The sequence below is a fragment of the Triticum urartu genome, chromosome 6A (genome assembly GCF_056163025.1).
Source record: "Triticum urartu cultivar PI428250 chromosome 6A, HENAU_Tu73, whole genome shotgun sequence".
In the NCBI taxonomy this organism is placed as follows: Eukaryota; Viridiplantae; Streptophyta; class Magnoliopsida; order Poales; family Poaceae; genus Triticum; species Triticum urartu.
In genome coordinates, this window is record NC_141878.1 from 579,481,531 (window position 1) to 579,552,892 (window position 71,362).

The 71,362-nt window shown below is 46.1% G+C and overlaps 4 protein-coding genes across 13 annotated transcripts; 3 read left to right on the top strand and 1 right to left on the bottom strand.

The window, feature by feature from the left end:
• The first annotated feature begins 15,129 nt into the window (after positions 1-15,129).
• On the top strand, positions 15,130-20,867 carry LOC125530379 (DNA (cytosine-5)-methyltransferase 1). Of its 2 annotated transcripts, XM_087528976.1 has the most exons (20): positions 15,130-15,722; positions 15,804-15,900; positions 16,519-16,626; positions 16,709-16,840; positions 16,923-17,022; positions 17,527-17,681; positions 17,761-17,826; positions 17,906-18,118; positions 18,215-18,273; positions 18,351-18,417; positions 18,498-18,827; positions 18,911-18,979; positions 19,055-19,145; positions 19,215-19,298; positions 19,442-19,563; positions 19,639-19,743; positions 19,952-19,995; positions 20,092-20,161; positions 20,248-20,351; positions 20,442-20,867. In XM_087528976.1, exons 1-20 carry the CDS (start codon positions 15,235-15,237, stop codon positions 20,644-20,646), a joined length of 2,709 nt encoding a protein of 902 aa, XP_087385102.1. In that variant the 5' UTR covers positions 15,130-15,234; the 3' UTR covers positions 20,647-20,867. The 2 variants fall into 2 exon arrangements, with proteins under 2 accessions (XP_087385102.1, XP_087385101.1); XM_087528975.1 differs by having other exon boundaries at positions 19,055-19,298.
• A 15,710-nt stretch (positions 20,868-36,577) lies between these two features.
• On the bottom strand, positions 36,578-37,093 carry LOC147966598 (uncharacterized). Its single transcript, XM_087530884.1, has one exon. It carries the CDS (start codon positions 37,091-37,093, stop codon positions 36,578-36,580), a length of 516 nt encoding a protein of 171 aa, XP_087387010.1.
• Positions 37,094-37,517: 424 nt separating this feature from the next.
• On the top strand, positions 37,518-47,121 carry LOC125530081 (uncharacterized). Of its 9 annotated transcripts, none has more exons than XM_087528981.1 (11): positions 37,520-37,699; positions 37,798-38,012; positions 39,059-39,169; positions 39,249-41,530; positions 42,270-42,342; positions 42,484-42,974; positions 43,065-43,161; positions 44,987-45,188; positions 45,731-45,837; positions 46,479-46,630; positions 46,726-47,121. In XM_087528981.1, exons 1-6 carry the CDS (start codon positions 37,603-37,605, stop codon positions 42,631-42,633), a joined length of 2,928 nt encoding a protein of 975 aa, XP_087385107.1. In that variant the 5' UTR covers positions 37,520-37,602; the 3' UTR covers positions 42,634-42,974; positions 43,065-43,161; positions 44,987-45,188; positions 45,731-45,837; positions 46,479-46,630; positions 46,726-47,121. The 9 variants fall into 9 exon arrangements, with proteins under 9 accessions (XP_087385109.1, XP_087385111.1, XP_087385107.1 ...); XM_087528980.1 differs by having other exon boundaries at positions 46,518-46,630; XM_087528979.1 differs by lacking the exon at positions 46,479-46,630.
• On the top strand, positions 43,736-44,242 carry LOC147966599 (uncharacterized). The gene has a single exon (XM_087530885.1). The coding sequence runs from the start codon at positions 43,736-43,738 to the stop codon at positions 44,240-44,242; it is 507 nt and encodes a 168-aa protein (XP_087387011.1).
• Positions 47,122-71,362: the final 24,241 nt, after the last annotated feature.

The following is a 71,362-nucleotide window of genomic DNA, read 5'->3' on the forward strand; positions in this document are numbered from 1 at the left end:
AAGGTGATGAGCCTCATAGTGGAAACAATCAAGAGGACTGCAGCAGACCAGAAGAGGAGCTGCGGATATGCCCCTCAGATTCAGGAGCTCATCAACTCCAAGATGGGCACGGGCATATATTTATTGGACAAGGAACATTTGCCCATCCGTCCAGATTTTGAGAACAATGAAGTTGTGATGACTGAGAACGAGCCATCGTCTGCACAAGCTTACGCAAAGAAGGAGAAGGCGAGGAAGGAGAAAGCTGCCAAGATTGCAACTCAAGAGGAGGCATCTGAGTATTTCCTGAAGACTAAACAAGAGCAGCTTGGTTACTTGATTGCATCCACGCTGAGGATTGAGCAAAGTCTGGCCACCCTCACTCAGAATCAGCAGAGCCTAGAGAGAATCATGGAACAGAAGTTCTATGACCTGGATGTCAAAGTAACAGAAGTTCAGTCTGCAGTGGAGCAGCTCCAGGAGGACATGCAGGAGAGGAGAGGCAGGACTACTACTCATGCCTTTGCCAGAGTGCCAAGAGGTCCGAGGTCGTCTGCCGTGCCAGTTGCTGACACAAGAGCCACCACCTCAGCACCAGCCACAGCCTCAGTTCCACCAGCTCCAGCATCTACTTCAGCTCCAACTCCAGCGTCTACTTCAGCATCTACCGAAGCCTTCGTCCTTGGAGTGATCCGGACTCCACCACCACCTGAAGATCAAGCTTGAGCGTCGATCTAGTGCTATGCATTTTCTAGGAACTTTTTGGTAACTTGTTGCCAAAGGGGGAGAAGATGTATAGATCATAGGCTTCGAGAGAGAGTGTTGCTTTTCTCTCTTGCTTTATTTGGTGGTTTTTCGAACTCGTTTGCTTTTGAGTGCTTGAGATACTACGTCATTATTTGTGAGACATTGATGATCATGTGTTTGATCATAAGCTACACTTAATGCTTGCTTAATGCTATTATCTTATCTATCTTATGAGATTATTCATTATTCTTGGTGATGAGTGCATGTATTTCATTCTTATCATTTTAAGCGCTCCACCAAGATGTATGTGACATGGAAGAGTAACCCATGACTCTAACTCCTTGTGCATTTGCAGTCCAAAGCAAATTTTTAAATATGCACAAATTTAGGGGGAGCTCTTACTTATCACATACTTCTCAAAGCGATGATATATTTCATGCTTATTATCATTTGTCGAAGCTTTGATCTATATGTTGTCATCAATTACCAAAAAGGGGGAGATTGAAAGTGCAACTATCCCTAGGTGGTTTTGGTAATTCATAACAACATATAGCTCATTGAGCTAATGCTATTTCAAGATGATTATTTCAGGAAAGCTCAATGATTGGCATGGCATGGATGTGAAAGTGGAACCCTCAAAATGCTAAGGAAAAAGGATTGGCTCAAGCTCAAAAGCTCAAAACTCTTCATTTTATATTTTGGTGATCCAAGATCACATTGAGTCTTTAGGAAAAGCCAATACTATCAAGGAGGGATGAGGTGTTGCTTAATGAGCCTCTTGCTTCATGTGCTTAGTGATATGCTTCAAAACCCTCAGCTAGTTTCCCATATCCACATATGACCTAAACCCTAAGCCAAACTCGGTCCTACCGATTCTTCCTATCCGGCGCCACCGAGTTTCACTTGTCATAAGCCACTGCCAAACCCTAGCAATTCGGTTCTACCGATAAGGATCTCGGTCTCACCGAGATGGGGTTGCAAACTCTCTGTTTCCCTTTCGTAACTTTTCGGTCTCACCGAAAGAGCGAATCGGTCCCACCGAGATTGCAATGTAAACTCAGTGTTTCCCCTTTGTAACTTTTCGGTCTCACCGAGTTCCACTCGGTCCCACCGAAAGAGCAAAACGGTCCCACCGAGTTTGCCTGACCAACTCTCTGGTTAGCTAATTACCAAATTCGGTCTCACCGAGTTTGTGTAATCGGTCTCACCGAGATTACGTTATGCCCAAACCCTAACCATATCGGTCCTACCGAGTTGCATGTCAGTCCCACCGAAAATCACTAACGGTCACTAGGTTTACATTTTCGGTCCGACCGAGTTTATTGATTCGGTCCCACCGAGATTGGAAAACTGTGTAACGGTTGGATTTTGTGTGGAGGCTATATATATACCCCTCCACCTCCTCCTCATTCGATGAGAGAGCCATCAGAACACACACACCATTCCAACTCATATGTTCTGAGAGAGAACCACCTACTCATGTGTTGAGACCAAGATATTCCATTCCTACCATATGAATCTTGATCTCTAGCCTTCCCAAGTTGCTTTCCTCTCAAACCTTCTTTCCACCAAATCCAAATCCTATGAGAGAGAGTTGAGTGTTTGGGAGACTATCATTTGAAGCACAAGAGCAAGGAGTTCATTACCTACACACCATTTGTTACTTCTTGGAGAGTGGTGTCTCCTAGATTGGCTAGGTGTCACTTGGGAGCCTCCGACAAGATTGTGGAGTTGAACCAAGGAGTTTGTAAGGGCAACGAGATCGCCTACTTCGTGAAGATCTACCGCTAGTGAGGCAAGTCCTGTGTGGGCGATGGCCATGGTGGGATAGACAAGGTTGCTTCTTCATGGACCCTTTCTGGGTGGTTGCTTCTTTGTGGACCCTTCGTGGGTGGAGCCCTGTGTGGACTCGCGCAACCGTTACCTTTGGGTGGAGCCCTGTGTGGACTCGCGCAACCGTTACCCTTCGTGGGTTGAAGTCTCCATCAACGTGGATGTAGGATAGCACCACCTATCCGAACCACGGGAAAAACATCCGTGTCTCCAATAGCGTTTGAATTCTCCAAACCCTTCCCTTTACATTCTTGCAAGTTGCATGCTTTACATTCCGTTGCCAATATACTCTTTGCATGCTTGCTTGAATTGTGTGATGATTGCTTGACTTGTCCCAAAATAGCTAAAATCTGCCAAGAACTAAAATTGGGAAAAGGTTAAGTTTTTATTTGGTCAAGTAGTCTAATCACCCCCCCTCTAGACATACTTTCGATCCTACAAAGACACACTCCAAATCAGATGGAGTAAAATACTCAACACAACAGCGAGGTACGGCGACAATCGCCCCTCCAAGAGCTACCCAAAGCGGAAGTTGCTACCCGAATTTGATGAGGAGGCCTCAGACCCCCCACAACCAAATATCAAAGCAGCCACTTGGCCGGATAGACGACCCCTCTACCAACACAGAGCGGCATACAACACCTCTCACAATACAACACGCGACCCATGCGAGGGCTCACACCCAAAGGACGGCGCAACAAGATCCATCTATGGACCACGCAAGCACGCCCCAGCATACAATGCAACACAACAAACATCCGAACAACGCGGTACACCCAGCTACAGGGGTGCCGCACACCCCCTATGTTTCACCGATGAGGTGCTGGACCATGAATTTCCAGAGGGGTTGAAACCCATAAACATAGAGACATACGACGGAACAACAGACCCTGGGGTCTGGATTGAGGACTACATCCTTCATATCCATATGGCTCGAGGAGATGATCTCCACGCCATCAAGTACTTACCCCTCAAGCTCAAAGGGCCAGCTCGTCACTGGCTTAAAGGCCTCCCCGAAAGCTCCATTGGAAGTTGGGAAGAGCTCGAAGACGCCTTTCGGGCAAATTTTCAAGGGACTTATGTCCGACCTCCAGATGCGGACGATTTGAGTCATATAACTCAACAGCCCGGAGAGTCAGCCCGAAAGCTTTGGAACAGGTTTCTTACTAAAAAGAACCAGATTGTCGATTATCCGGACGCCGAAGCCTTGGCAGCTTTTAAGCATAGCGTCCGTGACGAATGGCTCGCCAGACACCTCGGCCAAAACAAGCCGAGAACGATGGCCGCATTAACAAGCCTCATGACCCGCTTTTGCGCGGGTGAGGATAGCTGGCTAGCCATATGCAGCACCAGCGACCCCAGTACATCTGAAGTTAGAGATGGAAATGGGAAATCACGGTGCAACAGCAATAACAAACACCGGAATCAAGAAGACAGCACGAAGGGCACGGCAGTAAACGCCGGATTCAAAAGCTCTCGGCCAGGTCAAAAGCCGCCCTCTAAAGGCACCAGGGATGAACTGTCCAGCCTCAACAAAATTCTGGACCAAGTATGTCAGATCCATAGTACCCCTGGTAAACCTGCTAATCATACCCACAAAGAATGTTGGGTCTTCAAATAGTCCGGCAAGCTCAACGCCGTACACAAGGGGGAGGATACACCAAGTGAAGACGAGGACGAGCCTCCCAAGCAAGACACTGGGGAACAAAAGAAATTTCCACCAGAAGTCAAAACAGTAAACGTGTTACACGTGATCAAGGGAAAAAACAACGCGGCACTCCTAGGAAAATATACCCAAGTACCTGTCACCGCGAAGTCCTGCCACTGGTCGTCTCAACTGATCACTTTCGACCATCGCGAATACTCAGCAAGTATCCGACGCGCAGGATGGGCTGCCCTGGTATTAGACCCAGTAATTGGCGGATATCACTTCACACGAGTCTTGATGGACGGTGGCAGCAATCTAAACCTAATATATCAGGATACAATCCGCGGGATGGGGTTAGACCCAACAAAAATTCGCCATAGCAATACTACCTTTAAAGGAGTAACACCAGGCCCAGGGGCTCGTTGTACGGGCTCCCTCCTACTACAAGTTATATTCGGCTCCCCCAATAACTTCCGTCGCGAGCATTTAACCTTCCACATCGCTTCGTTCCAAAGTGGCTATCAAGCACTGCTCGGACGCGAAGCTTTCGCTCGCTTTAATGCAATACCACACTACGCCTCCCTCACACTCAAGATGCCCGGTCCATGTGGCATCATTTCAGTGAATGGAAGTATCAAGCGATCTCTACGCGCCGAAGAGAGTGCGGCTGCCTTGGCAGCCGCACACTAAAGGCGCCCGGACCAGTGAAAGCATCCAATAGGTCGTCAAGACCTCAGACACAACTAATCAAGTCCGGCGCCGCTATTTATACCGAATAAATGGTCACACCCCTATTTGTCAATACAAGGGGCTCAACGCGCGCAGACAAGTGGCAATTTCTTCTCATCTTGAATTATACATGGTTTCTTTAAAAACTATCTTTTTGCACGACAACTTTTTCACCTAAATTCCTCTCTTTTACAGACGATCATCGTGCTACACCCGTCCAGGATACGGCACAACGGAGACACAGGCGCAGACGTGCAGCAGGGACCCGCCCCAAGGATTCTTTTTAGATTAAGACCCTGCGTAAACCTTTTTTACTGTCTCTTGTTGATACATATCCACCGTTGAGAAGGATGCTGACGTCTTGGCATGTGGCCACGCCAGAACAATGCATGTACCTGGACACAAGGGGCTTCTTACAAAGGCCATTATTTAGGCCCGGTTTATACCACAAAGACCGAATACCTTAGGGAGTGTTCGGCGTCGCTAGTTTGGCCCTATATGCATCTGCTCCGAATCATTGTCTTTGGTCAAATGTTGGGTTTGCACGGCTCCTGTGTTTTGGTGCCTTATGTTCCGCTTTACCGGCTAAGGTAGCACCAAGAGAACTACTGCGATTGTGCCCTGGTTCATCCGGACGAGCACCTCAGTAGAGAAAGCCGAAAACTTACTGTCATGATCTAGTGTGAGACTGGTCAACCACTTGATGACCCATGGGAATGTTAGAATTCCTCTGCCTTAACGAACGGTCGCTTTCCGGCCAGGCATGTACGCACCCCGGGATCGGGAGAGTGCGGAGCCACCAGGGTCTATCTAGTAGCCCCACTGTCAAACTCCTATGGCTAAGTGAAAGTGTTAAAGCATTATAGTCTGGTTGCCTCGCTCGCTCCGCTATTACCTCCTTAATAGGACCAAGACGTTGGGTTAAGTGTGAATGCGCGTTTCTGCGAACACCTTCGCATTATATGCGTGGGGGTTGAAGCCGACGACTGCAATCTTTCAGGTTATACACATGTATACATAAACGGCCGCCCAGGAGGCATCATATTACTTTCAGGCAAAAGTATAAAAATAGCCTTATAAAAATTTATAAAATCATTTCGCTTACAACGAGATTACATATCACTCAAACATAATATTTTTTGAGCACTGGGTCTCTATCAAACGAGCACCCTCAAAAACTTCTTCAAAGTAGTGCTCAGCAGCCATTCGACCTATGGCCGAATCCCGCGCTGCAACAGTGGTGGCATCCATCTCCGCCCAGTATGCTTTAACACGGGCAAAGGCCATCCGTGAGCCCTCTATGCACGCCGACCTCTTCATCGCATTAATGCGGAGCACCACGTCAAGGAACTGCTGCACCAAGCTGAAATAGCTATTCGGTTTTGGCCTTTCCGGCCATAGCTGATCCACAACAGACCTCATGGCGAGTCCGGACAACCTATTCAGTTCGGCCCATTCGGCTAATTGGTCAGTCAATGAAAGCGGACGCTCGGGAGAATGGAATTGTGTCCAAAACAGCTGGTCCACTTCACGGTCCATCTGACCCTGGAAGTACTTGGCCGCATCGGCAGCGCTTGCCGCCAAATCCATATACACATCCTCCGAGCTCCACAGGCGATCCAGAGAGGCATACCGTGGATCTCCGAACTTCCTCCGCAACATAAAGGATTTCCCAGCTACAATATCCCCGGCTTCCCGCAGCTCCTCCTTCTTCGCCCTCATAGTAGAGCAGATGTCTTTTCTCGTCGCAGCAGCCTTCTCAAGGTCCGATGCCTTCGCTAAGTTTTCCTTTTCAAGAACCCGGCAACGATCGGCGGCGGCTTTTAATTCTATGGCCATCTTGGCCATCTTATCTCGGCTCTCGCCATGTGTGGCCTTCTCGGCTTTCAACTCTTCGGCCGCCTTCAAAGCAGTCGCATTACCAAACCTCGCTTGTTCCTTGGCTCGGGCAAGTTCTGCCCGCAAGGCTTCAACAGTGGCAGCTCCATCTACAGTCACAACATATTAAAGATACTGGCATCATGCTGCTCTTACTAGGTGGCGTTTACCAGATAATGACACTTACCATGTGCCTCGCCAAGCCTTTTGTTAACAAGCTCGATGTCGGCGTCTGCCGCATCCAACTGCCGTTTTAAATGGGCAAACTCACTAGTCCGGCTAGCCACCGGAGCTTCCATCACCTGCACATAGAGGCAGTATGGTTATTACCTGGGAATATGATCCTCTATTCGTCGTCGTTTCCGACGACAACCAGAGTCTCATGGGCTACTATCTACACAGGGCACACCTAGCATGTGCAGGATTATCATACATTATTTTACGTACCTCAAAGCCTGTCAGTAGACTCATAAAAGCTTCATGCAATACGCTTTCGACGGACAAGATTCTCTCCATCACCGTATTCATCAGCACACGGTGTTCATCTGAGATGGCCGCTCGCCCCACCAACTCCCTCAGAACATCCGATCGCACACCAGACGGTGCCGGACTCTTTTGTCCGCTCTCTTTGGGAGCCGGACACTGGGAGCTTCGGGGGTCAATGGGATTATCTTCTGGCCTAACAGGACTCGAAGAGGCCCTCCGCGACGACACTTCAGGGTCGCCCGCTTCCGGAGCGGAGGAGTCCGGAGAAGGCGTTTCGCTCTCCATCATCTCTGGAAGAAGATCCCCCGAAGACGAGCTCATTTGAGAGGGGCTAAGGCCCGAACTGCAAAGATATATGCGGTGGTTATTTTCTCAGAAGAAAAAGATGGCATACCTGTACTATTAAAGTATTTCGGGTCACTTACGACTCGCTGGAGAATTGATCCCCCCCGCGGACTTTGTGCGGCAAAAGCACCCCCCAAGGTAGGACCCTCTGTGGGAGACTTCTTCTCCCATTTGGAAGCTTCGGCTCCCGAATCCCCGGGCGCAATCCTTTTCCTCCTCCGGTCGTCTTCCTTCATGGAGACGCTCACTCCCTCGGTTAGAATGGGCAGTGTTGGGGGCCCACGTCCTCCCGTATTATCCTCCCCGGTATCTTCCTTCAAGGGCTCCGGGCAAGGTGCGACCTGGAGCATCTTTTCCAATACCGGATTGTCCAAACCCTCGGGGAGGGGGGCCGAACGCCGAATCAACTTCGCCTTTGTTAGCCAGTCCTGGTCAAAAAGTGAACTCTCAGAAATAACTTCGTAACAAATGAGAGATGGTATGTTCGGTCGGAAGATTCCTTACCTGTTCAGTGGCGCGGTTACTGCTCAGGCCCACGTCCTCGGTGATTTCTGGACACTCTACCTGAGGTCCGAAGAATGACTTGTACATCTCTTCGTGCATCAGGCCGAGGAAATTTTGAATGACACGCGGTCCCTCGGGATTGAACTCCCACAAGCGAAGGGCCCGGTGTTTGCAAGGCTGGACTTGACGAACCAGCATAACTTGTATTACCGCAACCAAACTAAAATCTCCATTGAAGAGATCTCGAATGCGGCTTTGCAGTATAGGCACGTCCTTGGCTGGACCCCAGCTCAGGCCTCTGCTGATCCATGACATCAGTTGTGGTGGAGGGCCCGAGCAGAAAACAGGGGCGGCCGCCCACTTGGCACTTCTAGGAGCCGTGATGTAGAACCACTCCTGTGCCACAATTCAGAAACCTCTGGAATGGAACCTTTGGGCCATGGAGCTCCCGTCATCTTGCATATTGAGGCACCTCCACACGCTGCATGTTGCCCCTCGATCATCTTCGGCTTTACTTCAAAGTTCTTGAGCCATAGGCCAAAGTGAGGGGTAACCCGGAGGAAGGCCTCACACACGACAATAAATGTCGTGATATGAAGAAAGGAGTCCGGAGCTAGATCATGGAAATCTAGCCCATAATAAAATATCAAACCCCTGACGAAAGGATCCAGAGCAAGGCCTAGACCTCGGAGGAAGTGTGAGACGAACACGACGTTCTCGTTGGGTTCGGGGGAGGGGACGGCCTGCCCTCGGGTAGGCAGCCAATGCAAAATCTCGACGGTCAGATATCTGGCCTCCCTCAACTTTTTGATGTCTTCTTCCATAACGGAGGAAGGCACCCATCGGCCTTGAAGGCTAGATCCGGACATGATTGGAGGTTCGGAGCACCTGACCTGAACTTTGGGTGTTTGAGCTTGAGGTGGGGGAAGGATTCGATTGAGCACGGGAGGGAAAAAATAAAAGCCTTGTCCCTTTATAAAGAGGGTGAATATCAAGCGTCCTCTCCGTGGCCGTTTGGACTTGCCTATAGTCTAGGAGTCCTAGAAGCGGTTGGGTTACCCACGCCCGTATTGATGAGAATCCCGGAATAAGGGGACACGATCTCTGCTTCGACGAGATGTGCCAAGGAAACCGCCTCGCATGACACGCTGAGGTGGGACAATAAAACGATTCGAATAAAGGCTTGGCCGTGGTGCGATGTCACGCTACGGAATACGTCAGCAGATTAGATTTGTGTAAATATTATTCTCTCTATGGCAATATGTGGAAACTTATTTTGCAGAGCCGGACACTATCTTTGTGTTCAAAATCTTCTATGAAGTACTTGGAGGAGGAACCCGCCTTGCAATGCCGAAGACAATCTGCGCGCCGGACTCGTCGTCATTGAAGCCTGGTTCAGGGGCTACTGAGGGAGTCCTGGATTAGGGGGTGTGCGGATGGCCGGACTATACCTTCAGCCGGACTCCTGGACTATGAAGATACAAGATTGAAGACTTCGTCCCGTGTCCGGAAGGGACTTTCCTTGGCGTGGAAGGCAAGCTTGGCGATACGGATATGTAGATCTCCTACCATTGTAACCGACTTTGTGTAACCCTAACCCTTTCCGGTGTCTATATAAACCGGAGGGTTTTAGTCCGTAGGGACAAACAACAATCATACCATAGGCTAGCATCTAGGGTTTACCTCCATCAACAGGGCCCGAACCTGGGTAAAATTTCGTGTCCCTTGCCTCCTGTTACCATCTGGCCTAGACGCACAGTTCGGGACCCCCTACCCGAGATCTGCCAGTTTTGACACCGACAGTGACCACTTACCCAGCTTGGGGGATTGTACATAGAAAATCCACCCTGTGGGTTGACGCGGAGAAATTCCTCCTCTTCTCCCTTGTACAAAGTGGACAAGATCTTTAGTAGAGCGGCAGCCGAATTCGGCCCCTTACGGCCGTAGCGGGTGGCGTCGTCCTCCCCATTGAAGTCCCACATGGGGTGGCCTCTATACTGAAGCGGCTGCACCCCTCGCATGATGCATTCGGCCATAACCCCGATCATGGTCAGTCCGGAATGAGCTAACAATCTTATCCGGCCCATCAGGTAAAGAACGTCCTTGTCGCTTTCCCTCTGAGGGCTCCATGGACGCCAGCTTAGGCGCTTCTTCAGGGGAGCACTGTCGAACTTAGGGAGGCCGATCCGGACAGGATCCGGCAGCGGGACATTCTCTATATAAAACCATTCCGAAGGCCAGTCCTCGGACGCCTTCTTTGGGGTTCTGGATAGATATCCGGTCCCGGCGATGCGCCACACTTCGGCTCCGCCCACTTGATATATTGACCCCTTCTGAGAACGGGGCACAAGGCAGAATAGCCTTTTCCACAGCGCGAAATGAGCCTCGCAGCCCAAAAACAGCTCGCAAAGGGCTACGAAGCCCGCGATATGCAATATGGAGGCAGACATGAGGTTGTGCAGCTGGAGGCCATAGAACTCCAGGAGCCCCCGGAGAAACGGATGAATCGGAAATCCGAGCCCTCTTATTAAGTAAGGGACAAGGCATACCCGCTCTCCTTTGGAGGGATTGTGGGCGCTCTCCGCTTGCTCTCCGCCATTATAGGTGGCAAGTCCGGCTCGAACCGGGACCATATAGGCCGGAGGGAGAAATCCCTTGGTCTGGAGCATCACTAGCTCGCTGTGCGGGATGGAGCATCTCTTCCAATCTCCATGCTGAGGGCTGGAAGGGCGAGAGGAGGAGCTGCGGTGGCCGGCCATGATAGAATGGACCTCTGTCGGACACGCTCTGATGAATACTCGCGGAAGGGAGAAGATGTGGTTTGGATCTAAATCCTCGTTTCCTTAAATAGGCGGCTCATTTACGCGGCTAGGGGTGTAAATATGAAAACACCCTGACTTTTCATATCCGTTTAACACGTGGAAGACGGCCATTATTGGGCGTAGAAGCCAAGGAGCGCTACATTTACAAGAAACCGGACATTATTCGACAGGTACACGGAATTTGAAGGAGAACCCGCCTTGCAATGCCGAAGACAATATGCGCACCGGACTTGTCGTCATTGAAGTCTGGTTCAGGGGCTACTGAGGGAGTCCTGGATTAGGGGGTGTCCGGGTAGCCGAACTATACCTTCGGCCGGACTCCTGGACTATGAAGATACAAGATTGAAGACTTCGTCCCGTGTCCGGAAGGGACTTTCCTTGGCGTGGAAGGCAAGCTTGGTGATACAGATATGTAGATCTCCTACCATTGTAACCGACTCTGTGTAACCCTAGCCCTCTCCGGTGTCTATATAAACCGGAGGGTTTTAGTCCGTAGGGACAAACAACAATCATACCATAGGCTAGCTTCTAGGGTTTAGCCTCTCTGATCTCATGGTAGATCTACTCTTGTACTACCCATATCATCAATATTAATCAAGCAGGACGTAGGGTTTTACCTCCATCGAGAGGGCCCGAACCTGGGTAAAACATCGTGTCCCCTGCCTCCTATTACCATCCGCCTCGACGCACAGTTCGGGACCCCCTACTTGAGATCCACCGGTTTTGACACCGACAAGGACTCTTGTTGTCCTAGGCCTCCGACACATAATATAAACCGAGGCCAGGCTAGTGAATAGATAATTATGACATCTCATATTCTAGATCATTCATACATTCATCATAGTATCCCTAGGGTTTAGACCACAACTTACGATCTCGAGGTAGATCAACTCTGTACTTCGATACTTTCATAATATAAGCAAGAGCAGGATGTAGGGTTTTACCTCCATAGAGAGGGCCCGAACATGGGTAAAGACTGTGTGTTCTTTGTCTGTTCTTACCATCGATCCGATCTCACAGCTCAGGGCCCCCTACCCGAGATCGGCCGGTTTTGACACCGACATTGGTGCTTTCATTGAGAGACCGATGTGTGATCGCAAAGGATCGATGGCTCGTCTGCAGATTGACATCAGTTTTTTTTCTAGACAACGGATTCATGTTCGCCATCCCTGTCTCCTCGAGCGTCGCTTTGACGATTGTTTTGATGGAATTGTGAGGAATTGAGTATAGAACAACCTTGGAAAATTTCGCCGCGTTCCGATGGAGGAGTCTCTAGCAAACTCTGATATACTGGAGCCCTGTCGAATCTGGATAGGAATCTGGATGAGTTTAGGGCGAGGGGTCCAACATCCAGCTCGGAGATCCTTTAGCAAATCCCACCGTTCACCGGCTGCGGAATTACTATATCAACAACCCCTCATAATTTCAACTCGATTCGACCGTTCAAACTCCGGGAAACATCCAATGAGTACATCAATTTTCGGATTTGTTTTTTGCGCGAAGAATCGAACCTGAGTTCATCTTTTTGATGAAGGGTTATCGGACATCCTTTTTTGAAGGATTTTTTTCCAAAGTATCGTGTTTTGTTCACAAACATGTGCCCACAAATTTTGATCTTTTTCCGAGGAGATCTTCACCGGCACGTCAATGTCAAACCAGCCGGACACGTTGCTCCACGGTTACCGACATGTGCTAGACAGGTCGTCGCTTTGTCGAGCCGAGGTCAACCTCATTGGATCATCAATCCGGCGAGCCAACCAAGAGTTCGGCATGGCGAAGTCTAAGTCATCACCAACATCATCGCCCCACTGATTACACAAGGCGGGCATACTAGAGTCGCCGCGCAGCCACTTCATTAAGCTGACATCGTCCACGTCACAAACTTTGACCTGCGTCGGCATTATCGTGCCACCTCTTCTTCAAGTGGATGTTTTTACACGCCGACCTGCTTTGACATGTCGGTTGCACGGGGGCTTCGGCGTCACCGGCCGACCAGCTTCGTCACGCCGGCTGGACCAGGGGTTTCCTCACGAGACCTTTCGAAGAAATTGTGCACTTTTTTTTCGGCACATCCTATTTGACACTTCAGGCGCCCCGATATAGTGCATTTGGCAAACGGGTGCACACAGCTCCTGCGAGTTGGGCCAGCCAACCTAAAGTTTCCCTCTTCGGATTTTAACCCGCAAAAACTAGGCACGTAACGGGATCGAACTGGACACCTCACTGTTCGAAGGAAGCACAACAACCACCAGGCTATCTAACCCACTTCATTAAGCTGACATCGTCCACGTCACAAACTTTGACCTACGTCGGCATTATCGTGCCACCTCTTCTTCAAGTGGATGTTTTTACACGCCGACCTGCTTTGACATGTCGGTTGCACGGGGGCTTCGGCGTCACCGGCCGACCAGCTTCGTCACGCCGGCTGGACCAGGGGTTTCCTCACGAGACCTTTCGAAGAAATTGTGCACTTTTTTTTCGGCACATCCTATTTGACACTTCAGGCGCCTCGATATAGTGCATTTGGCAAACGGGTGCACACAGCTCCTGCGAGTTGGGCCAGCCAACCTAAAGTTTCCCTCTTCGGATTTTAACCCGCAAAAACTAGGCACGTAACGGGATCGAACTGGACACCTCACTGTTCGAAGGAAGCACAACAACCACCAGGCTATCTAACCCACTTCATTAAGCTGACATCGTCCACGTCACAAACTTTGACCTACGTCGGCATTATCGTGCCACCTCTTCTTCAAGTGGATGTTTTTACACGCCGACCTGCTTTGACATGTCGGTTGCACGGGGGCTTCGGCGTCACCGGCCGACCAGCTTCGTCACGCCGGCTGGACCAGGGGTTTCCTCACGAGACCTTTCGAAGAAATTGTGCACTTTTTTTTCGGCACATCCTATTTGACACTTCAGGCGCCCCGATATAGTGCATTTGGCAAACGGGTGCACACAGCTCCTGCGAGTTGGGCCAGCCAACCTAAAGTTTCCCTCTTCGGATTTTAACCCGCAAAAACTAGGCACGTAACGGGATCGAACTGGACACCTCACTGTTCGAAGGAAGCACAACAACCACCAGGCTATCTAACCCGCTTGTGCACAATTATGTTGTTTCTTCCTTTTATTTTTTTTCTTTAGTTCAGTTTTTTTTTCTTTTTTCTTGTTTTCTTTTCTTAAATGCGTGCTTTTTTCCTTAATTCATTTTTTTCTAAATTAGATGAACTTTTTTCAAATTTGATGTTTTTAAAATTCAATTAACTTTTTAAAATCCGATGAACTTTTTTCAAATTTGATGATTTTTTTCCAAATCCGATGAACTTTTTTCAAATTCAATGAACCTTTTCAAATTAGATGTTTTTTATTGAAATTCGATGATATTTTTAAATTAAATGATTTTTTTCCAAACCCGATGAACTTTTTTCAATTTTGATGTTTTTTTTCAAATCCGGTGAGCTTATTCCAAATTTGATGATTTATTTCAAATCCGATGAACTTTGTTTCATAATAGGTGAAACTTTTTCCAAAATTGATGAGCTTTTTTCAAATTTGTGATTTTCTTCGTGAACTTTTCCCAAATTCACGAGCGTCATATTCAAATTCTTGAACCTTTTTCAAAATTTCAAATTTGTTTAAATTTTAGAATAGTCAATGGTCAGGAAAAGAATGGAGACGAGCGATCTGGCGGACTGCTTTTGTGCTTGTGGGGCCGGCCCAGCCGGCAGCGAAGGTGCCGGCGGTCGAACTGGCGCCTGAAGCGCCAATTAGGAGCTCCCCATTTTCTCACATCCTTATTCCGTTTTTTCCCCTTCTGTCGAGGCTTTCACATCCATATATTTTTTGACACGGCTTTCACACCCTTCTGAGTTTCACACCGTGGTGCCTGGTGGGGGCGGGGGGTAAAAACCCTGCTCTGTTTCACACCGCGGTGCGCGTGTGCCCCACACACCCGGACCCAGGGACGACAAGACAGAGCGCGGACACGCACACCCACAGACGGTAAAATTCAAATCCCGAATCCCCCCGAAAATTCGAACCGTCCCGCCCTCCCCACGCGCTCGCCCCAAAATTTTGGGCTCCGGGCACCCCCTCCCGCCCGCTATTTCCATCGCCGCCCGCCCGCCCGCTCCAGTTCTAAAACCCCCAGCCCTCCCCCCTCCCACCCCCATTCCAATCCCAATCCCCAAACCCCAAACCCCAGCCGCCGAAGCCCCTCCCAGATCCGGACCCTCCCCCGGAACCCTAGCCACCGCGCACGACCCCATGGCGCCGCCCAGCTCGCCGCCCTCGGCCGCCGCGCCCGCGCGGTCCTCCTCCCGCAAGCGCTCCGCCTCCGCCAAGGCCGCGCCCGAGGAGGCCACGGTCACCAAGCGCCCCCGCAAGGGCACCACCTCCGGCAAGAAGAAGCCGGCGCCCAAGGCGGCGGGCAAGAAGAAGCAGCAGAAGGCCACCAAGGCGCCGCGGGAGAAGAAGGAGAAGGCGGCGGAGGAGCGGCCCGAGGACGAGGTGTGCGCGGAGGAGCCTGACGAGGAGGAGCTGGCCCTCGGCGAGGAGGACGAGCCCTCCGCCTCCGGCGAGCAGCAGCCGCGGGAGGAGGGGCAGGCGGCCAAGAGGCGCGTGGCGCAGCCGTCCAAGAAGGCCCGGAACGTCGCCGCCGGCGACAAGGAGCCCGAGTTCCTCGGCGAGCCCGTCCCCGCCGACGAGGCCCGCGCCAAGTGGCCCCAGCGCTACCAGCGCGGCTCCCCCAAGAGGTGCGTGCGCAGTCTGCCCCGGATCTGATCCCTGGCTTTGCATTTTGGTTGGTTGTTGAGCATTGCTTGTTTCTCGTGCAGGCCGGAGGATGAGGAGGACATGAAGGCGCGCGTCCACTACCGCTCCGCCATGGTCGATGGCGTGGTCTACGCGCTGGGCGACGACGTCTACGTCATGGTAAAAGACCCACTCTGCACCTTCCTACCGTAAAAGTGCCTGCTTTCCTCCGTGAAACTGTACTTGGGTTGTGATGCTTGGCTCGTTCAACGGAGCAAGACGGAAAGCCCTGTTTTTTTTATATATAAATAATACTAGTAGAAATTGCTCCACTTGCATTGACTAGTTACTGCTAAGGCCTGACATGTATAAAAATGCCCCTGATAGGATTTGAAATGGATGTACTCTAGAATACTCGATTTTCTTACAGAATGTCTTTCCATTTCTAGGTATTGTTTACACCTGTATACAAAAGGTTTGGCACTTGCATAAAAATGCTTCCAAATAGGATTTTAAATGAACGTAGTCTGGGATACTTGTACTGTATTTTCTTACAAAAATGCCCTGTTCATTTCTGGCATTTTTACCTTTTTCTGATTGTATAATGGATGCTCTAAATGCCTGCTTAATGTGGATCTAGCTTGCAAAGTTTGTGCTTGTTTACACATTATTCCTGATTGTGAACTTCATTATTCGGTGGAAAATGTATAACAATCAGATAGTCGAGCTCCTGTATTTTCATCATGCTTCAGTAATCACTTCCTATCTTAAATTGTTATTTGTTTTTGCCATTTATAGGCTGGGGAAAATGAGGCTGATTACATTGGCAGAATAACTGAGTTTTTTGAGGGTGTTGACAAGACCAGCTACTTTACCTGTCGTTGGTACTTCCGTCCAGAGGACACGGTGCGTAGTGATTGAGCATTGTTGCAGTATGCACTGTCTGTACTAATGCCTGGATAGCTTGTAACTAACTGTCATCTTGCAGGTTATATCTAGAGCCAAATTTGTCAATGATCACACACATGACCCAAAGCGTGTCTTTCTCTCCGAGGAAAAGAATGATAATCTGCTTGATTGCATCATATCAAAGGTCAAGATAATCCATGTTGATCCCAATGTAGGTGCCACTGTTCAAACTTTGTCAATTGTCAAAGCGCCACCTATATATTGTTTCTCACCAATGTTCTCCTTGATTTCAGATGGACCCAGCAGCCAAGGCCAAACTGGTGGCTCGCACCGACTTATACTATGACATGTCATATACAGTTGCTTATTCTACATTTGCTAACATCCCATCAGGTAATTGCAGTTCCTTGCTTACATTATTTGCACATGGCATTGCTCTTACACAAACTAGCTATTGATCTGTGCATTGTGTGCTGCTGCTGCTGCATGTTTTGCACCCTATGGTTTATTTATTTTAGCTCCTCCACAGTTCATTGCAAGGGGTGCTTTGTTTTTCGGTTAACTCATAAGCCTTGAGAAAATTAATAAAAAGATATTCTTTCACCATTCCTTGGTGATCATAATCATGTCTGGTTCTGAGTTTTGTCACTTGAACTTGTAATACAACTTCCAACATAAGTTGCTGAGCTAAAATTTCTACGATCCTCCAATGTTAAATCTAATCCAAGTTGTTAACTTGTGATCTAAAAAAAATGATTACTTTATGACTAGATGGTTTATTAGTGACAGATAAACTGGTTGACAGATTATTTACTCCCAGAATTTAAACAATTGATTTGCCCCTGTATTCTTCCATCTTATGATCAATATTCACTTTGCAATTTGCATTTTCTGTAGACACCACAGAGAATTCTGGTATTTCTACTGATGCTGATTCAGAGAATGGGACCCCAGTAAAAACGGCATCCCTCCTTGACCTGTATTCTGGTTGTGGTGGGATGTCAACAGGGCTGTGCTTGGGTTCAGCACTTGCTGGCCTGAAACTTGAAACAGTAATAAGCCCGCCAAACATTTTGTTTAAGACTGTTTTTGACATTTCTCAGCACTAACTGTTCTATTTCTTCTTTATAGAAATGGGCTGTTGACCTGAACAACTTTGCATGCAAGAGCCTTAAATATAACCATCCCAAAACAGAGGTGGCTTCTAAATTTCATTCTTAGATTCTAGTATTTGTTCTTTAGACCTGGTATAAAAGATCTTCATCTCTGATTGTAGGTTCGAAATGAAAAAGCCGAGGATTTTCTTGCACTTCTTAAGGAATGGGCGATTCTATGTGACAAATATGTCCATAGCAATGATTCTGATGCAGCAGATCCTGTTGAGGAAGAGGAAGATGATGAGCCTCTTGGAAAGGATGAGTTTGTGGTGGAAAAGCTACTTGAGATCTGCTATGGTGGCACTGGGAGGAAAAATGGAATCTATTTTAAGGTTCTAATGCCATTCTCTTTGGCCTTCCCTGTGTGGGAGTGTTAATACTTGTGGTTTTTATGCATAGATCAATTTATCTAATATAATCTGTTACAGGTTCAATGGAAAGGATATGGCCCAGAAGAGGATACCTGGGAGCCCATAGAAAACCTGAGGTAGGTACCTCATTTGCTGTATGCTCACAGCATTTTAATTTTAGTTTGCAGTGCACTGACTTTTGTTTTGTACCTAGTGACTGCCCATTGAAAATTAAAGAGTTTGTGCAAGAAGGGTACAGGCGAAACATTCTACCCCAGCCTGTGAGTAACTTTTCTTCTCAGTTTTTTAGTTCCACTCCAGATTGTCTGATTCCATTTACTTGTGCTGTCAAAATCCATAGGGTCAGGTTGATGTTATTTGTGGTGGCCCGCCCTGCCAAGGGATAAGTGGGTTCAACCGATTTAGAAACCGTGATAACCCTTTAGAAGATGAGAAAAATCAACAAATGGTTACCTATATGGACATTGTTTCTTATCTGCAACCAAAGTTTGTCTTGATGGAGAATGTGGTGGACATTCTGAAATTTGCTGATGGCTATCTTGGAAGATATGCATTGAGCCGTCTTGTATCCCTGAACTACCAAGCCCGCCTTGGAATGATGGTAGCTGGTTGCTACGGGCTTCCTCAGTTCAGAATGCGGGTGTTCCTTTGGGGAGCTCTCCCTACCATGGTTTGTTCTGTTTCTTTGTCACTATCAATTTCTGCTACAAATATGTTGCCTCATGGAGTGATCTGACGTATTTTGCCTGCCAGGTCCTCCCAAAGTATCCTCTCCCTACTCATGATGTAGTTGTACGTGGTGGTGCTCCAAATGCTTTCTCGGTAAGTCTGATCACAAATTTAATGAAATGAATTGGGAGAAATGTAAATCTGCTGACTAGCTTGTTTCATTTGCAGCAAAGCATTGTTGCATATGATGAGACGCAAAGACCGACTTTGAAGAAAGCTCTCCTTCTTGGTGATGCCATTTCAGATTTGCCCAAGGCAAGTGCTTTCTTCCCTTGTTTCATTTCTTCCTCTTCTACATTTGTTCTTACATCCATTATTATGCAGGTAGACAACTGTCAACCTCATGAGGTAATTGAATATGGTGGTCAACCCAAGACTGACTTCCAGCGCTACATTCGACTTAGTCGTAAAGGTAATACAAATAGCTCTACCAATAATATGAATTTCATCTTCTTTACGTTGTGAAGGGCCTTTCCTTTTGCATTAAGAAACTAGTTCCTGTCTTATGCCTGTATATGTATAGTGAATTTTGTTCTTGCTGCTTCAAATTTCCAGATATGTTGGACTATTCCTTTGGTGATGCCACTTGTCCTGAAGAAGGAAAGCTCTTGGACCACCAGCCTTTGAGGCTAAACCAAGATGATTATGACCGTGTCCAGCAGATTCCGATAAAGAAGGTAGGTGACTGGACAGTTTCAGCGCTTGTTCTCTCCTTTTTCCTTCTGTGTGACCATGATTGACCTGTCTTTCAGGGGGCAAACTTCCGTGACTTGCCAGGCGTCAAGGTCGGAGCGAATAACATTGTGGAGTGGGATCCAGATGTTGAGCGTGTCTACCTCAAGTCCGGCAAACCTTTGGTACAGATTCTACTGCCTAATTCCTTTTTGAATGTTTGTATGCTGGTGCAAAGTTTCTGTTACATGACCTAGGATGTTACATGACCTGAACATATGACAACTAATGCTAGTAATGAAAGTGAAAGGAAAATGCTGCATATTTGCCTTCACTCTTTATAAACGGGCGCAATGTACAATTGCTGAAATGCTAGCTTGTTTATGTGCACAGGTCCCTGACTATGCAATGTCCTTCATCAAGGGCAGATCACCAAAGTAAGTGCCACTGAATCTCTGCTTTCATTTCTCCACCTGTACTGTGTTACTACATCTTCTGTTACTCACACATGACGTGCTATGATGTTTTTGCAGGCCGTTTGGTCGGTTGTGGTGGGATGAGACAGTTCCCACGGTGGTGACCAGAGCAGAGCCCCATAACCAGGTCAGTTTTGGCACAGCTTCTAATGTTGTCTGCAATCAGGCTTGTCCTTGTTGCTGAGTTTGTTTGTTTGTTTGTGCTGCCTGCAGATCATACTGCACCCGAATCAGGGACGTGTTTTGACTGTCCGTGAGAACGCAAGGCTGCAGGGTTTCCCTGACTACTACCGGATGTATGGTCCCATGAAGGAGAAGTAAGTTCCTCTATGCTGTTGAAAATTAAAAACTGAAACTGTTCTGAAAAACTGGAGACAGAAACTGAAACATCTTGATGATGATTGCAGGTACATCCAAGTCGGTAATGCGGTGGCTGTCCCGGTTGCACGGGCTCTGGGCTACTCCTTGGGCCGAGCATACCAGGGCGAGGTGGACGCGGGGTATGATGCGCTGTTTGTTCTTCCTGACAGCTTCACCAACATCGGACAGACCGGTGCGAGGGCAAGGGCCTCCTCCGTTGGGACCCCTGCAGGCGAGGTTGTTGAGCAGTAGAACAGAGCCTATCTGTTGTGTTATGTGGGGTGTGGGGTTTGAGTCTAGTCCATTTGTCACAGGAACTAAAATGCTGCAGCATGTAAGGATTGCTCCAGTTGTTACTGTACTTCGCTGGTTGAACTTGTGATCATTGAGATCCTGAGTCGTAGATGAAGAAACTGGTAGTATGTTGTTCCATTGTTGCTACCCATTGACAATTATTATTGTCTGTTGTTTCATCACTGGAATTGGTCTGGTGTATGTTGGATTTGTTCTATTTGCTGGCAGTCAAGTTATGCAAAAGCTCAAATTGTAGATGTAGGCATGGAATAATAGTTGACCAGTTCAAAGTTAATGTGTGTGTTATAATCGTTTGAAGCTGCACTTTGTCAAATCATATCCAGCATAACTGTATGAAAAGAAAGAATTGAAAAAGGAGGAAAAGTGCAAAAAAGTCTTCTGCTTTTTAAAATATGGGTAAAAAATTAGAGAAAACATCATAGGGAGGCTTGAACCTGTAATTATTATACATCAGATAGAACATTTAGCGAATTTTCTATTGGAAACAACATTAGGCTTTATCTAAAAGATGGGAAAACACATCATGGAAGCTAAAACACATATTTTTTTTTTGAAAAGAGAGGGGTCGCCCCCCGCCCCAACTTTTATTAAGCCAAGGCAACGGCAGAGACCAGACTGTTAAACAGCTCTCGGCGACAACCAAAAGTAGCTGCCACAGATCAAACATACATCAGGGTTTCTACTACCCCTATTACATCCCATAAGAGAGTCAGACTCAACAGACCACACACCAGATGATAACTCACTCACTACCAAACACTAAACCCAAGCAATTCTGAGCAGTTCCCCTCTTCGACGCTCCAAAAGTCTTAAGCACTGGAGAAGTAGAGCACCCTGGGCCTCTGAAGATAGGATTTTCCATTGCCTGATTGTTGCCGCCACCTGTCCCAGCACACAGCGTATATCTCGCCATCTTCCCCCCTGAAAGACAAAGTCATTGCGTAACTGCCATAAGCACCACAAGGTAGCAGAGGTAACCATATTCACAGCTTCACATTGTTTTTTTCTCTTCCAAAAAGAAGTCAAGGATGAAAATGAGACAGGAGGGGGAATGCCAAGTGCTTCGGCAACCACAGACCAGACATTAGACGCAACAATGCAGTCAAATAGAAGATGCTGGGTAGATTCCAACTCAGCACAGAAAACACAAGTTTTATCATCAACATGCCTTCTTTTGGCCAAATTGTCTCTAGTAAGGCTTTTATTATTATACATCAGCCATAAAAAGACATGGATATTTGGAGGGACTTTGATTTTTCAAATGGAATCTTTAATCTCAGAAGAACCCCCCCCCAAAGTTGATCAGTTTATAGAATGATTTAACAGAGTATTGACCATTTGATTCCAGGGCCCAGACAGGGTTATCTGGCCGATCTGAAAGGGTAGTTTGTGAAACCAGGCTAACCAAATAACCCCATCTCTGCATCATGGCCTCATCCACACAACGCCTAAAGGTGAGACATAGGTTCACACCATCCCAAACCTGGGACAAAATGGCATCCTGTTGATGACAAATATCATATAATTCCCAAAAGGCAGCTTTTAGGGAGCACCCCCCAATCCCGTTATCATGCCAGAAGGCAATGTTATCCCCATTCCCAGGATTCCATTTCCAAAAAAAATTTGCAGCAGCAAAAGCCCAAGAAATGCTTTTCCAGAAGGGAGACCCAGAGGCAGGCTTAGCATGGAAAATATTAGGTTTATCAGTAGCATATTTGAAACAAAGAAGTTTTTTCCAATCCCCCTCCCTCCCATCATAGAACCTTTTCCCCCAAGAAGCCAGGAGAGCCATGTTAAACTCCCTGAGATTAGGGACACCCAGGCCACCAAATTCCTTCCTTCTGGCCACAAGGCCCCAGTTAGCTAAGTGATATTTGTGAACCTCACCCACATTGCCCCAAAAGAAATGAGACATTTGGGAAGTGATCATATCAATAGCCCACTTTGGGAATTTAATCATGGCCATAAGATATGATAGAATGCTGGCAATGCAACTAGTTAAAAGAATCAGCTTCCCTCTGTAGGATAAGAGTTTGCCTAACCAACTAGCAATATTTTTTATAATCCTATCAATGATAGGTTGCAAGTCTTCCCTCCTCAGTTTTTTATAATGAAGTGGCACCCCAAGATATTTGAAAGGAAAGTCACCAAACTAACAACAAAAGATTTGGGCAAATTCTCTAGACATTTGCTCAGAAACATGAATGGTATGCAAATCACTTTTATGAAAATTGATTTTTAAGCCAGACAGCTTCTCAAAACAGGTCAGGATCCACTTCAAGTTTTTTGCATATTCCACAGATTCTTGAATGAACAGAATGGTATCATCAGCATACTGTAAACTAACTACACCACCAGGGATGGCATGTGGGAGAAGTGAAGGAAATATGCCATAGAGGCAATAATAAAGTTATTATTTATTTCCTTATATCATGATAAATGTTTATTATTCATGCTAGAATTGTATTAACCGGAAACATAATACATGTGTGCATACATAGACAAACAGAGTGTCACTAGTATGCCTCTACTTGACTAGCTCGTTAATCAAAGATGGTTATGTTTCCTAACCATGGACAAAGAGTTGTTATTTGATTAACGGGATCACATCATTAGGTGAATGATCTAATTGACATGACCCATTCCATTAGCTTAGCACCCGATCGTTTAGTATGTTGCTATTGCTTTCTTCATGACTTATACATGTCCCTATGACTATGAGATTATGCAACTCCCGTTTGCCGGAGGAACACTTTGTGTGCTACCAAACGTCACAACGTAAATGGGTGATTATAAAGGTGCTCTACAGGTGTCTCCAAAGGTATATGTTGGGTTGGCGTATTTCGAGATTAGGATTTGTCACTCCGAATGTCGGAGAGGTATCTCTGGGCCCTCTCGGTAATGCACATCACATAAGCCTTGCAAGCATTACAACTAATGAGTTAGTTGCAAGATGATGTATTACGAAACGAGTAAAGAGACTTGCCGGTAACGAGATTGAACTAGGTATTGAGATACCGACGATCGAATCTCGGGCAAGTAACATACCGATGACAAAGGGAACAACGTATGTTGTTATGTGGTCTGACCGATAAAGATCTTCGTAGAATATGTGGGAGCCAATATGAGCATCCAGGTTCCGCTATGGGTTATTGACCGGAGACGTGTCTCGGTCATGTCTACATTGTTCTCAAACCCGTAGGGTCCGCACGCTTAAGGTTTTGATGACAGTTATATTATGAGTTTATGCATTTTGATGTACCGAAGTTTGTTTGGAGTCCCGGATGTGATCAAGGACATGACGAGGAGTCTTGAAATGGTCGAGACATAAAGATTGATATATTGGAAGCCTATATTTGGATATCGAAAGTGTTCCGGGTGAAATCAGGATTTTACCGGAGTACCGGGAGGTTACCGGAACCCCCGGGAGGTATATGGGCCTTAGTGGGCCTTAGTGGAAGAGAGGAGAGGTGGCCAGGGCTGGGCCGCGCGCCCCTCCCCCCTAGTCCGAATAGGACAAGGAGAGGGGGGCGGCGCCCCCCCTTCCTTCTCTCTCTCCTCTTTCCCACTTCACGAATCCTATTCCAACTAGGAAAGAGGGGGGAACCCTACTCCCGGTGGGAGTAGGACTCCTCCTGGCGTGCCCTCCTCCTGGCCGGCCGCACCCCCCCCCCTTGATCCTTTATATACGGAGGCAGGGGCACTCCATATACACAAGTTGATCCACATGATCATATTCTTAGCCGTGTGCGGTGCCCCCTTCCACCATAATCCTCGATAATATTGTAGCGGTGCTTAGGCGAAGCCCTGCGACGGTAGTACATCAAGATCGTCACCACGCCGTCGTGCTGACGGAACTCTTCCCCGACACTTTGCTGGATTGGAGTCCGGGGATCGTCATCGAGCTGAACGTGTGCTAAAACTTGGAGGTGCCGTAGTTTCGGTGCTTGATCGGTCGGGCCGTGAAGACGTACGACTACATCAACCGCGTTGTGCTAACGCTTCCGCTGTCGGTCTACAAGGGTACGTAGATCACACTCTCCCTCTCGTTGCTATGCATCACCATGATCTTGCGTGTGCGTAGGATTTTTTTTGAAATTACTACGTTCCCCAACAGTGGCATCCGAGCCTAGGTTTTATATGTTGATGTTATATGCACGATTAGAACACAAGTGAGTTGTGGGCGATATAAGTCATACTGCTTACCAGCATGTCATACTTTGGTTCGGCGGTATTGTTGGACGAAGCGGCCCGGACCGACATTACGCGTACGCTTACGCGAGACCGGTTCTCCCGACGTGCTTTGCACGGAGGTGGCTAGCGGGTGACAGTTTCTCCAACTTAAGTTGAACCGAGTGTGGCTACGCCCGGTCCTTGCGAAGGTTAAAACAGCACCAACTTGACAAATTATCGTTGTGGTTTTGATGCGTAGGTAAGATTGGTTCTTGCTTAAGCCTGTAGCAGCCACGTAAAACTTGCAACAACAAAGTAGAGGACGTCTAACTTGTTTTTGCAGGCCATGTTGTGATATGATATGGTCAAGACATGATGCTAAATTTTATTGTATGAGATGATCATGTTTTGTAACCAAGTTATCGGCAACTGGCAGGAGCCATATGGTTGTCGCTTTATTGTATGCAATGCAATCGCGCTGTAATGCTTTACTTTATCACTAAGCGGTAGCGATAGTCGTGGAAGCATAAGATTGGCGAGACGACAACGATCCTACGATGGAGATCAAGGTGTCGCGCCGGTGACGATGGAGATCATGACGGTGCTTCGAAGATGGAGATCACAAGCACAAGATGATGATGGCCATATCATATCACTTATATTGATTGCATGTGATGTTTATCTTTTATGCATCTTATCTAGCTTTGATTGACGGTAGCACTATAAGATGATCTCTCACTAATTATCAAGAAGTGTTCTCCCTGAGTATGCACCGTTGCGAAAGTTCTTCGTGCTGAGACACCACGTGATGATCGGGTGTGATAGGCTCTACGTTCAAATACAACGGGTGCAAAACAGTTGCACACGCGAAATACTCAGGTTATACTTGACGAGCCAAGCATATACAGATATGGCCTCGGAACACGGAGACCGAAAGGTCGAGCGTGAATCATATAGTAGATATGATCAACATAGTGATGTTCACCAATGAAACTACTCCATCTCACGTGATGATCGGACATGGTTTAGTTGATTTGGATCTCGTAATCACTTAGAGGATTAGAGGGATGTCTATCTAAGTGGGAGTTCTTTAAGTAAATTAATTGAACCTAAATTTATCATGAAACTTAGTACCTGATAGTATCTTGCTTGTTTATGCTTGATTGTAGATAGATGGCTCGTGCTGTTGTTCCGTTGAATTTTAATGCGTTCCTTGAGAAAGCAAAGTTGAAAGATGATGGTGCAATTACACGGACTGGGTCCGTAGCTTGAGGATTATCCTCATTGCTGCACAGAAGAATTACGTCCTGGAAGCACCGCTGGGTGCCAGGCCTGCTGCTGGAGCAACACCAGATGTTATGAATGTCTGGCAGAGCAAAGCTGATGACTACTCGATAGTTCAGTGTGCCATGCTTTACGGCTTAGAATCGGGACTTCAACGACGTTTTGAACGTCATGGAGCATATGAGATGTTCCAGGAGTTGAAGTTAATATTTCAAGCAAATGCCCGGATTGAGAGATATGAAGTCTCCAATAAGTTCTATAGCTGCAAGATGGAGGAGAACAGTTCTGTCAGTGAGCATATACTCAAAATGTCTGGGTATAATAATCACTTGATTCAATTGGGAGTTAATCTTCCAGATGATTGCGTCATTGACAGAATTCTCCAATCACTGCCACCAAGCTACAAGAGCTTCGTGATGAACTATAATATGCAAGGGATGAATAAGACTATTCCCGAGCTCTTCGCAATGCTGAAAGCTGCGGAGGTAGAAATCAAGAAGGAGCATCAAGTGTTGATGGTCAACAAGACCACTAGTTTCAAGAAAAAGGGCAAAGGGAAGAAGAAGGGGAACTTAAAAAAGAACAGCAAGCAAGTTGCTACTCAAGAGAAGAAACCCAAACCTGGACCTAAGCCTGAAACTGAGTGCTTCTACTGCAAGCAGACTGGTCACTGGAAGCGGAACTGCCCCAAGTATTTGGCGGATAAGAAGGATGGCAAGGTGAACAAAGGTATATGTGATATACATGTTATTGATGTGTACCTTACTAATGCTCGCAGTAGCACCTGGGTATTTGATACTGGTTCTGTTGCTAACATTTGCAACTCGAAACAGGGACTACGGATTAAGCGAAGATTGGCTAAGGACGAGGTGACGATGCGCGTGGGAAATGGTTCCAAAGTCGATGTGACCGCAGTCGGCACGCTACCTCTACATCTACCTTCGGGATTAATATTAGACCTAAATAATTGTTATTTGGTGCCAGCGTTAAGCATGAACATTATATCTGGATCTTGTTTGATGCGAGACGGTTATTCATTTAAATCAGAGAATAATGGTTGTTCTATTTACATGAGTAATATCTTTTATGGTCATGCACCCTTAAAGAGTGGTCTATTCTTATTAAATCTCGATAGTAGTGACACACATATTCATAGTGTTGAAGCCAAAAGATGCAGAGTTGATAATGATAGTGCAACTTATTTGTGGCACCGCCGTTTAGGTCATATCGGTATAAAGCGCATGAAGAAACTCCATACTGATGGGCTTTTGGAACCACTTGATTATGAATCACTTGGTACTTGCGAACCGTGCCTTATGGGTAAGATGACAAAAACACCGTTCTCCGGTACTATGGAGAGAGCCACAGATTTATTGGAAATCATACATACAGATGTATGTGGTCCGATGAATGTTGAGGCTCGTGGCGGATATCATTATTTTCTCACCTTCACAGATGACTTAAGCAGATATGGGTATATCTACTTAATGAAACATAAGTCTGAAACATTTCAAAAGTTTAAAGAATTTCAGAGTGAAGTTGAAAATCATCGTAACAAGAAAATAAAATTCCTACGATCTGACCGTGGAGGAGAATATTTGAGTTACGAGTTTGGTGTACATTTGAAAAATTGTGGAATAGTTTCGCAACTCACGCCACCCGGAACACCACAGCGTAATGGTGTGTCCGAACATCGTAATCGTACTTTACTAGATATGGTGCGATCTATGATGTCTCTTACTGATTTACCGCTATCGTTTTGGGGATACGCTCTAGAGACGGCCGCATTCACGTTAAATAGGGCACCATCAAAATCCGTTGAGACGACGCCTTATGAACTGCGGTTTGACAAGAAACCAAAGTTGTCATTTCTGAAAGTTTGGGGCTGCGATGCTTATGTGAAAAAGCTTCAACCTGATAAGCTCGAACCCAAATCGGAGAAATGTGTCTTCATAGGATATCCAAAGGAAACTATTGGATACACCTTCTATCACAGATCCGAAGGCAAGACTTTTGTTGCTAAATTCGGAAACTTTCTAGAGAAGGAGTTTCTCTCGAAAGAAGTGAGTGGGAGGAAAGTAGAACTTGACGAGGTAACCGTACCTACTCCCTTATTGGAAAGTAGTACATCACAGAAACCTGTTTCTGTGACACCTACACCAGTTAGTGAGGAAGCTAATGATGATGATCATGAAACTTCAGAACAAGATACTACTGAACCTCGTAGATCAACCAGAGTGAGATCCGCGCCAGAGTGGTACAGTAATCCTGTTCTGGAAGTCATGCTACTAGATCATGATGAACCTACGAACTATGAAGAAGCGATGGTGAGCCCAGATTCCGCAAAATGGCTTGAAGCCATGAAATCTGAGACGGGATCCATGTATGAGAACAAAGTATGGACTTTGGTTGACTTGCCCAATGATCGGCAAGCAATTGAGAATAAATGGATCTTCAAGAAGAAGACTGACGCTGACGGTAATATTACTGTCTACAAAGCTCGACTTGTGGCAAAAGGTTTTCGGCAAGTTCAAGGGATTGACTACGATGAGACCTTCTCACCCGTAGCGATGCTTAAGTCTGTCCGAATCATGTTAGCAATTGCCGCATTTTATGATTATGAAATTTGGCAGATGGATGTCAAAACTGCATTCCTGAATGGATTTCTGGAAGAAGAGTTGTATATGATGCAACCAGAAGGTTTTGTCGATCCAAAGGGAGCTAACAAAGTGTGCAAGCTCCAACGATCCATTTATGGACTGGTGCAAGCCTCTCGGAGTTGGAATAAATGCTTTGATAGTGTGATCAAAGCATTTGGTTTTATACAGACTTTTGGAGAAGCCTGTATTTATAAGAAAGTGAGTGGGAGCTCTGTAGCATTTCTGATATTATATGTGGATGACATATTACTAATTGGAAATGATATAGAATTTCTGGATAGCATAAAGGGATACTTGAATAAGAGTTTTTCAATGAAAGACCTCGGTGAAGCTGCTTACATATTAGGCATTAAGATCTATAGAGATAGATCAAGACGCTTAATTGGACTTTCACGAAGCACATACCTTGACAAAGTTTTGAAGAACTTCAAAATGGATCAAGCAAAGAAAGGATTCTTGCCTGTGTTACAAGGTGTGAAGTTGAGTAAGACTCAATGCCCGACCACTGCAGAAGATAGAGAGAAAATGAAAGATGTTCCCTATGCTTCAGCCATAGGCTCTATCATGTATGCAATGCTGTGTACCAGACCTGATGTGTGCCTTGCTATAAGTCTAGCAGGGAGGTACCAAAGTGATCCAGGAGTGGATCACTGGACAGCGGTCAAGAACATCCTGAAATACCTGAAAAGGACTAAGGATATGTTTCTCATATATGGAGGTGACAAAGAGCTCATCGTAAAAGGTTACGTTGATGCAAGCTTTGACACTGATCCGGACGATTCTAAATCGCAAACCAGATACGTGTTTACATTAAACGGTGGAGCTGTCAGTTGGTGCAGTTCTAAACAAAGTGTTGTGGCGGGATCTACATGTGAAGCAGAGTACATAGCTGCTTCGGAAGCAGCAAATGAAGGAGTCTGGATGAAGGAGTTCATATCCGATCTAGGTGTCATACCTAGTGCATCGGGTCCAATGAAAATCTTTTGTGACAATACTGGTGCAATTGCCTTGGCAAAGGAATCCAGATTTCACAAGAGAACTAAGCACATCAAGAGACGCTTCAATTCCATCCGGGATCTAGTCCAGGTGGGAGACATAGAGATTTGCAAGATACATACGGATCTGAATGTTGCAGACCCGTTAACTAAGCCTCTTCCATGAGCAAAACATGATCAGCACCAAGACTCCATGGGTGTTAGAATCATTACTGTGTAATCTAGATTATTGACTCTAGTGCAAGTGGGAGACTGAAGGAAATATGCCCTAGAGGCAATAATAAAGTTATTATTTATTTCCTTATATCATGATAAATGTTTATTATTCATGCTAGAATTGTATTAACCGGAAACATAATACATGTGTGAATACATATATAGACAAACAGAGTGTCACTAGTATGCCTCTACTTGACTAGCTCGTTAATCAAAGATGGTTATGTTTCCTAACCATGGACAAAGAGTTGTTATTTGATTAACGGGATCACATCATTAGGTGAATGATCTGATTGACATGACCCATTCCATTAGCTTAGCACCCGATCGTTTAGTATGTTGCTATTGCTTTCTTCATGACTTATACATGTTCCTATGACTATGAGATTATGCAACTCCCGTTTGCCGGAGGAACACTTTGTGTGCTACCAAACGTCACAACGTAAATGGGTGATTATAAAGGTGCTCTACAGGTGTCTCCAAAGGTACATGTTGGGTTGGCGTATTTCGAGATTAGGATTTGTCACTCCGAATGTCGGAGAGGTATCTCTGGGCCCTCTCGGTAATGCACATCACATAAGCCTTGCAAGCATTACAACTAATGAGTTAGTTGCAAGATGATGTATTACAAAATGAGTAAAGAGACTTGTCGGTAACGAGATTGAACTAGGTATTGAGATACCGACGATCGAATCTCGGGCAAGTAACATACCGATGACAAAGGGAACAACGTATGTTGTTATGCGGTCTGACCGATAAAGATCTTCGTAGAATATGTGGGAGCCAATATGAGCATCCAGGTTCCGCTATTGGTTATTGACCGGAGACGTGTCTCGGTCATGTCTACATTGTTCTCGAACCCGTAGGGTCCGCATGCTTAAGGTTTTGATGACAGTTATATTATGAGTTTATGCATTTTGATGTACCGAAGTTTGTTTGGAGTCCCGGATGTGATCAAGGACATGACGAGGAGTCTCGAAATGGTCGAGACATAAAGATTGATATATTGGAAGCCTATATTTGGATATCGAAAGTGTTCCGGGTGAAATCGGGATTTTACCGGAGTACCGGGAGGTTACCGGAACCCCCCGGGAGGTATATGGGCCTTAGTGGGCCTTAGTGGAAGAGAGGAGAGGTGGCCAGGGCTGGGCTGCGCGCCCCTCCCCCCTAGTCCGAATAGGACAAGGAGAGGGGGGCGGCGCCCCCCCCTTCCTTCTCTCTCTCCTCTTTCCCACTTCACGAATTCTATTCCAACTAGGAAAGAGGGGGGAAAGTAGGACTCCTCCTGGCGCGCCCTCCTCCTAGCCGGCCGCACCCCCCCTTGATCCTTTATATACGGAGGCAGGGGGAACCCCATAGACACAAGTTGATCCACGTGATCATATTCTTAGCCGTGTGCGGTGCCCCCTTCCACCATAACCCTCAATAATATTGTAGCGGTGCTTAGGCGAAGCCCTGCGACGGTAGTACATCAAGATCGTCACCACGCCGTCGTGCTGACGGAACTCTTCCCCGACACTTTGCTGGATCGGAGTCCGGGGATCGTCATCGAGTTGAATGTGTGCTAAAACTCGGAGGTGTCGTAGTTTCGGTGCTTGATCGGTCGGGCCGTGAAGACGTACGACTACATCAACTGCGCTGTGCTAACGCTTCCGCTGTCGGTCTACAAGGTTACGTAGATCACACTCTCCCCTCTCATTGCTATGCATCACCATGATCTTGCGTGTGCGTAGGAAATTTTTTGAAATTACTACGTTCCCCAACAAGAAGCCCACCAATCAAGCCATTATTAACAGCTTTAACCAGCATTTTGGAAAATACATCAGCCACCAGGTTGAAAAGAATGGGGGAATGGGGGTCCCCTTGTTTCAACCCTTTACCCCCAACAAAGTGTGGCCCATTTGTGTCATTGATTCTAACCTGAAATGTACCATGTTTCAAGGTGCTAAGCACCCAACTAACCCATTTAGTCCCAAAGCCTCTAGAAAGAAGCATTTCCTCCAGGAATTCCCAGCTGACCCTATCATAAGCTTTCTCATAATCCTGTTTAAGAATCAGCCCACTAGTGTTAGACCTATGAACCTCATGAATCACTTCATGGGCCATAACAACACTTTCCAATATAAATCTCCCTTTAATAAAGGCAGTTTGGTTATGAGAAATGAGTTTATCACAGATAGGGGAAGCCCTAGTATTCATAGCTTTGGAAAAGATTTTAACAGCACAGTTGCTAAGACTAATAGGTCTGAAATTCTTCATCTCTCTAGCTAAGGGCACCTTAGGAATGAGGGTAATGATAGCATAATTCACTTTATAGATATCTAGTACCCCATTCTCAAAATCCCTAACCATCCACATAAAGTCATTCTTAATGAGATCCCAGAAGTTCTGGTAAAAGAGGAATGACAAACCATCAGGGCCAGGGGCCCCATTAGCATATGAACTCATAATTGCTTCTTTGATCTCATCCTCAGAAAAGGATCTCTCCAGGTCTCTCTGCATTTCCTCACTAATCATTTCTGTTTCAGACCAAAAACCATTCCCTAAATGTAGGTCAGGTTTAGGTTCATAAGCAAACAGGGTTTTATAGAAATTAGTAGCTACTTCCAGCATATCAGTAGTGGATGTCACAGGTCCAGAAGGACCCATCAACTCAGACAAATGATTCTTTCTATGTCTGTGGTTAGCTAATGCTTGGAAATAAGCATTATTGCGGTCCCCTTCAAGAATTTTCCTATCCCTAGACTTCTGCCAGAAGGCGGTCTCCTCTTTTTTCCAGATATCCTCCAATTCTTTTTTCATAGCTTTCATTCTGTCATGGTCAGCAGAAGACAATTATTGGGATTCAGATAAAACATCTAGCAGGTCAAACTCCATAAGGAGAGATTTCTTCTTTTTTTTCATCGCAGCCTCAATATTAATAGCCCACCCTTTTGTTTTTTTACGAAGGAGTCTGGTTTTAGATAGCCAATTATCCACCGAAGAAGTGGATGATGAAACAGAAGACCAGGTTTCACGAACCAATTGATCAAAACCAGGTTGAGAAAGCCACCACTTCTCAAACCTGAACATTTTAGGGCTAGACGATCGACGCCCCCCAGTATCTAACACCAAAGGGGTGTGATCACTCCCCACTCTAGGGAGAGCAGTTAGTGAAGACAAAGGAAAATGAGCATCCCAATCCACAGAAGTAAACACCCTATCTAGCACAGCAAAAACAGGGTCATCCTGATTATTGGACCAAGTGAAACCCCTGTTGGAGATAGAAATCTCTAGCAGCCCCCATCTGTTAACCCAATCATTGAACATAAAAGTGGTATGATGGTTAACAATCCCACTACTCTTCTCACTCACATTCCTAACTAAGTTGAAGTCCCCACATATCAAAAATAGGATATGAGGCAGACTCAAGAATACTATGCAATTTGGCCACAAAATCTACCTTGAATTCTGGGTAAGCAGAACCATAAACAATAACAAGGTGCCATAGGAAACCATCTTCCTTATTTTTAACTGTGGCAGTAACTGAAAATTCATGGTTAATAAAACCAACAGTATCAAACAAGCTTTTCCTAAGACCCAAAAGGATCCCCCCAGCAGTATTAACAGCAGGTAAATAATGCCAATCAAAGTTACCACTTCTGTCTATAGCCTTGAGGAAACCCTCAGAAATAACCTCTTTCTTAGTTTCTTGGAATCCAATAAAATCAGGGTTAGCTCTAGCAATGTTGTCACACAGGCACTGAACTTTACCAGGTTTACCAAGCCCTCTAATATTCCAAATGAGACCTATCATATCTAAGCAACTTTAAAAGGATGAGACAAGCCACAAGGCCTAGCTTTGGTTAGGACATTTGGGGTTCTCCTCAAAGCATCAGCAGTGCCAACTGGCTTGAGAGGGTGAACATCCAAAGGTGTCCCAACCAATTCATCATGGTTTAGTTCTAAGTTATCTGGCAGCACAATTTCAGGGTTATTATTGGCAAAAGCCAAACACCTCTCCTTCTCCCCATCAACCAAAATGCCAATGGTTTCAAGTCTATTAACATCATCCCCCCCCATGCAAATGTCAATTTTATTCATATGATCAAGCAGGATGTCATGACCAGTGTTAGTGAATGATTTACCTTTAAAGTTTTTTGGAATTTCCAGGTTCTGCTTCATCTTATAAGCAGCAGCCTTCTCCATGATGTTTAAATTGCCATGCCCTCTAGTATTAGGCTTCTGAACCAACACAGGCCCCCACTTGGATTTCCCAGCCTCTGAAGAGATATGAGCTTGGTCAAGAGATTCCATCAGAGATCTTTTTAGAGAAGTGGTCTGAATAGCCTGTATAGCTTCAGCAGGAAGAGTTTCAAGGTCATCATTGTTGGGGTCCTCTTCCTCAGACTCAGAAAAGTCAACAGATTTAAGGATACTCTCACAATATTCCATGTTCTCAAGCTTCCTCCTAGAGCTAGTGTTTCCCTCAACAAACTTCACCACTGACTTAGATGGAGTGGAATCCATCAGGACAGGAGGACAGAAATCCTCAAGGTCAGTTCTCTTATCAGTTACTAGGTGTTTTTTCCGCCAGTGTTAACACACTCCAGGATAAAGGTTTCATGATCAGAATCAGAGCAGAACATACCAGCTTGCACCTTTTTCTGTGTACTCTTCCCCAAACTAGTGACATTAGCCTTATCTAACTCATCAATTGCCTCCTCACTGTCATGTAAGTCCTCCAGACCATCCTTATGACCATCTCCACCCTCATCCTCCTGTCTCTCAGCAGCACCATCTCCTTCAAACTCCTCATCATCCTCAATATCAATAATAGAATCAACCCCACCCACTTGTTCAAAGCCCTCCACAGTAAAACCCAGCAAAAATAACTTCTTCTTCTTCATTTCAATGAGCCTTTCAAAAGGAATTTTTGTGGGGTCTCTGCAAGCAATTTTGATCCTTACATTCTCAAAAAAAGTCCTAAACATCCCATTCCAGTCTACATCAGTCAGAACCCCAAACAGGGAAGCAATCTGGGTGAAAACCTTCCAGGTACACCATTTGGGTGGGATTCCCTCAATCAAAACCCAAGCCTCAATAAGTTCTCCAAACGGGTCACAAGCCCCTTTCCACTCAGTAAGTGTGACAGAAACATCTTGAGGCAAGGAAAATCTAGGCAACTCAATGAGATCCTCCACTTTCTTCCATGGTGGGAATCTCACCAGAAATGTCTTACTGGACAGACCCCTGATCTGCCAAGGCCATTGTCTGGTTTTGCAAAAGGTAGCAGTCAAAAGATTTAACAGCAACTCCTTATCCACATCACCTTTGAGAATATTGACCACATCACAGTTTTGAAAATTCAACCAATTGGATTCATTAGCAACAGGGACATCCACATGGTAAAAACCAAGACCACTTGCTCCACTACCAAAAAAGGCAGCTGTTGGTTGTACCTTAGTCCAGGCAGCACAATTGTTCACATTGTGATTTTGCTGACATATGAAGCATGATTTTGGCTTAATACAATTCCCAACATAATGCCCTGGACCACCGCAGTTGAAGCAGATCATATCTTTGTACCTAGGATCTAAAACTTGTTCCATCTCTACCTCAATCGATTGAGAGGACTGCACCTGGGATGAAGCGGCTGTAGAGGCCGTGGATCTGGTGGGTTTAGCTGCTGGCACCAGATCTTTCGAGGTGGTGGCAGATGGCTGCCTCCTCCCTCCTTGTGGGTTGGCTCTTTGGTTAGCAGTCTTCGAGGGGCCACCTACCCCAGATCCCGTACCAGTCCCCCGCCGGTCAGCCATCACACTCCCTTGCTTCACAGCAGCCGCAAACGAAAGAGATCCGGGGCCCAAACCCTCCCTCGACACCTTGATAGTTCTTGGAATTGGATCAAAGGATCGACGCGGTGCCGGATGACAGTCAGCAGCCGTGAACGAGAGGTTGGAAATCAAATCCTTCCGGATCCAGCAAGTGAACCCAGAAGAGGAGGTATGGACACGAGCAAAATTTTGTGGAGAAGGTAGGCGGCGGCGGGGAGGGGACGGAATGACCCAAAGCTGGCCAAAATGCTCTTCTATAGTTTCTAGGTCACCCTGCTCACGCGAACGCGCCCCCTGAGAATACGTTTTCCTCCCTAGCTCACGAATTCTGAAACTGGGGCCTGTCGCAGTCAAAGTAGGTACAGAGGACGACTTTTTGCAGAATCCCCCCGTGCCACGGAGTAGGCTATCGCCTAAATTCAAATTGTTCATAGATTTACTGACCGTAGAAACGGCAACATCATTGATAGAAGCAATCGTCGCATCTGATTTACCCATAATCTCACCTAGTTTTGAGTTAATCGCAAGTCCAGAAGCCATAGAAATGGCAGCAGCAGCGTCAATTTGTTTATCATACAAGGTAGGAAGAGTCCCACCCACATTTGATTCAACTAATTGAGACGGAAAGCACCCCATCGGTCTCATAAGCTGGGATCTCCGCAAACGCAGAGCCAAAATTCGTGGACGAAATGTACGGGGGAGGCGGAAATTATGCATACCGTTCTCACCAGGCCAAGGAGGGGGGGCGATGGCGCGGTGATGGGACAGGCGGGGCGCGGGATCCATTACTGACGACGGCGGGGCAGCTCCACCCCCGGGGGAGGAACTCCGGCGGAATGCGGGCAATCCCCTCCACCGACGGCAGCCTGATGTTGAGACGAGAGGGATTCGCCGTCTTGAAGAACGCCCACCTCGCCGCCTGCCCAGGATCCAGCGACTCGGCTTCCTGAATCGCCCAGAAGAGGAGCTCCACATCCATGCAGCCGTCGTCGCCGATGAAGCGCGCGCGCTCGGCGAAGTTCGCACGGCGAAGGATGTCGAGGTGGATGTCCCCCCACGCCTCCCGGTTGGGGAACCGCTCCCGCACCACCCGTCGCATCTCCCGTTGAGCCTCCGGTGAGTTGGGATCGATCTCGGGGAGGAGCGCCGTCCCTGGAATCGGGAGCGCCCGTGGCTCCGCCACCCGAGACGACGGCATAAGCCGCCGGATCCGCATCCCGCGACGGCGCGCCCCTGCCATGAGAGTTGGTAGGTGGAAGCTGGGGGTGGGGAGAGCTCGAATCGATGCGAGGTAGGTGCGGCGGGCGAGTAAATTGGGGATTTATCGAAGTTTCGCTCTCGTCGCCCGAGGAAAGGGAAGGGTGAGGGTGGGAGCGACACACCATCTTTTAGGTTTTCTTCTAGCTAGAACACATATATCCCTCGCATATCACAATTGAACCCCTGCAGGACAATGGAGGTACAACCATAATCCTAGGGGTCGTTTTCTCGGGCGAATCAACCATTTCAATCTAGAATTCTAACCCCGAGTCGTCAAATTTTTGTTTTAAAATGAAGATACACAAAGGCATCACGTATGCGGTAATTTAGGAAGGAAAAAACGAGTAAAACTGGCAAAAAAACCACACACATAGAAATCTGAAATCTCCATGCCGCGGCCAGGTGCTTCTATCTGATCTACGGAGTACTCCTAGGCAAAAAGCGGAGCATTTTTGCAGTTTTGCCCCTCAAACTCCTCCGGGTCTCTCAATGGCGTCCTCCTCCGCTCGCCGGCTCGCCGCCCACTGGCACTGGGTCGTCGACGCCCTCGCCGGCGACGAGGCCCTCGACTTCTCCCTCGTCCAAGGTAACACCATACCGTAAGAGGATCCCTCGCGTGCCCCGTTCGCCTCGACCCGACGCTTCCGGTCATCTCACCTAGGGTTGGTTATCGGTGCTCCGCAGCGCTGGTGGGCGCCTCGCCGGAGCCGCTCGCGGGCGCGCCGGAGGCAACGCGGGAGAGGCTCGCGCTCCGATGCCTGCAGGAGGTCGTCTCCGTCGCCGCCCAGGGCGAGGCCCCGGCTGCGGCGGCGGCGGCGGCGGGGGTGGGGGGCAGGACGATGCTTAGGGTTGATGCCGCCCGCTCCTGCGAGGAGTTGCTGCTGGAGCTACTCGGACAGGTATGCCGTGCTTCTGTTACCACGTGCACTCATTCTGGTTGTTCAGAATCTCTGATTTACCTGGTGACATTGAAGTAATATCTGTGTACTGGAGCATTTGAAGTTTCATCCAGGTTGAAATTATAGCATATCACAGGCTCATGGCATTTGGATAGAGTATCTGATTGCAGCCACACATTATCGTTTATCACAGTGAGTTGAAAGATAATAAAACCAGGGAAGTTTGTACAACTTGCATTTTGCTATACATATTGGATTTGTATTTCCTGGTGTTGATTAGATGTACCCCTGTAATATGGAAGAACAATTGGAGTTTTGTCGTGGGAGGTTGAAGGACTATAATATGGTGAATTAAATTTGAAGGATTACCTTGTTCACACGATTTGATAAGAATAGTACACTTTCGGATCATGTGTCTGTGATACATGCAGTCATTTCTCTGTAAGCAGAAAATGAAAGGTGGACAATTCAAGATGCAACATACCGTCGCTGCATTTACTGCTCAGTGATGTTGCGAGTTGAATTAAAATTTTCCCAGATCATGATGCAAACTCGACCAGAAATCATAATCTTGATTGCTTCTTGCAAATCATACTCTCATTCTGACTTGATTCTCCCGATGGCCGAAGTGTAGCCCTTCAGTTAAAAGTTGGAGATGACAGGCTTCGCTGTACAGCAACTGATATATCCCTAGCAATTATGTCTCAAGTCCTGCCAAGTGCCAATGGTGTTCTAGCTAGTTATACATTTATGATGTCCCCAAAGGTCAAAACAGCATCACTTTACAGATTAATAAATTCTTCAATTTGTGTAAGGAGCAGGGATGCGGCAGATGCCATGTTAGATATTTGCATCAGATAATTAGGCATGTGTTCTAATGGCTACACTTTTTTTTTTGTGCGACTAAGCTCTCCTATATTTTGCAAAATAATCATCATATGTTTTGGTGTCTTTAATATGTGGAAGCTAATACATGCTGCAGTTTAGTTAGTGCCTAGATGTTGATCTTTTTGAGGTTTTGCTTTACATGAATGTAACATGTGCAGGTTGGTAGTTCAGGAAGCCTGGAGAAAAATATGGTTCTGCCTTTTATCAAGGATATCCAAAAGTTTATATGTACCAAAACACCGGCTTTACCAGAAACTTCTTTTGAGTTGGTATGTGAAAACAGTTATTCTCAAAACTGAAAAAAAGGACTTGATTCACGTATGATTAAGCTTCTCGTTTTATGTTCAGCTTAGAGAAGTGATCCCAGATTTCGCATCTATGGTCCCACCGTCCCCAGTGCAGCAGGGTGGCAAGAACAATGGCAATGACCAGTCGTTCTGCAGCATCAGCCCTGATCATGTAAACACAGAGAGGCATGGGTGCCATACAGATAGTTCTGATTTTCAGCGACAGAAGGATCCTATGGAGCGAACTCCAGATTTGCATGAACCATCTAGGCTGTACAATAGGTGTTACGATCGCCCTCAAGAAGATACCATTGGTGTCAGTGTCAGGTCCGCACAAACGAGTCCAAGTAAAGATAGTAGAAAAATGTCCATTACAACTGAGCCTGCTTCAGCTAGCTGCAGTGCTGCTTTGCTCCGAAGTAATACTGAACTTATGTCAAAGCAGGATGCGGTGGAGACTACCATGTCCCAAGAAAAGAGTCCTACTACCATTCTTCAGCAAGAATCCTGTGGAGACAAGTACAGAAATCCATGCCACGATAATGATGGAGAGAGACCACATGGTGATGACACCAACATTCATTTATCAAAGAATCTCAGTCATGAAGGATTGACCATGCAGGCTATGGTGGCTCCAGATTCTGACAGAACTAATGCTTTATGGACAAATACATTTGAAACGAATCACTTGCCTGAGTTTGTTGCTGCAGATGTTACAGGCGTGATGACAGAATTACATGGCAGAAAAACCCAAAGGAATTCACTGCAACATGACAGTGGCGAGACAGCAGTTCAAGTTCTGGATGAGGGTAGTGCCAGGATTCAGCTAGTGGAAAAGGGTCCTGGTCATAATGAACTGAATCTGCAAACTGCTGGTGTTGTACCTTCTGTAAGCTGCAACAGGGCTGTTCAAGGAGATAAATCTGAAACCAACCTTCAACAAGAGAATGCTACAGGGCATTCTAAAATATTTGAGAAGAATGGCGTTAAGGCTCATCTCGAGGTCAGTTGTGCTGACAAAGCTAATCCAGCACTACTTGATGATGTCAACATCTTGGAAAATAATACATCCGGTGGTAGGCAGACTGCTCTAGATTCTCCTTGCTGCAATGTGCCGTCCTCTAGTCAGGATAAAGATGCCAATGGTTCCATCAAGGGCCTTACGGAGCAAGATTTGTGCATAAAATGTGGTAAAGATGGACAGTTGCTGAAATGTAGCAGCTGCTCATTAGCCGCCCATGATGGCTGTTTTGGTTCACCAGTGACTTTTGATGCTTCTGGCCAGTTTCATTGCCCTGTATGCTTCTATACTAAAGCTACCGAAGCATATCAAAAGGCTAAAAAAGCATATTTGGAAGCTAGGAAGAACCTATCTGCTTTCCTTGGCACAAAGCAATTCCCAAAGCTAGATGAACAATCTACTGGAAAACAACAAATAGCTACCAACAGCAAGGATCACTTGAATGAGTGTAATACATCCAAAAGGCAAGGTAACCATCAATCTGAAGCGGATAATCTTTCTCATATGGATGAAGAACCTAGTCTGCAGAGGAATAAGCAGAGAACAAATGATACAAGTGTTGCGTGTCCTGAGGATCAGTTGAATGGGTGTAATACATCCGAAAGGCAAGGTAACCATCAGTCTGAAGCTGACAACCTTTCTCATAAGGATGAAGAACCTGGTGAGCAGAGGAAGAAGCAGAAAACAAATGATACAAGTGATGCATGTCCTGAGGAGGATCAGTTGAATGGGTGTAATACTTCCAAAAGGCAAGGTAACAATAAGTCTAATGCATATAACCTTTCTCATAAGGATTTAGAACCTGGTCAGCAGAGGAAGCAGCAGAAGACAAATGCGACAAGTGATGCTTGTTGTGAGGAGGTAATCACTGAAAAGGCATCTTTTGGTCTGAATTCTAATATTGCACCAAATAAAGATTCTGTACTCCAAAATAAAAGAAAACAAGTTCATGTTACAGAGCATGAGCAGTCTGTGGAAAATGCAGAAGCCCATGAAGATGGTAACGGCAATTCATTTTGTGAACCGCAACATTCATCTCAGAACAGATGTAGTCCTGTTGTCAGTCAGAATGTTGAGGCTGATAAACATGTCAGTCTTACAACTTCTCATGAGTGTGAAAGTTCCGATGAAATAGAAGCTACGTCTTCAAATGATTCTGGCAAGCAGTTGTCACCCCTTTGGCGAAACATGAGACACCACAAAGCAAAATTTCAAGAAAAGGAGACTGTAGTATCAAAAAATTCTAAAAAGGCATTGGGATGCCAGGATCAGCACATGCCTTCACCATCAAGAAAACGGAAGTATGCACCACCCAAGCGTTAGTAAGTGTTAGGACGGTGCTTTATAAACACTTCTTTTCCTGATTCTATTCTTTGGATTAATTAAAAATGTCTTTGAGACTGATTAACCTAGAATTAAGTGACATTGAACATCTTTTTAGACTTGTGATAAAAGAGTTGTAGGGTGGATGTTTATGAGATCAAACCTACTGAGTCCCAGTGCTCTTGCAAAAGCACTTTCTATTATTCGAAGTTCTTAGTTCAACACCATAGATAGTATGGTGCTAATTAGCTTCATGATGATTGAATGTTGTATCTCTAGAGGAAGTGGCAACTCTATGTCATGATATTGATACAAGGTAAGTTGCCTCTGTATTCATGGTTAATTTCAAATTCAAGAGCTTTTGAGAACTCATGGTCAGAATGAAGTTACATACGGGATAGTGAAGTGAAGACTGTAGTTAACTGAATATGGTATTGAATGCTGGCATATATTAAGGCACGTTATTATTTTAAAGCAGTTTTGCACAAGCACAACTGGGCATTACTCTCGTCTGTGAGAGAATGCCTGCATTAAGATAATCTGCACACATAGAATGGTAGTGGAAATGTATATTTTGCTATTTTTCCCTATATTTCATTTAGAGTACTAATGTTTCTTAGCACGGAGTGCTATTCGGATGCTTTCCAGTTATTGTGAAATTTTCTGTATTTTGAAGTGTACAATTTAATAGCGTCCGTTTTTGTAATTCCAAAAACTGAGCCATATCTGTCTTTGCAGCTGTAATCCTGTTGCACCAGCTGGAAGGCGCTCAAAGCTCTGTTGGACAGAAGAAGAAGAGCAAGCTTTGAGGGTACGCATACCCACCCCAGGCTGTTAAATTTCATTACTTATGCTGAAATCTTGCACGACTGAACTTTCCTTGTTACCAATGTGTATGTACTCGTGTCCTTGCTAGCATACTAACATCAATTCATTGGCTATTCTGGCTCAGGATGCAATGTTAAAATTCACCCCAAAGGACGATGAGCTGATTCCATGGATTCAGATATTAGAATATGGTAGGAATGTGTTTCACAAGGCACGCCTCCCGAGTGATCTGAGAGTCAAATGGAGGAATATGAAGAAGAAATCAGAATCCTAGTATTGACTGGCCATCTGACACCTTATGCAGCAATTGTGCCATGTCTGCCTAACCCATTATTAACCTCCTCGAGCTAGCCACTTGTTCATCGGACACCTAATGCAGCAAAGGAGCAAGACGAGGAGGAGCTGGTGCTGGGGTTGGATATCACCTAGTCCTCAGGGGAGCAGCAAGAGTGAACGGAGCACGCGGCGGCCAAGGAGGCGCGTGGTGCAGCCGCCCAAGAAAGCCAGGAACGCGTCTGGTGGCGACAAGGAGCCCGATTTCCTCGGGGAGCCCTTCAACGCCGATGAGGCACGCACCAAGTGGCCACAACGCTACCAGCAAGGCCCCGCAAAGAGGTATGTACGCCGGTGTCTGTCCCGGATCTGGTCTCCGGCTTTTCCCTTCGGTGGGTGGTCTTGTGTTGAACCGTGTACGTTGTTGCACAGGCCAGATGAGGAGGACGACGTCATGGCGCGGTGCCAATACCGCTCTGCCAAGGTTGACGACGTAGTCTACACGCTGGGCGACGACGACTATGTCATGGTAACAGATCTACTCTGCATCTCCTGTTCCCTGGCTTTCTTCTACCAGAAAAATTCCCTGCATTTTCTGATTGCAAAATAAGTGTATCTGCAGGCTATCTATGCCATGACTGGTTGTAAGCCTGTTAAAAGTGCTTGCTCACTAGCTTAGGCCAACTCCACCGCGCGACCCTATCCTGTCCGGCCCCGTCCGTTTGGGGTAAAATGGACAAAGGAGGCGGCCCAGCGCGCGACGGCCCGGACCCATCTTGTCCTTTTTGTGTCCGGGCCGACCCATTTCGAGCGCAAACTTGCGCCGGGTTTGGGTCGCGACGGACACCAAACGGACGCACGCCTCGTCTGCGCCGGGGCCGCGTGGCAGGCGGCCACCTACCTCCCACCCGTCCACATCAATGCGCACGAGCAGGCGGCCCCACCTGTCATCCGCACGTTGAACGGTCGCCGTCCTTCTTTAAGTGGGAAGCGTGGACGGGTCGTCGTCCACACTGCCCCACGCCACCCCGCGGCCTCCTCGAAACCCGACAGCGCCGAACCCAAACCCTAGCCAAGAACTCGCCGGCCGGCCACCCGCAGCCATGGGCCTCTGGAACTACGGCCGCAAAGGCAAGCACGACCGCGAGGCTGGTTCCTCGTCGGGACGCCGTCGCGGCTCGGTGAAGAAAGAGGAGCCCGCGTCGCCATCGCCACCACGCCGGGTCCCCGCGCCGCCCGCCTTCTCCATCGCGCCCACGGCCGCCGGTGAGCGCGACCGGCACTACATCGAGGCGGCCGTCTACCGCCGTTATTGGGAGACGAGGACGCCGCTGCCCTGGAGCGACGTCCACCTCCCCAATAACTGGCACTTGTCGGCCGACCGCGTGCCGATCTCGCCCGTCCCGCAGAGCGGCCGTGCGCGCTGCCAGGAGATCGAGCGCCGCCGCTGCCTCCTCCCGGACGACCTCTACTACGACGAGAGGTACGCCCCCAACTCGACATTGTGGGACACGTGGCTCCGCGATGAGCACGACGTGCGGCGGGCGTCGTTCTTCGCCGGCACGTCGACGGGGCCGCGGCGGCCACGTGAGCCCCGAGCGGCTCCCTAGGCACGTGGGCGTACGCGGGTCCGCGGCCTGACGCCCACGCCGTCGCCGTCGCCATCTCCATCGCCATCCCCACCTCCTCGCATGACGGCGGAGGAGGAGGCCCGGCTCATAGCGCGTGTGCTGGAGGACTCCATGCACACGCACGACGAGCGCCAATGGGCGGACCTCGAGGCGACGATGGCCCTCTCCGCGGCCGGCGACGTCGCCATCCCCGAGCTGGAGATGGCGCCTCGGGAGGAGGTGGTGGAGGAGCCGCCGGTGGCCGCGTTCCACCCTGACTTGGTGGGCCAGGAGTGGAGCTGGTCGTGCTCCGCTGAGCAGATGGCGACCGCCCTGGGGGCCGTGAACTAGTGCCCCACGCCGCCGCGGTCGCCGGAGCGGGAGGCCTCGGCTCGGGAGGAAGTGGTGCAGGCACCACTGGCCACCTTGCAGCCCGCCGCCCCCGTGCACCACGGACCGCCGGCCCACCTGTGGACGCCGTTGGAATACGTCGACACCGGCGGCCAGTGAAGACGGCGACGGCCATGGCATCGACGGGCGCGGCAGGAGCGCGTGGGAGGCGTTTTTTTTTTTGGTTTTATGTTAATTATGAACTGGGCCGTTTAAGTGGACTGATAAACTGGGCCGTTTTGTGGCCGTAACCCCTAGATATATGTTTTATGTTTTTTTAACTGCGTTTATTTACTTTTTTAGTCATTTCATTTAAGTTTTTAATTTTTTTTTATTCACGTCCACCCCGGACAGGTTTTGGGGTGCGGCCGCGCGTTGGGCGCACCCACGACCCATCGGACAAACGCGGACATGGGCGAACCCATCGGCGCCCCGAAGGGACAAAATCCGGCCAAACCGGACGTCCGTTTGGGGTCGCGCGGTGGAGTTGGCCTTAGCGTGTTCTCCCTGAACTTCAAATACACCGAGGAAGTCTGCTTTCCTCCGTGAAACTCATGTACTTGTATTCTGTTGCTTCGTTCGTTCATTGTAGCACGGGGGAAACCCTTGTTTTTGTAAAATAATACTCCCTCTGTAAAGAAATATAAGAGTATTTAGATAACTAAAGTAGTGATCTAAATCCTCTTATATTTCTTTACAGAGGGAGTAGTAATTGCTCCGCTTGCATAGAATAGCTACTGTTTACATCTGTATACAGATGGCTTGACACATGCATAAAGATGCTCCCGATAGGATTTGAAGCGGGGTAGTTTAGAACATTTGGATTTTCTTACAAAGGCTCTATTCATTTCTGGCATTATGATTTTTCGATTGTATGATGGATGCTCTAAATGTTGCTTAACCTGGACCTAACTTGCAAAGTTAGTACTTGTTTACACCCTGTTCTTCACTGCAAACTTATATGAATCTATGGCTCTTTATCCAAAAAGTTCCACTTTGATTAAAATGCGTAAAGATCAGATAGTTGAGCTCTTATATTGCTATCACTCTTTATAATCACTGTATCTTAAATCGTTGTTTTCTTTTGCCATTCACAAGCTGGGGAAAATGAGGCTGATTACATTGGCCGAATAACTGAGTTCTTTGAGGGTACCGACCAGTGCCACTACTTTACATGTCGTTGGTTCTTTCTTCCAGAGGACAAGGTGCGTATTGATTAAGCGTTGTGGTAGTATGCACTGTCTGTACTGATAGCATAGAACTAATAGTTATCTTGTACTCCCTCCATTCCAAAATAGATGACTCAACTTTGTACTAACTTTAGTACAAAGTTAGTACAAAGTTGGGTCATCTATTTTGGAACGGAGGGAGTAGGTGATATCCAGAACCAAGCTTGTCCAAATGTACGTGCGTTCTCCGTGAGGAAAGAACGATAATGTGCTCCGAATGTAGGTGTATGTTCAAAACTTGGTTAGAACACGCGCGCGCAACACACACACATACATTAGTATTTGATTTGGTGAGATGTATCAAATTAATAGTCATTAGCTGAATATATAATATAATTTGATAAGATTCACCAAATCTTGTACTTTTACTGTATATGTATTCGGTTAATGAATACTAATTTAATACTCCCTCTGTTCACTTATATAAGACGTTTTAGCAAATTCAGACAGTGTACTAAACAGTTCAAACCCAGCTGTCTGAAACGCCTTATAAAAACGAACGGAGGGAGTACATATCATCAAATCAAATAAACATAATATATAAATGTGTTAATTCACTTATTGGCTATTCATTTCATTAGATTCACCAAATCTTGTACTTTAATGTGGTGAATCAGCTATAAAAAGCCTTGCCCATTTCGTTTGTTCTCCTCCAGAACTCACAAATCACACAACAATCGACAACTCTCTCCTTAAACACTGCAACTAGTTAAGATGAGGACTACACATGTGTTGTTTCTGGCCCTCGCCTTACTCATGCTAGCATCAGGTACTCATTTGTTCTTGTAATACATTTCTGCACAGTTTCATCCAACAAATAATGGCCATGTTGTGACCATCCTTTTCTTCATGGAGATTTTGCAGATGTGGTAACAGAGGCGTCAATGGATGATAGCGTTAAAATCTTGAGGTGTGCGGCAACCAGTATACCATCACCACAGCCATGTGACAACTTCACTTGCGAACTGGCATGCTTCAACCTTATAAAGCTGCCCAAACAAGGAAAGTGTACTGATTTCCAATGTAAGTGCATGATATGCGAAGACACCTCTCCACTATAATGACAAGTGGGTGGAAACTAGCTAAGGTAGGATGACATGTTCAATGGAATGATGCGAGGAAATCGAAAATGGTATAGCAGCATGGTTGTTCACTAATAATCGACATATTATGAAGAATGATGGATTTGATCTAGCTTCTTGAATGATCTAAAATTATGAAGCTATTGCTACATAATGTTTATGTGTATTTCTTCGGGCATATTATGTTCGAATATTTGGGCTTGGCCCAATAGCTAAATCCTAATAAATCTCAAAGGCCAATGAATAAATGCAAGAGTGGAGCTGCAATCTTTAATCCCACGCCGCAAGTGGAGGTCGTGTGAGACCAACTTATATAGTGGAGTCTCCCCGCTGAAGTACCTAGTGGGCCTTGGATCCCAATGGACCTGAATTGAAAATAATAATTTAGAAAATTCAAAAAGAGTCAAAAATTCCTGAAGCCTTTTGGAATCAAACATGATCAGGTATTACACTCAGTGTGAAAAGTTTTGTGAAGTAATAGCTTTGAGCCTTTGACCGACTCCATGGCCAAGAAAACAAAATTGCGAGTACAAAAAGTGTGAATAGTAATTTTTATGTAGTGTTGATTTTTTTCCGCCCAGAATATCATGACAGCCATTCATTCTCCAAACTTTTCACATGAGTGTAACACTTGATCATCTTTGATTCCAAAAAGTTTCAGGAAATTTCGACTCTTTTTGAATTTTGTATTTACAGATCAAGCGGCCTAGCTTCTTGAACTATACTATAAAATTATGAAGCTATGCTACATAAGGTTTGTGTGTACTTTCTATCATGATCCCGGTAGTTACAGATCAAGCGGGACATCTCTCACAAGTTCCAGGAACAACTCTCTACACCACGGGGAACAATTCTCACCTTTCACAGGAACAAGTACAGAGAGAGGAGGGATTCGAGAGGGGAAGAGAGGAAGGCATGTGCTGTTGATCTGGCTTCGTCTGAAACAACACTCTCATCTTCTTCAGTTTCAGAGAACAGTGTGTTTTGGGTGGTGTGTTCGTTTGGATGGGTGGTGTGTTTGTTTGAATGGACGGCGTTGGAGATGCCCTGAGCGGTGCGTGGATAAGAAAATGGTCTAATTATATCTCATCTAGACGTGAGATAATACCTTACATCTATCGTATGACGTCGGCACTGTTTGTGGCCCCTTTTTGTTTGTTTCTCTTTTGTTTGTCTTGGGCCTATTTGCTTGTCTCGATTTTTTTGTTTGGTTGTGCGACTCCTGGGCGTTGCATCTAACTGTCACGCGCCGCACGGGGAGCCCCCCTCTATTTCTTCTAGGCCAAATAGGCTTATATACCAGAAGACGGGCACCGGAGACTGGTCAGGGGCCCGCTACCCACCAGGGTGCGCCAGGGGGGGGGGGGTACCCTGGTGCCTAGTGGGCTCCTGGGTGGCCCCCTCTGGTATTTCTTTTCTCCGGTAATTTTTATATATTCCAAAATAAATCTCCGTAATATTTCAGCTCATTTGGAGATGTGCAAAATAGGTATCTCTGACATAGCTTTTTTAGGTCCAAAATTCTAGTTGCCGGCAATCTCCCTCTTTGTGTAAACCTTGCATATTATGAGAGAAAATGCATTATAATTACTCCATAAAGTGTTATATTGATCGAACCCACTATAAATAATAGTAGGAAAATATGATGCAAAATGGACGTATCAGAGGTGATGACATGTTGTGTGATCATGCACAACATGATCATCAAGGATGAGGGTGACGATGCTACCGTAGCTATGGAATTTGAGAACATTGGTGATCATATCCAACTTTCGGACCAGAATCCGGCCACATTTGAGGAGTTTATTCAAATGCATCAACAAATTTGGCATCGACAAACTCACGAGCAACTGAAGGAAGATCTGATTGAGCATCAGTGAGTGGTGAAAGAGGATAACCATGTTGGGGTGTGATATTTGAACTTTTTAAAATTTGAACTAGTGCTGCATGCGGCTATTTGAATGTCAGTACCCTTTGCATGCGGCTATTTGATCGTGCGGACATGAAAAATAATGAGAAAGGCCGGATGTATGCGGCTAAGGTTGGCTGGCGTCCTCCCGCATCTGTGTCCACGGACTGGGGCCCCTGTTCGTGCACGGATGCGGAAGGAAATTTACGGGTTGCTGTTGAAGATGCCCTTATAGTTCGAAGAGTCACCTCATGACCATAAAAAAGAACCAGGGGTTATCTCTCTCCACCGACACTCTCAATTCTCTCTTATGTTCTTTTTCATCAATTAACGAGTGATCTCAACACGCAACTGGCCATACCCGTGATTTATCTTACCCAACTATATGTCCATTTTCACATTAACTCAGTTGATCTGGTTTGCAAGTCCACCCAACATGTAACTAGGAAATTGTTTTTTTGTCTCAGTTAGAACTCTCCCTCGACATACAACTGGGGTCGTCATTTTTTCCCAATTACAAGTCCACCGTCAATACGTAACTGGAACTATCAGTTGTAAGTCCACCTTCATCACGCAACTGAGGTAAAACCTTTTTTTCAATTGCAAGTCCATCTCGACTCGCAGCTGGGGTCTGACCTTTATTTTCTCACATACAAGTGCACCCTTGACTAACAACTGCGTCTCGTCATTTTTTGTCGCAGTTTCAAGTCCACCTTTGACTCACGAGTCAAGCCCGACTTTTTTGTCCCAATTGCAAGTCAACCCTCGACTCGCAACTGGGGTCCGACATTTTTCCCAGTTATAGTCCCACCCTCGACTCGCAACTGGGCCCCGACATTTTTTCCTAGTTGCAAGTCCAACCTCGACTCGCAACTGGGGCCCGACCTTTTTTTTCCAAGTTGCAAGTACATCCTCGACTCGTTATTGGGACCCGACATTTTTTTCCTAGTCGCAAGTACAGGCTCGACTAGTAATTGAAGGCCAACCTTTTTATGTCCCAGTGGCAAGTCCACCCTCCACTCGCAACTGAGACCCGATATATTTTTGTCCGAGTGGCAAATCTACCCTCGACTCGCAACTTGGTCCCGACCTTTTTTGTCCCTGATGCAATTCCACTCTCGACTCGGAACTACGGCCCGATCATATTTTTTGTCCCATTTGCAAGTCCACCCTTGACTTGCAACTGGGGCCCAACCTTTTTTCGTCACAGTTGCAAGTCCACTCTCGACTCACAACTGAGGCCCGACCTTTTTATGTCCTAGTTGCAAGTCCACCATCGACTCGGACCTGGGGTCCAACATTTTTTTGCCCAAGTTGCAAGTCCACCCTCCACTCGCAACTAGGGCCCGAGCTTTTTATGTCCTAGTTGCAAGTCCACCCTTGACTCGCAACTGGGCCCAATCTTTTTTTGTCCCAGTTGCAAGTCCACCCACGACTCACAACTGGGGCCAACCTTTTTTGTACCAGTTACAAGTTCACCCTCGACTCTCATCTCGGGTCTAACCTCTTTTTTGTCCCGGTTGCAAGTCCAAACCCAACTCTCAACTAGGGCCCGTCCTTTTTTAATCCCAATTGTGAGTCCACTCTCGACTTGCAACTAGGGTCCGGCCTTTTTGTATCAGTTGCAAGTCCATTCTTGACAGGGAACAATCCGAAGATGCGCCGATCCAAGTAGCTAGGATACATTTTGTTCTTCATGTTTTTTCTGTTTTTTTCTTTTATCATTTTTTGCTTCATTGTTTTCCTCTCCTTTTATCTTTTTCCTATTTTTCAAATGTCGATCGCATTTTTTTGTTTTTTCTGATTCTTTTTCCATAAATTAACAATTTTTAGAATTTTTTCCAAAATTCATAAATTTTCTTCATTTAAAAAAAATCATGTTTATAAAAAATTAGAATTTTCAAAACGTGTTCATGTTTTAAAAAAATTGTTTGTGTTTTTTTCAAAACAAGTTCAAATTGTTTGAGACAATGTTCACATTTCCAAAACTTGTTTGCAAATTTTTAAAAACGTTCAGCTTACGAAAATGTTTGTTTGCAATTTTTTAAAATGTTCAACTTCAAGAAGGCTTCGGCTGATACGAAAACATTCAGCTTACGAAAATACAAGAGCAGGCGTTCCAGTCCAACCCGGCGTGCGCCGCCCAGTCGCTAACGTCAAGAAGGCTTCGGCTGATACCACGACGTCGAGTGCCCATAACTGTTCACGCGTAGTTGGTTAGTGCGTATAGGCCAGTGGCCAGACTCAGATCAGATACCCAGATCTCGTTAAGCGTGTTAATTAAATTAACCGCGGACGCCGACCAGGGCCAGGCCCACCTCTCTCCTAGGTGGTCTCAACCTACCCTATCACTCTGCCACAAAGGTTCACTCAGAGGGCCGTCAGGACAAACGTCCTTTCGGACCCAATCCGTGAATCACTCGCGGGTACTCTATGAGCCGACCCGACTTTAGTCACCACATGTATCATGTATAAAGTATATAGTATATACCCGTGATCACCTCCCGAGTGATCACAGCCCGATAGTATAGCATGGTAGACGGACAAGAAAGTAGGGCCACTGATGGAATATTAGCATCCTATACTAAGCATTTAGGATTGCATGTAAGGAAACAGCAGTAGTAGCAACGACAGGCTATGCATCAGAATAGGATTAATGAAAAGCAGTAACATGGTACACTACTCTAATGCAAGCAGTAGAGAGAAGAATAGGCGATATCTGGTGATCAAGGAGGGGTTGCCTGGTTGCTCTGGCAAGTAGGGGTCGTCAACAACGTAGTCGACCAGGGCACCAGCAGCGGCCTCAGTCTCGTAGTCTACAGGAGAGAAGAGGGGGAATAAACAATGAATACAATGCAAACAGATGCATATCGATGCATGACATGACAAGTGATGGTGCAGGTGTGCCCTAACGCAGTAAGAGGTGATACCGGCGAAGGGGGAAACATCCGGGAAAGTATCCCCGGTGTTTCGCATTTTTTGACAGATGGACCGGAGGGGGAAAGTTGTTTGTTCGCTATGCTAGGGATGTGTGGCGGACGAACGGGTTGCGTATTCAGATTCATATCGTCGTTCTGAGCAACTTTCATGTACAAAGTTTTTCCATCCGAGCTACGGTTTATTTTATATTAATTTAAAAAGATTTTAAATAATTTTAGGATTTATTTAATTATTTTAAATCAACATTATCCAGAATAGTGTTTGCTGACGTCAGCAATCAACAGGGTGTTGACTTAGTCAAACTAACGTGTGGGTCCCACATGTAATACTCTGTTAACTAATTAACCAAATTAATTAGTTCTAAATAATAGATTAGTTAGGTTAATCAATTAATTAGGCTAATCTAATCAGGATTAATTAAGTTAATTAATTTAATTATTATTTATTTATTTTTTTATAACTTTTTTTATCAAAAACATTCTGGGCAGGGGCCCACTTGTCATTGGCCCTAGGGGCCTTGGCGGGTTTGGTCGCTAGTGGGCGTGGGCGCCAACTCGCCCGACAGGGCGCTGCGGCCAGCGGTGAAGGGGGCCGGCGTGAGGTCCGGCGTCGGCGACCGTGGCCGGAGCGAGGCGGCGCGGCGAGGCCAGCCGGAGCGAAGGGCCGCGGGCCGCGCGAGCGCAGGGGGGCTGCGGGCGGTGCGGTGGGCGGAGCAGGGGCGAGCTACGATGGTGACGACAGCGCGCAGCACGGCAGAGCAGCAGAGCGGCAGCGGAGGCGGGGAGCGAGGCGAGGAGTAGTGGGGAACGGCGCGGCCGCCGGAGAAGGAGGGGAGGGCGTCGGGGTCGAAGTGGGACGGCAGGGCCGCTGGCCACGGCGAGCTAGGCAGGGGGCGGGGCGAAGGGCGCGGGGCCTCCGAGCGGCGCCGCGGCGCAGTGGCCGGAGCCGAGCGGCGGCGGCACAGCCCGCGGGCAGGGCGGTGCGGAGCTAGGCGAGCGCGGGTGAAAGCGGCTGCGAGCGTGCAGGCCAGCGAGGCCGCAGCAGCGGGCGGAGCACAGCCGCGGACACGGTGACCGCGGGCGCGAGCAGGGCAAGTGCGTGATGAGCAGGGGGAGCGAAGGGAGGTGGGGTTGGCGCCCACGCCCACTAGCGACCAAACCCGCCAAGGCCCCTAGGGCCAATGACAAGTGGGCCCCTGCCCAGAATGTTTTTGATAAAAAAGTTATAAAAAAATAAATAAATAATAATTAAATTAATTAACTTAATTAATCCTGATTAGATTAGCCTAATTAATTGATTAACCTAACTAATTTATTATTTAGAACTAATTAATTTGGTTAATTAGTTAACAGAGTATGACATGTGGGACCCACACGTTAGTTTGACTAAGTCAACACCCCGTTGATTGCTGACGTCAGCAAACACTATTCTGGATAATGTTGATTTAAAATAATTAAATAAATCCTAAAATTATTTAAAATCTTTTTAAATTAATATAAAATAAACCGTTGCTCGGATGGAAAACTTTGTACATGAAAGTTGCTCAGAACGGCGATATGAATCTGAATACGCAACCCGTTCGTCCGCCACACATCCCTAGCATAGCGAACAAACAACTTTCCCCCTCCGGTCCATCTGTCAAAAAATGCGAAACACCGGGGATACTTTCCCGGATGTTTCCCCCTTCGCCGGTATCACCTCTTACTGCGTTAGGGCACACCTGGCACCATCACTTGTCATGTCATGCATCGATATGCATCTGTTTGCATTGTATTCATTGTTTATTCCCCCTCTTCTCTCCTGTAGACTACGAGACTGAGGCCGCTGCTGGTGCCCCGGTCGACTACGTTGTTGACGACCCCTACTTGCCAGAGCAACCAGGCAACCCCCCCTTGATCACCAGATATCGTATATTCTTCTCTCTACTGCTTGCATTAGAGTAGTATACCATGTTACTGCTTTTCATTAATCCTATTCTGATGCATAGCCTATCCTTGCTACTACTGCTGTTACCTTACATGCAATCCTAAATGCTTAGTATAGGATGCTAATATTCCATCAGTGGCCCTACTTTCTTGTCCGTCTACCATGCTATACTATCGGGCCGTGATCACTCGGGAGGTGATCACGGGTATATACTATATACTTTATACATGATACATGTGGTGACTAAAGTCGGGTCGGCTCATAGAGTACCCGCGAGTGATTCACGGATTGGGTCCGAAAGGACGTTTGTCCTGACGGCCCTCTGAGTGAACCTTTGTGGCAGAGTGATAGGGTAGGTTGAGACCACCTAGGAGAGAGGTGGGCCTGGCCCTGGTCGGCGTCCGCGGTTAATTTAATTAACACGCTTAACGAGATCTGGGTATCTGATCTGAGTCTGGCCACTGGCCTATACGCACTAACCAACTACGCGTGAACAGTTATGGGCACTCGACGTCGTGGTATCAGCCGAAGCCTTCTTGACGTTAGCGACTGGGCGGCGCACGCCGGGTTGGACTGGAACGCCTGCTCTTGTATTTTCGTAAGCTGAATGTTTTCGTATCAGCCGAAGCCTTCTTGAAGTTGAACATTTTAAAAAATTGCAAACAAACATTTTCGTAAGCTGAACGTTTTTAAAAATTTGCAAACAAGTTTTGGAAATGCGAACATTGTCTCAAACAATTTGAACTTGTTTTGAAAAAAACACAAACAATTTTTTTAAAACATGAACACGTTTTGAAAATTCTAATTTTTTATAAACATGATTTTTTTAAATGAAGAAAATTTATGAATTTTGGAAAAAATTCTAAAACTTGTTAATTTATGGAAAAAGAATCAGAAAAAACAAAAAAATGCGATCGACATTTGAAAAATAGGAAAAAGATAAAAGGAGAGGAAAACAATGAAGCAAAAAATGATAAAAGAAAAAAACAGAAAAAACATGAAGAACAAAATGTATCCTAGCTACTTGGATCGGCGCATCTTCGGATTGTTCCCTGTCAAGAATGGACTTGCAACTGATACAAAAAGGCCGGACCCTAGTTGCAAGTCGAGAGTGGACTCACAATTGGGATTAAAAAAGGACGGGCCCTAGTTGAGAGTTGGGTTTGGACTTGCAACCGGGACAAAAAAGAGGTTAGACCCGAGATGAGAGTCGAGGGTGAACTTGTAACTGGTACAAAAAAGGTTGGCCCCAGTTGTGAGTCGTGGGTGGACTTGCAACTGGGACAAAAAAAGATTGGGCCCAGTTGTGAGTCAAGGGTGGACTTGCAACTAGGACATAAAAAGCTCGGGCCCTAGTTGCGAGTGGAGGGTGGACTTGCAACTTGGGCAAAAAAATGTTGGACCCCAGGTCCGAGTCGATGGTGGACTTGCAACTAGGACATAAAAAGGTCGGGCCTCAGTTGTGAGTCGAGAGTGGACTTGCAACTGTGACGAAAAAAGGTTGGGCCCCAGTTGCAAGTCAAGGGTGGACTTGCAAATGGGACAAAAAATATGATCGGGCCGTAGTTCCGAGTCGAGAGTGGAATTGCATCAGGGACAAAAAAGGTCGGGACCAAGTTGCGAGTCGAGGGTAGATTTGCCACTCGGACAAAAATATATCGGGTCTCAGTTGCGAGTGGAGGGTGGACTTGCCACTGGGACATAAAAAGGTTGGCCTTCAATTACTAGTCGAGCCTGTACTTGCGACTAGGAAAAAAATGTCGGGTCCCAATAACGAGTCGAGGATGTACTTGCAACTTGGAAAAAAAAGGTCGGGCCCCAGTTGCGAGTCGAGGTTGGACTTGCAACTAGGAAAAGATGTCGGGGCCCAGTTGCGAGTCGAGGGTGGGACTATAACTGGGAAAAATGTCGGACCCCAGTTGCGAGTCGAGGGTTGACTTGCAATTGGGACAAAAAAGTCGGGCTTGACTCGTGAGTCAAAGGTGGACTTGAAACTGCGACAAAAAATGACGAGACGCAGTTGTTAGTCAAGGGTGCACTTGTATGTGAGAAAATAAAGATCAGACCCCAGCTGCGAGTCGAGATGGACTTGCAATTGAAAAAAAGGTTTTACCTCAGTTGCGTGATGAAGGTGGACTTACAACTGATAGTTCCAGTTACGTATTGACGGTGGACTTGTAATTGGGAAAAAATGACGACCCCAGTTGTATGTCGAGGGAGAGTTCTAACTGAGACAAAAAAACAATTTCCTAGTTACATGTTGGGTGGACTTGCAAACCAGATCAACTGAGTTAATGTGAAAATGGACATATAGTTGGGTAAGATAAATCACGGGTATGGCCAGTTGCGTGTTGAGATCACTCGTTAATTGATGAAAAAGAACATAAGAGAGAATTGAGAGTGTCGGTGGAGAGAGATAACGCCTGGTTCTTTTTTATGGTCATGAGGTGACTCTTCGAACTATAAGGGCATCTTCAATAGCAACCCGTAAATTTCCTTCCGCATCCGTGCACGAACAGGGGCCCCAGTCCGTGGACACAGATGCGGGAGGACGCCATCCAACCTTAGCCGCATACATCCGGCCTTTCTCATTATTTTTCATGTCCGCACGATCAAATAGCCGCATGCAAAGGGTACTGACATTCAAATAGCCGCATGCAGCACTAGCTCAAATTTTAAAAAGTTCAAATATTACACCCCAACATGGTTATCCTCTTTCACCACTCACTGATGCTCAATCAGATCTTCCTTCAGTTGCTCGTGAGTTTGTCGATGCCAAATTTGTTGATGCATTTGAATAAACTCCTCAAATGTGGCCGGATTCTGGTCCAAAAGTTGGATATGATCACCAATGTTCTCAAATTCCATAGCTACGGTAGCATCGTCACCCTCATCCTTGATGATCATGTTGTGCATGATCACACAACATGTCATCACCTCTGATACGTCCATTTTGCATCATATTTTCCTACTATTATTTATAGTGGGTTCAATCAATATAACACTTTATGGAGTAATTCTAATGCCTTTTCTCTCATAATATGCAAGGTTTACACAAAGAGGGAGATTGCCGGCAGCTTGAATTTTGGACCTAAAAAAGCTATGTGAGAGATACCTATTTTGCACATCTCCAAATGAGCTGAAATATTACGGAGATTTATTTTGGAATATATAAAAATTACCAGAGAAAAGAAATATCAGAGGAGGCCACCCAGGAGCCCACTAGGCACCAGGGTACCCCCCCTGGCGCACCCTGGTGGGTAGCGGGCCCCTGACCAGTCTCCGGTGCCCGTCTTCTGGTATATAAGCCTATTTGGCCTCGAAGAAATAGAGGGGGGACTTTCGTGACGGAGCACCGCCGTCTCGATGCGAAACTTGGGCAGGAGCACTTTTGCTCTCCGACGAAGAGATTTCGCCAGGGATACTTCCCTCCGGGAGGGGGAAATCGAAGCCAACGTCGCCACCAACAACCCTCTTATCAAGGAAGGGCCAATCTTCATCATAATCTTCAACATCACCATCTCATCTTAAACCCTAGTTCATCTCTTGTATCCAATCTTTGCATCAAAACCTCAGATTGGTACATGTGGGTTGCTAGTAGTGTTGATGACACCTTGTAGTTGATGCTAGTTGGTTTATTCGGTGGAAGATCATATGTTCAGATCTATTATGCTATTCAATACCCCTCCAATCTTGAGCATGAATATGTTTTGGGAGTAGTTACTTTTATTCTTGAGGACATGGGAGAAGTCTTGTCATAAGTAATCATGTGAATTTGGTATTCATTCGATATTTTGATAATATGTATGTTGTTGATTTCCTTAGTGGTGTTATGTGAACGTTGACTACATGACACTTCATCATCTTTGGGCCTAAAGGAATGCGTTTTGGAGTAGTTATTAGATGATGGGTTGCTAGAGTGACATAAGCTTAAACCCTAGTTTATGCGCTATTCCGTAAGGGGCTGATTTGGATCCATATGTTTAATGCTATGATTACATTTTATCTTAATTCTTCTTTCGTAGTCGCGGATGCTTACGAGAGGGGTTAATCATGAGTGGGAGTCTTATTCAAGTAAGAACAACACCCAAGCACCAGTCCACCCACATATTAAATTGTCAAAATAGCAAACGCGAATCAAACAAACATGATGACCGTGACTAGATGAAATTCCCGTGTATCCTCAAGAACGCTTTGCTTATTATAAGAGACCGTTTCAGCCTGTCCTTTGCTACAAAAAGGATTGGGATACCTTGCCGCACTTTTTTTTACCGTTACTATCACTTGCTAGTTACAAATTATCTTGCTACCAAACTGCCTGTTACCGACAATTTTAGTGCTTGCAGAAAATACCTTGCTGAAAACCGCTTGTCATTTTCTTTTGCTCCTCGTTGGCTTCGACACTCTTATTTATCGAAAGGACTACGATAGATCCCCTATACTTGTGGGTCATCAACATCCCACAAGGTTTCTGGATCCCATTGTTTTTGCAGGTCCATGAACAACTGCAAAACGGGCCTGCAGAACTCCAAATGCCCTCTCGACATCCTTTCTAGTTTCTTGTTGTCTTTGGGAAAAGTGAGCCTTTTTTTGGCCAACTAGGTTTGAGATGGTGCTGACAAAGGTTGCCCATGGAGGATAGATACCGTCAACTAGATAGTATCCCATGTTGTACTAATATCCATTGACAGTATAGTGGCAAGGAGGAGCTTTTTCTTCAGTCAGCCTCGCAAACAACAGTGATCGTTGCACCACATTGATGTCATTGTGAGACCCGGGCATGCCAAATAAAGCGTGCCAAATCCAAAGATCATGTGATGCAGCTGCTTCAAGAATGATGGTGGGCTTCTTAACATGACCCTGATATTGCCCTTGTAAAGCCTTCGGGCAGTTCTTCCATTTTCAATGTATGCATTCAAGAGAACCAAGCAAACCTGGCCACTATCTTGCTTCTGAGATTACCAGGAACCCCTCGGTGTCTGCCATAGTTGATTCTCTCGGGTACTGAGGTCCGAACACCGTGACCATGATAGTTGCAAACCAGACCATGGCATCTCCCCATGTGCTCTCAGACGTCCATAGGTACTCGTCCCACGAATCAGCGGCTGTGCATGCAAGCATCCGGAGTGCGGCAGTGCACTTCTAGTAACCAGAGAAGCCAATCTTTCCCATGGCATCCTTATTCAGGATGAAGTAGTCATCATAGGACCGGATGCCATGGTACAAACGATCGAAGACAGTCTTGGGCATCCAAAAGCACTGACGAAATGTTCAGCGAATAGTGCATCGGGGGCAAAGGTAGTCATCCATCAGTGTCAAATGGCTCCGCGCCCTGTTGCGGTTGAGCACCCGATGACCCTTGATCAAGCCCTTGAAATTGAGAACATGCTCTTCCGCACACTTCGCGTCTTTATGGACCGCCTGCATCATTGCCATCTCATCGGAGTACTCCTCGTCCGACGAGCCGTCGAACGACTCAACATACTTCTCGTATATGTACTCCAAATCGAAATCAATTGCTAGATAGAAGAAGGGACAACTGTTTTCAGCTCCGGCTATTCATTGAATAGTTTCCGGTCATGGTGAGAATAGCAGTAGCGGATGGTACCTGGAGGGACGGTTGGAGGACAGGGGTTGAACAGAGATGGTGGAGAAGTGGGGTGGAGGCCTGCTGGAGCGTTGGAGGTGATGGAGACGTAGATTTCCGGCAGGGGTGTGGCGTGGTAGCCGGGGTGGTGGAGCGGCGGCGACGACAAGAGAAAGAAGAAATGAGAGAAAATGGGGACGATGGAGTCGCGGGGTCCGAGAAGGATTTTGGGTGGGCTTGGAGTGTCAGATTCCTATGTTTCACGTGTCCGGACTCCCGCAAAGCTCCCTCATTTTTTGTCTCCGTTTTACAGGAGAAATCGCATCCGGACCATCCCACGGAGTGATACAGGCCCGCGTTGGATGGCTCCCGCGGTCTGGACTCCCGCAGAGCTCCCTCACTTTTATCTCTATTTTATAGGAGAAATCGTGTCCGGACCGCCCCGCGGACCGATACAGGCCCGCGTTGAATGGCTCCCTCGGTCCGGACTCCCATAGAGCTCCCTCACTTTTATCTCTATTTTATGGGATAAATCGCGTTCGGACCGCCCCGCGGACCGATACAGGCCTGCGTTGGATGGCTCCCGCGGTCTGGAGTCCCGCAGAGCTCCCTCATTGTTATCTCTATTTTACAGGAGAAATCGCATCGGGACCGATACATGCCCACGTTGGATGGCTCCCGCGGTTCAGACGAATGCAGGCGGTTTGCGGGTCCGCCTTAGAGATGCCCTAATAACGTAGGAGAAAAATAAAACAAACAAATGATGGGCAGATTGGTGCATGGTTTTTCCTCGCTTGATTACAATCATGGGCGCTTCAAAGTTCGTGCACCTTTCTCTAACACGGGAGGGAGGGAGCATGCCTGACTGACCGACCGCATGCCTATGGAAGAAACTGCCTCGGGTGATAGTTAATTGGATTGTTTTCTTGAGAGGGGTTCGAATGATAATTAAACGGATTCTACCATCGATGTGTGCATGCTACTTGTGAACAGTGACCGATCCATTCAGTTCATGTGAGGGTTCAGGTCACCCTTCACCAGGCCTACATCTAGGAACCGATGTGACAAAGACATGAATGCCAAACTCTAGATTCACTCATGCTAGAATGTATTTAGTTCACAACTTTATTATAGAAATCCTTCAGGGAAAGGTGGAACATACCACCGCAATCATATCTTTTTTCAACAAACAATCCATATCGAGATACAACTACTTTGTTGGACTCAAATACTAGCTTAAAGCCTTCTTTACATAGAAGGGAGCCACTAATGAGATTCTTCTTGATGGCGGAGACATGTTGCATGTTCTTCAATTGCACGACCTTTCTCGAAGTAAACTTCAGATCTACCGTGCCAACACCATGAACAGAAGCATGCTAGCCATTTCCCATCCGGATGGAACAATCTCGTGCGACCTGGTAAGAAGATAACAAAGACATATCAGCACATACATGAATACTGGCCCCGTGTCAATCCACCAATCGGTGGACTGACAAACTGAAAGTACGGTAAACAAATTATCATACCCAGTTGCCCCATCATTGTTGCTCATAGTCACATTGACAGACTTGGAGTCTTGTCCTGGCTTCTTTTACTTATTTGGGCACTTGTTTGCCCAATGTTCATCTGAACCACAAATAAAGCAGCCATCTCTCCCTTTGTATTTCTTCTTACCCTTCTTCTTGAAGGTGGTATTCTACCGGACAATGTTCTTTCCCTTGAAATTATGGAAATTCTTCTACACCACATTGGCGCTAGAAGAACCCTCTGCCCTTTTCACGTGTGAGTCCTTTGCTCTCGAGTTCTGCTCAACACTCAGATGACCGATGACATCCTCAATAGAGAACACATCTCAAGTGCTTGAGAGAAGTAACAAAGTTCCTCCATGAAGGAGGGAGTTATGCAATAATGCAACCTGTGACAAACTTGTCCGGTAACTCACACTTCAGGAGCTCCAGCTCCTTAGCGATGCACTGTAACTCATGAGCCTAGTCCAATACAAGACGGTTATTAACCATCCTATAATCATGGAACTGCTTCATAGCATACAGTTCGCTTCCAACATCTGCTGCGCCGAATTTAACTTCGAGCGCATCCCACAAGTTTTTGGCAACCCGCATATGAATATATGCGTCAACCAACTTGTCTCCAATCACATTCAGAACGTCTCCCATGAAGATGGTGGTTGCCTCCCTGAACGCCTTCTCCTATTCAGGAGCAATAGTTTCTGTGGGAGGCACACCACCAACCCAGAACACGTTCATCACTGTGAGCCATAATGTGGCCCTTGTCTGCCAACGCTTAAAATGCGTCCCGGTAAACTTTTTCGGTTTTAGAGTAGCAGGAAAGCCTTGAATCGAAAAGTGCCTAAAATAAGGTTTTTGTATTGTTGGAAATATGAGCACATTTTTGATTAGATTAATTCACGAGTAAACAATAAAATATGGCAACCACAGTATGTAACACATACCAATGCTTAAACATGTGAGCATGTACAGTACATAGAACAGAAACATCTACGACCACAACATATACGGCTAGCACATGAACAAGCATATAAACGAGTAAGTGAGGGATGAACAAATCATACCCTCCGGTTGGCCAGGCCAACGCGGCGGCAGCAGCAGCAGCCTCGGTGTCGTTCATGGCCTTCTTCTTGGCGGCAGCGACGGCGGCGGCGTTTGTCATGGAGTCGATGCAGGGGAATTAGTGGAAGCAGAGGAGGACGAAGATGACAGAGATGGGGACGGATAGGGAGCATTCGCGTCGAGACGCTCCCCAAAAGCCTTATTGCCGTTCTCTCGGGCAGGATCTCGAATGACAGGGTTCCGGAGGCACCTTCTCTCACGACCAACCATGCATGCGATCGTCGGGATGGGATCACCGGAAGTAGTTCATTGAAAGGAAGAGTAGATGACAGTTAGGGTTGTGCAAAGGGAGTGAGTGAACTGAGTTAGGTCACTCCAGTCTCCAGAGGCTTCTTATATAGGCCGTCGGGTAAGGAGTCGTGGGCCTACCCTTAGGCCCACGGACGAGTCGATGCACTCCCGCGGCGCCCGTCATGACGAGGCGAGGCGAGCGGCGGCGGAGGAGGAGGAGCGCGCGTATACAACTCCTCTCTCTCCCAATGGCATGTGGTAGAGCAGCCCTTATAGAGGGGTCTCACTCTAACTCCACTAGCAGTATGGTACTAATGTAACGCCCGGGTAATTAAGCTACAGTAATCCCACGCTAATGGTGCCACATCACCACGGTTACTGTTGTTAACCTTGCGTTGATTCGAAACCGTTTCAAAATTCAAATTCAAAATAATGTCAACAATACAAGTTTTCAAAAGTTAAAACAAAAATGTTCGGGAGGTGCCATATTTTGCATATGTAAATATGGTGTAATAAATACATTTTTATAAAATGCCTAAATAATTTAAATTGAAATAAAACAGAAACCAAAATAAATAAAAGAAAGAAAATACAAAAGAGAAAAAAAACTAACAAGAAAAAAGAGAACCCCCCCACTGGGCTCCAGCCCGGCAGGCCACTGGCACAGCCACATCGCTACTGCCTCCCCTGCTCGCCCGCACACCGCCGGCTGCTGCAGGTCCCCGCCGCGCTGCGTGCCCGCCGCCCTTGCGCGCGCACGCGCCCGGCTCATTCCTGGCCGCTGCTGTGGCTCCCCTCCCGCACGCCCACACGCCCGCCCGCGTCGCGATCGACCCCCGCTCGCCCCCAGCTGCTGCTGCCCTGCTCCGGCTATGCCGCCGCTCCGGCCCTGGCCTCGCTGCCGAGCGCCTCCCCCTGCCAACACCACCTCTAGCAACGCCCCCTGTGCCCGCGGCCAACTCCGGCGAGCCACCCGCAGCGCCTCCGCCCGGGTCCGCCTCCATCGGGCGCCCACGACCCGGCGCCCGCGCCAGTTTGGCCCCGGGCCCTATGACAGCCAGGGCCCACGCCCCCCGAGAACGTTTTATAAAAAAATAATTAAAATAAATAATAATAATTAATCAATTATTAAATAATTAATTAACTTAATGAATTTTGATTAATTAAACTAAACAATTAATTAATCATAATTAGATTAATCTATTAAATAATTAAACTAACTACTGTTAGTTAATTAAGTAGTCAATGGCAGTGGGGCCCACCCCTAATTAATCCTGGTTAGGTTAATTAAAAATGGTTAATTAAAATGTGTCACTGACTAGTGGGACCCACTGGTCAGGTTGACGAGTCAACCCTCTTGACTGCTGACGTCATGCCGACGTCATGCTGACGTCAGCAAATACTATTTTGGATAATGTTGAATTAAATTAATTAAATAAATGCTAAAATTAATTTAAATCTTTTAAAATCAATATAAAATAAACCGTAGCTCGGATGGAAAAACTTTGTACATGAAAGTTGCTCAGAACGACGCGACGAATCTGGATACGCAGCCCGTTCGTCCACCACACATCCCTAGCATAGCGAACACGCAACTTTCCTCCTCCAGTTCATCTGTCCGGAAACGCAAAACACCGGGGATATTTTCCGGGATGTTTCCCCCTTTCACCGGTATCACCTCATACCGCGTTAGGGCACACCTAGCACCGCTACTTGACATTTCATGCATCGTTATGCATCTGTTTGCATTGTATTCATTATTTCTTCCCCCTCTTCTCTCCGGTAGACTAAGAGACAGACGCCGCTGCTGGAGCCCCGTCCGACTACGTTGTTGACTACCCCTACTTGCCAGAGCAACCAGGCAAGCCCCCCTTGATCACCAGATATTGCCTACTCTTCCCTCTACTACTTGTATTAGAGTAGTGTAGCATGTTACTGCTTTCCGTTAATCCTATACTGATGCATAGCCTGTCATTGTTGCTACAGCTGTTGATACCTTACCTGCAATCCTAAATGCTTAGTATAGGATGCTAGTTTATCATCAGTGGCCCTACATTCTTGTCAGTCAGCCATGCTATACTATTGGGCCGTGATCACGTCGGGTGTTGATCACGGGTATATACTATATACTTTATACATATTACATGTTGTGACTAAAGTCGGGTCGGCTCGTTGAGTACCCGCAAGTGATTCCGATGTTGGGGGTTGAAGGGGCAGGTGGTTCCACCCAGGTAGTGATGGGCCTGGGTTCCCGACGACCCCTGACTGTTACTTTGAGGCGGAGCGATAGGGCAGGTTGAGACCACCTAGGAGAGAGGTAGGCCTGGCCCTGGTCGGTGTTAGCGGTTATGTCAAAATAACACGCTTAACGAGATCTTGGTATTTGATCTGAGTCTGGCCACTGGCCTATACGCACTAACCAACTACACGGGAACAGTTATGGGCACTCGACGTCGTGGTATTAGCCGAAGCCTTCGTGGCGTCAGCGACCAAGTGGCGCGCACCGGGTTGGACCGCGTAATGCAACTTCCTTTGTAATGGAGGTTGCTAGGTCTGCTCTCCGGCCGCCCACGCAACGTGCAGGTGTGCAATGGGCGATCGGCCCAGACCCCTGCGCCATAGGATTCAGACCGGCGTGCTGACCTCTCTGTTGTGCCTAGGTAGGGCTGCGACGTGTTGATCTTCCGAGGCCGGGCATGACCCAGAAAAGTGTGTCCGAACAAAGGGGATCAAGCGTGTTGGGAAATGTGGTGCACCCCTGCAGGGAGTTAATCTATTCGAATAGTCGTGATCTTCGGTAACAGGACGACTTGGAGTTTTACCTTGACCTTATGACAACTAGAACCGGATACTTCATAAAACACACCCTTCCAAGTGCCACATACAACCGGTGATCTCTCTCTCACAGGGCAACGAGGGGAGGATCACCGGGTAGGATTATGCTATGCGATGATACTTGGTGAAATTAACAACTACTCTCTTCTACATGCTGCAAGATGGAGGTGGCCAGAAGCATAGTCTTTGATAGGACCAGCTATCCCCCTCTTATTCCGGCATTCTGCAGTTCAGACCACATATACTACCCCCTTTCATTGATACCAATGCATATGTAGTGTAGCTCTGATGACCCACAAGTATAGGGGATCTATCGTAGTCCTTTTGATAAGTAAGAGTGTCGAACCCAACGAGGAGCAGAAGGAAATGATAAGCGGTTTCCAGCAAGGTATTCTCTGCAAGTACTGAAATAAGTGGTAACAGATAGTTTTGTGATAGGATAATTTGTAACGAGCAACAAGTAACAAAAGTAAAGAAAGTGCAGCAAGGTGGCCCAATCCTTTTTGTAGCAAAGGACAAGCCTGGAAAAACTCTTATATAGAGAAAAGCGCTCCCGAGGACACATGGGAATATCGTCCAACTAGTTTTCATCACGCTCATATGATTCGCGTTCGGTACTTTGATAGTTTGGTATGTGGGTGGACCGGTGCTTGGGTACTGCCCTTACTTGGACAAGCATTCCACTTATGATTAACCACTATTGCAAGCATCCGCAACTACAACAAAAGTATTAAGGTAAACCTAACCATAGCATGAAACATATGGATCCAAATTAGCCCCTTACGAAGCAACGCATAAACTAGGGTTTAAGCTTCTGTCACTCTAGCAACCCATCATCTACTTATTACTCCCCAATGCCTTCCTCTAGGCCCAAACAATGGTGAAGTGTCATGTAGTCGACGTTCACATAACACCACTAGAGGAGAGACAACATACATTTCATCAAAATATCAAACGAATACCAAATTCACATGAATACTAATAGCAAGACTTCTCCCATGTCCCCAGGAACAAAAGTAACTACTCACAAAGCATAAACATGTTCATAATCAGAGGGGTATTAATATGCATATAGGATCTGAACATATGATCTTCCACCAATTAACCAACTAGCATCAACTACAAGGAGTAATTAACACTACTAGCACCAATCCCGGACTAGGAGACAAGAATTGGATACAAGAGATGAACTAGGGTTTTGAGAGGAGATGGTGCTGATGAAGATGTTGATGGAGATTGCCCTCTCCCGATAAGAGGAGTGTTGGTGATGGCGATAGCGATGATTTCCCCCTCCGGGGGGAAGTTTCCCCGGCAGAACAGCTCCGCCAGAGCCCTTGATTGGTTTCGCCAAGGTTCCGCCTCGTGGCGGCGGAGTTTCATCCAAGAAGATGGCTTCTGATTTTTTCCCATCAAAAGACTTCGTATAGCAGAAGATGGCCACCGGAGGGCTACCAGGGGGCCCACGAGGTAGGGGGCGCGCCCACGGGGGCAGGGCGCGCCCCCCACCCTCGTGGGCAGGGTGTGGCCCCGCTGGTGAACTTCTTCCGCTGAGTATTTTTTATATATTCTGAAAACGTCTTCCGTGAAGTTTCAGGACTTTTGGAGCTGTGCAGAATAGGTGTCTAATATTTGCTCCTTTTCCAGCCCAGAATCCTAGCTGCCGGCGTTCTCCCTCTTTATGTAAGCCTTATAAAATAAGAGAAAATAGGCATAAGTATTGTGACATAATGTGTAATAAAAGCCCATAATGCAATACATATCGATATAAAAGCATGATGCAAATGGACGTATCAACTCCCCCAAGCTTAGACCTCGCTTGTCCTCAAGCGAAAGCCAAAATTGAAAAATATGTCCACATGTTTAGAGATAGAGGTGTCGATAAAAATAAAATACGGACATGATGGCATCATGATCATTCTTAGAACATCAACTTATATAATTCTTGTCATATGATTTCTTATGCTAGAGTAATAATTCAATCACAATTTCAAGTATGAATCATAAACTTTATTGAAAACTAACAAACTATAATCTCAGTCATTGGAGCAATTGCAATTTATCATAACATAGGAAAGAGTCAATGTATAAGAGCTTTTCAGCAAGCCCACATACTCAACTATCATATAGTATTTCACAATTGCTGACACTCACGCAATACTTATGGGTATGGAGTTTTGATCGAACACAGAGAAAGATAGGGGCTTATAGTTTTGCCTCCCAACGTTTTACCTCAAGGGTAATGTCAACAATAATAGCTCATGAAAACTCACATCCAATTAGCCATATGTACCAGGATCTTTCCAACATACTGTGCTTGCCAAAGGATAAAATGTAAAAAGGAAAGGTGAAGATCACCATGACTCTTATGCAGGGTAGGAGATAAAAGTAAAAGATAGGCCCTTCGCAGAGGGAAGCAGAGGTTGTCATGCGCTTTTATAGTTGGATGCACAAAATCTTAATGCGGAAGAATGTCACTTTATATTGCCACTTGTAATATGGACCTTTATTATGCAGTCTGTCGCTTTTATTTCTTCCATATCACACGATCGTATAAAGCTTATTTCTCCCACACTAATAAGTCATACATATTTAGAGAGCAATTTTTTATTGCTTGCACTGATGACAACTTACTTGGAGGATCTTACTCAATCCATAGGTAGGTATAGTGGACTCTCATGGCAAAACTGGTTTAAGGGTATTTGGAAGCACAAGTAGTATCTCTACTTGGTGCGATGAATTTTGGCTAGCATGAGGGGGAAAGGCAAGCTCAACCATGTTAGACGATCCATGACAATATAATTTATCTCAGATGTAAGAAAACATAACCCATTACGTTGTCTTCCTTGTCCAACGTCAACTCTTTAGCATGTCATATTTTAATGAGTGCTCACAATCATAAAACATGTCCAAGATAGTATATCTATATGTGAAGACATCTATTTCTTTATTACTTCCTATTAATTGCAACGATGACCAAAACTATGTTTGTCAACTCTCAACAACTTTTATTCAACATACTTTTTCTATGTGAGCTCATTACGCTCCATAAGATCCATATGATCCCTTTGTTTCTTTTTATTTCTTTCTCTTTTCTTTTATTCACTTAAGATAATGACAAAAAAATCAAGCCCTTGACTCAACACTAATCTTTATTATATATAGCTCACGGACTCGATTACATAGAAGGATTATAAAGCAAAACTCACAACTAGATCAAACTAAAAACTTTTATTCTACTAGATCAATATATTACCAAAAGGATCGAACTAAGAAAAACGGTAAAGGTAAAAGTGATGTTGATACGATACCGGGGCACTCCCCCAAGCTTGGCAGTTGCCAAGGGGAGTGCCCATACTAGATACTCAATTCTTTTTTATTGGTGGAGACGGTGATGATTTTGTTGATGGCGTAGGCTCGTCGTCCTTCTTCCAAGGTATAGGCTCACCATCATAGAAGGATGATCGAGTCTCCTGAAACCTCAAATCTACAGCCAAACTCATCCTCTTGAATCTATATTCATACTCACAGTTTTGATTTTGTAGGTCGTAGATTTGGGCCTGGAGGTGTTTGTTTTTCTCATGAAACTTGAAGATGGCCTCCCCAATGTCCTTGAGTCCATCTTGTGGTTGTTGGTGAACTCCGTGATCATAATGTGATTGGAATCGAGTCCATGATCCACCATCTCCTCACACTTGAAAACTTCTTGCTCCAATGCCTCGAGCCTTGCCTCCGTGCTTTCGGTCTACCTTGGTCCCTCAGCATCGCGGATGTGCAACAACCCCTCACGCATCTCAATGGTTTGAGGGTGTTGCAGCACTTCTGCGAGGTAGGGGTTGATGACCTTCTCGAAGAACTAGTCCTTGGGGGCACTTGAAGACGACATGACGACCTGGATCTGTCAGAAAAATAGCTCGAAACAAAAACAGGAGATTTTTGTGTGATACGGGAGTCAAAACCCCCGGGAGAATATATAATGAATTTTTACCAACCAAAATACGTAACATGTAAGAAAACGGAGTCCGGAGAGCACACGAGGTGCCCACGAGGTAGGGGGGCGCCCAGGGGGGTAGGGCGCGCCCTCCACCCTCGTGGAGCCCTTGTGTCCTTCCCGGACTGCTACTTATTTTTCTATTTTTCTAAATATTCCAAAACGGAGAAATATTTCCTTAAAAACTGTTTTGGAGTCGGTTTACTTACGGTACCACATACCTATTCCTTTTCGGAGTCTGAAACGTTTCGGAAAGTGTCCCTTATGTATTCCTCCGGGGTTACGGTTTCAATAACATTGGTTTCAACATTTATGGGATTACCTGAGATATAATGTTTGATTCTTTGACCGTTCACCACCTTCGGATTTGTGCCTTCGAAGTTGTTGATTTTTATGGCACCGGAATGATAGACCTCCTCGATAACGTAAGGGCCTTCCCATTTAGAGAGAAGTTTTCCTGCAAAAAATCTTAAACGAGAGCTGTATAGCAATACATAATCACCTACATTAAACTCACGCTTTTGTATCCTTTTGTCATGCCATCTTTTAACTTTTTCTTTAAACAACTTGGCATTTTCATAGGCTTGGGTTCTCCATTCATCAAGTGAGCTAATATCAAATAACCTCTTCTCACCGGCAAGTTTGAAATCATAATTGAGTTCTTTAATAGCCCAATATGCCTTGTGTTCTAGTTCGAGAGGTAAGTGACATGCTTTTCCATAAACCATTTTATATGGATACATACCCATAGGATTTTTATATGCAGTTCTATAGGCCCATAATGCATCATCAAGTTTCTTGGACCAATTTTTTCTAGATCTATTAATAGTCTTTTGCAAAATTAATTTGAGCTCTCTATTACTCAATTCTACTTGACCACTAGACTGAGGATGATAAGGAGATGCAATTCTATGATTAACATCATGTTTAGCAAGCATTTTACGGAAATCACCATGAATGAAATGGGAACCACCATTAGTCATTAAAGTGTTATGATCACAACTTGTCTAGGAACTCCAAATCTTGGAAAAATAACTTCTTTAAGCATTTTAATAGAAGTGTTATGATCAGCACTACTAGTTGGAATAGCTTCTACCCACTTAGTAACGTAATCAATAGCAACTAAAATATGTGTATATCCATTAGAGGAAGGAAAGGGTCCCATATAGTCAAAGCCCCAAACACCAAATGGTTCAATAATGAGTGAATAGTTCATAGGCATTTCTTGACATCTACTAATATTACCAATTCTTTGACATTCATCACAAGATAAGACAAACTTACAGGCATCCTTGAAGAGAGTAGGCCAATAAAAACCAGATTGCAATACCTTATGTGCAGTTCTATCTCCAGCATGGTGTCCTCCATAAGCTTCGGAGTGACACTTGCGTAGGATCTGTTCCTGTTCATGCTCAGGTACACAACGTCTAATAACACCATCTACTCCTTCTCTATAAAGATGTGGGTCATCCCAAAAGTAATGCCTCAAATCATAGAAGAACTTTTTCTTTTGCTGGTATGTGAAACTAGGTGGTATAAACTTAGCAACAATGTAATTAGAATAGTCAGCATACCATGGAGCAGTATGAGAAGCATTTATGACATTTAATTGCTCATCAGGAAAGCTATCATCAATAGGAAGTGGGTCATCAAGCACATTTTCTAACCTAGACAAGTTGTCTGCAACGGGGTTCTCAGCTCCCTTTCTATCAACAATATGAAAATCAAATTCTTGTAGCAAGAGAACCCATATAATAGGTCTAGGTTTAGCATCTTTCTTTTCCATAAGATATTTAATAGCAGCATGATCAGTGTGAATAGTTACTTTAGAATCAACAATATAAGGTCTGAACTTATCACAAGCAAATACAACTGCTAAGATTTTTTTTTCAGTGGTAGCATAATTTCTTTGAGCATTGTCTAGGGTTTTACTAGCATATTGAATAACATTTAATTTTTTATCAACTCTTTGTCCTAGAACAACACCTACAGCATAATCACTAGCATCACACATAATTTCAAAGGGTAAATTCCAATAAGGTGGATGAACAATAGGTGCACAGATTAATGCTTTCTTAAGTATTTCAAATGCTTCTACACAATCATCATCAAAAACAAATGGTATATATTTTTGTAATAAATTAGTCAGAGGCCGAGAAATTTTTGAGAAGTCCTTAATGAACCTCCTATAAAATCCGGCGTGACCAAGGAAACTTCTTATACCTTTGATGTCCTTGGGACATGGCATCTTTTCAATAGCATCAACCTTGGCTTTATCAACCTCAATACCGCTTTCATAAACTTTGTGCCCCAAGACAATACCTTCATTAACCATAAAGTGGCACTTTTCCCAAT

Bases quoted from the DNA above. Each gene is read 5' to 3' on its own strand.
- LOC147966598 (XM_087530884.1), bottom strand. From the start codon at position 37,093: ATGGCAGGGGCGCGCCGTCGCGGGATGCGGATCCGGCGGCTTATGCCG.
- LOC125530379 (XM_087528975.1), top strand. From the start codon at position 15,235: ATGGCGCCGCCCAGCTCGCCGCCCTCGGCCGCCGCGCCCGCGCGGTCC. The intron at 16,627-16,708 runs GTGCGTAGTGAT...GTCATCTTGCAG, and splicing joins ACTTCCGTCCAGAGGACACG to GTTATATCTAGAGCCAAATT. The intron at 19,744-19,951 runs GTACAGATTCTA...TTATGTGCACAG, and splicing joins TCAAGTCCGGCAAACCTTTG to GTCCCTGACTATGCAATGTC.
- LOC147966599 (XM_087530885.1), top strand. From the start codon at position 43,736: ATGGGCCTCTGGAACTACGGCCGCAAAGGCAAGCACGACCGCGAGGCT.
- LOC125530081 (XM_087528985.1), top strand. From the start codon at position 37,603: ATGGCGTCCTCCTCCGCTCGCCGGCTCGCCGCCCACTGGCACTGGGTC. The intron at 38,013-39,058 runs GTATGCCGTGCT...TAACATGTGCAG, and splicing joins TGCTGGAGCTACTCGGACAG to GTTGGTAGTTCAGGAAGCCT. The intron at 39,170-39,248 runs GTATGTGAAAAC...TTTTATGTTCAG, and splicing joins CAGAAACTTCTTTTGAGTTG to CTTAGAGAAGTGATCCCAGA.